At 42.0% G+C, this 70654-nt stretch overlaps 6 protein-coding genes across 12 annotated transcripts in view; 3 read left to right on the forward strand and 3 right to left on the reverse strand.

Moving 5' to 3' along the window:
- snx10a (sorting nexin 10a) overlaps positions 1–128 on the reverse strand; it is a 1447-nt gene extending 1319 nt beyond the window's left edge. Inside the window, exon 1 of the mRNA XM_070922134.1 lies at positions 96–128. Coding sequence (XP_070778235.1) covers positions 96–128 — 33 coding nt within the window. The remainder of the gene's footprint in view (positions 1–95) is intronic.
- A 4599-nt stretch (positions 129–4727) lies between these two features.
- cbx3a (chromobox homolog 3a (HP1 gamma homolog, Drosophila)) lies at positions 4728–7647 on the reverse strand. 3 transcript variants are annotated; one of them, XM_070921394.1, is made up of 5 exons: positions 7579–7647; positions 6495–6648; positions 6114–6270; positions 5681–5775; positions 4728–5367 (listed from the first exon to the last, which is right to left on the reverse strand). In XM_070921394.1, exons 2-5 carry the CDS (start codon positions 6638–6640, stop codon positions 5241–5243), a joined length of 525 nt encoding a protein of 174 aa, XP_070777495.1. In that variant the 5' UTR covers positions 6641–6648; positions 7579–7647; the 3' UTR covers positions 4728–5240. The 3 variants fall into 3 exon arrangements, with proteins under 3 accessions (XP_070777495.1, XP_070777496.1, XP_070777494.1); XM_070921395.1 differs by lacking the exon at positions 7579–7647 and adding an exon at positions 7396–7564 and having other exon boundaries at positions 6117–6270; XM_070921393.1 differs by lacking the exon at positions 7579–7647 and adding an exon at positions 7396–7563.
- Positions 7648–8887: 1240 nt separating this feature from the next.
- On the reverse strand, positions 8888–13790 carry nfe2l3 (nfe2 like bZIP transcription factor 3). Its single transcript, XM_070922071.1, has 5 exons — positions 13275–13790; positions 11553–11633; positions 11002–11115; positions 10313–10790; positions 8888–10194 (listed from the first exon to the last, which is right to left on the reverse strand). Exons 1-5 carry the CDS (start codon positions 13788–13790, stop codon positions 9422–9424), a joined length of 1962 nt encoding a protein of 653 aa, XP_070778172.1. The 3' UTR covers positions 8888–9421.
- Positions 13791–60425: 46635 nt separating this feature from the next.
- On the forward strand, positions 60426–62356 carry npvf (neuropeptide VF precursor). Its single transcript, XM_070922231.1, has 3 exons — positions 60426–60587; positions 61564–61940; positions 62230–62356. The coding sequence occupies exons 1-3, from the start codon at positions 60426–60428 to the stop codon at positions 62297–62299; spliced, it is 609 nt and encodes a 202-aa protein (XP_070778332.1). The 3' UTR covers positions 62300–62356.
- A 1330-nt stretch (positions 62357–63686) lies between these two features.
- On the forward strand, positions 63687–66449 carry cycsa (cytochrome c, somatic a). 5 transcript variants are annotated; one of them, XM_070921680.1, is made up of 4 exons: positions 63687–63884; positions 64191–64239; positions 64370–64547; positions 65479–66449. In XM_070921680.1, exons 3-4 carry the CDS (start codon positions 64379–64381, stop codon positions 65622–65624), a joined length of 315 nt encoding a protein of 104 aa, XP_070777781.1. In that variant the 5' UTR covers positions 63687–63884; positions 64191–64239; positions 64370–64378; the 3' UTR covers positions 65625–66449. The 5 variants fall into 5 exon arrangements, with proteins under 5 accessions (XP_070777781.1, XP_070777779.1, XP_070777780.1 ...); XM_070921678.1 differs by lacking the exon at positions 64191–64239; XM_070921679.1 differs by lacking the exon at positions 64191–64239 and having other exon boundaries at positions 64373–64547.
- A 1542-nt stretch (positions 66450–67991) lies between these two features.
- The window catches only part of LOC139298961 (acetylcholinesterase collagenic tail peptide), a 6109-nt gene continuing 3446 nt past the window's right edge, over positions 67992–70654 (forward strand). The window contains exons 1-9 of the mRNA XM_070921791.1: positions 67992–68094; positions 68207–68316; positions 68470–68589; positions 68838–68882; positions 69029–69055; positions 70045–70116; positions 70262–70324; positions 70437–70463; positions 70563–70607. Of these exons, the coding sequence (XP_070777892.1) occupies positions 67992–68094; positions 68207–68316; positions 68470–68589; positions 68838–68882; positions 69029–69055; positions 70045–70116; positions 70262–70324; positions 70437–70463; positions 70563–70607 (612 nt within the window). The remainder of the gene's footprint in view (positions 68095–68206; positions 68317–68469; positions 68590–68837; positions 68883–69028; positions 69056–70044; positions 70117–70261; positions 70325–70436; positions 70464–70562; positions 70608–70654) is intronic.

The following is a 70654-nucleotide window of genomic DNA, read 5'->3' on the forward strand; positions in this document are numbered from 1 at the left end:
TCAATTTTGGGACATTATCAAAATGTCAAACAGTTGCACAAATACAAAACAAACAGGAAGAGATACAGTGTGAAGGAGCGTGCTTGACCACTTACAGTTTTTGAGAGATTGTCTAGCATACCATCCATAGTGGGTACAAAAACCTGCCAGAGATGGAGAAAAAAGTTAGACTTGCAAATATCTCATTTTAGCACAAATACAATTGCCTAACTACAGTAAATGACCATTTTATAAACAAGTCACTTCAGTTATAATGTTACAATTTCATAAAGACAGCAGAAACACAGTAAAAATTTTAATGGTAATAATCAGCCCAGAAGTAAGAGTCCATTGTTTTCATAATGCTAGAACTGTTTTTTAAAGCGCAGGCCTGGGTGGTGATTAATACTTTAAGAACTCAAAAATGCAAACATGGAACGGATATAGCATAAAGGGGAACAAAGGGCAAGGGAAGAGGATTTAGTTTGAGAGGGGGAAATCTTGACCCTTGATATGGATTTACACACACCAAAACACAGTTGGAAACAATAATCCTGTTCTGACACACTATAGGTAGAAATACAGGCCAGTCAGCTCATGGCCCATTCACTGAATAACCATTGCTATTATGATGCAAGTTTGTCTGTAAGATGCAACATTTTCAAGCAAACCAAAACTGCTGACACACAACACCATTTTCTTCTTAGATGAGAGGCTGCATGGTGAAATGGATGTCCAAACATGACATGCAGCATTTCTTTAAGATGAAACAGTGTTCCCTCACATGACAGGCATATCTGGAGGCTTCAGCAACATGCTGGATCATCTGCCCCTTGACACCTTAATGAGACACATGCCATGACACAAGCATCCAGTTCAAGCAGAGCAAATCAATCAGTGCAAACAATGTTTGAAAACAAAGTCCTGAGGCTACCTCAAAGAGTGACACTAAACTCCACTGACATTCTGCAAAGCATCACATGAAATCACACACCATTATACACCTGTCTAACTGGATATACCCTGTAAGAAGAGGTCTCTTGTTTATGGTAGCGGTGTTGTACAATCATTCACCAGGTCCTAGGCTTAAAAGAAGAAAAATTGTTACCGCTGTTTAAGGAAATCAATAAATTGCACACAATCTCCTCTGGCCAAGTGAGTTCAACAGGATACTGCAAGTGAAAATCTCAAAACTTTTTCAGCCACTATGGGTTACATAATACGGTCAGATTACGTTGGGCTGTAATTATGCACAATTAATGCACTAAAGCACAAATTTACGACCAAAAACTGAGGATGAATCTTCTAGTCCTGATCCAGGATCATAGGAAGGGGCTGACACAAGGTATGAATATCTGCAGAATATCCTGAATAGCCAACCTAAATAATAATTGAGGTACTAGGACCATTCCATGTAAAATAGCTATATAATAAAAATAAAAATAGTTACCCTACTATTTGTTTCAGCATGTCTACGAGTTATACTGACAATGCACTGAGGTAATGAAGCTCAAACGTTTCCACTGGCATTGTGAGAAAAACAACTTCTGCACAAACTACAATAAGCTTTTGCAACAAAACAGCAAAACATTCTGATCTAATTTCAGTTCCAATTTGATCCTACCTTTCCCTTCTCTACTTCCCGAGCAGTAATCCGGTGTTTGTGAACAGCCAGGAGCAGCTCGGTGGTGTGGCTTTGAGGCGCGTTACCTGGACTGAACTCCTGCTGATACTATACTGCTGATTAGTGTGAGCTCAGCTGCGATGCCTGTTCACGGCAGGCCACATCGCTCTTAAAATACACACAAAATAAATAGTACGTAAAAAAAAAAAAAAAAAAAAATGTTACTTGTTCAACTAAACCACGCGGAGAGGCACGGATACCCCTCTGAGAGAAACGTGCTGGCTGTAGCCTCAATGCGCACCTGTCCCTAATTCACTGGGAGGGATCAGTTTAACTGGTATCACCTGGTGGGAGGAGGCGAGCTAATGGTGATGCAGTGGCAAGTAACAGCATGAACGATGACCTCAGCTAATACACCAAAATCATACATTCTTTGTGTATTTATTGCTACTGACTGGAGCTAAGATATTAAATTCACCATTAATATTAATATTGTTGATAATACGTTTTTAAAGCTGTTTTTTTTTTTTTTTAAACTGCTTATTTAGGTGCCATAGCCAACCCTATAAACAAAACTGTTAGGTCAACCAGACAGACAGTGTCGAGATGTCTTAACACAACCCCGTGTGACTAACTGAACATTTGACTGAATAATACAATTCATATAGCCACTTGCAGACTTTATTTTTGGTGGTTACGGCCCTGATTTCATTGGATATATTTTATGTTGAATCTCTGACCGTGGCTTACCCACTCACCTCTAACCTTTCCCAGTGCACTGAAGTGGTGATCAGTTTCAATGATATTCACATCCAACCATAAGAGAGGACAAGACATGATACAGTGATAACAACTCTTTGCAGCCCATGACCAATACATGTGTCATGCAAAATAAAAGGGTGTAGCTCAGGCCATCCACAACAGTAATTATAAGAAAGGAGTGCGCTGTACACCAGTTTCAATTCTGTGATTCTTTCTTTTACAGTTTCACTCTCAATTCAGAACTCTCTCAAGTTGCGAAAGCATCAGAAATAACATCTAAATAGGTACATTTTCACTATCAATCACTCTCTTTTATCAAGTCTGATACTAGCAATGTTACTCAATAATAATCACAATAATCCCTGTAAACTCCAGGCCACACCACACAGTACTACCACAATGGAAGAATAATATCACCACTTGTGCACACATGGTCTGCAATGAGTTTAGGTTTAAGAATGAAATCAAAGAGTTCTCACCAAAGTCCTCAGCAATCTATTCCAAAATCCTTTCCTGCCCAGGAGTGGAGGTAAACACAACTAGTGGGACGTGACCTTAAGTACATACTTTTCTACCTCAAGCAAAGGTGTTAAAGGGAGGCTAAGATCTGCTAATTTGCATATAAAGGTCTCTTTACCTTTGGTCAAGTCAGCAGATATAAGGTCTTTCACTGGCTCCAATTCACTTTCTTATGATTAGTTACAGGAGAACAGTTCCCTTTTGGTTTCAACTCTCTATATCATCGAATTGTCTGGTTATGGCTCATAAGTGAAATTCAAAAAGTGCTGAAGGAAAAATGCTGACTCAAAAAAACGCTCCCTGATCTGGACTATAGACAGCCATCATGTGCCATACACACAAAGCCACAGATAACAGCCTGGTAATACCGTCAGGGATGTCAACACAGTCATTTTCTTTTGAAAAGAAAAATCGTTTTACATTACATTAACATCCCATATCTACCACAATTCTTCAGCTTTGACTGTATATACCAACATGAAGAAAACCCAAATATATTTTCAGAAAATGTACCATCAGAAGAGCTTGATCAAGGGAGGACTCCTGTTTTCACTGTAGAGATATGGTGAGATGATCTGAGATTAGCATACAGGTGACGACTGTGCTGCACTGATTAGAGGTTTGACTTAATCAAGATATTCCAGATTTAGAATGTCCCATCAAACGTGAGTTTGTTTTTTTAACTATTCTCTTTTCCTTTGACATAAAATATGTCTACATGAACCTGCTCTCTTTCGTAATGTGGTGTCGGAAAGACATAAAGACAACTTTTTTGAAAAATGTCTGTACATTGTCTGCTTTCATGACGAGATTCCCAATTGTTTCCTGGTAGGAAGGCAGGAAGAATTGAATACCTTTCAACTGCCTTTTCTTTATCAACATTTTTGGAACCAAACCTATTAAGATAACAAACAGGTTCATTTAGGAAAGAATATGATTTCCATTGTCACTTTAGCTGTTTAGGAGTGTCGTGAGGGATTTTACTACAGAAACCAAAACCTCTGTGAGTTGCCTTAGAAACGGCATCTACACTAATGCACCAAGGTCCAAAGTCCATCTCCCATGCCCTAATGCCAGTCATGAGACTGTTCTCCACTCTGCTGCAGCAGCAGCCATGCCATCTGGCGACATGGCCAAGACATGCAGAGAGACCCATCACTGCTGGTCTCAGCTGATGGTTCGAGTTGCTACTGAGTAGGGAGTCACCACAGATTGGCAAGGGTGGAAATTATTTACTCAGGTAAAACTAGCAAAGATATTGATATACATGAGTAAAAATACTTTGGACATTCACAGATTGGTCACAAACTCAGCTAAACTAATAATGCATGTTCCCCTTGTGTGCTGATGCTGGTTATCTCCAGTATTTATACTATGACTATTACTTGATTAACATGATTTAGCTCAATACTGAAGCAGTATTCTGTTAGATCTTAGACCTCCTGACTCGTCATGTGCAGGAAACAACAACAAAAGGAAACCATACTCGATGTCAGAGGTCAAACATTAAGTCATAAACTACTTAGGGGCCAGCTGAAAAACATTTTGGAATTTTGTCATCACTTAAAGTTTTTGTGCTCAAATTTGAATATACACATGCATATACATGACCACCATAAAGAGCCAGAATGAACCCAAATTGCAACACTGAGACAAAATAAACAGTTAACCCTGAAAACTTTGTGCAGGAAATGGGACAGGAACATTCATTTGGAGGTCCAAATTATAAACCAAGTTATGGGTTTCAAACACTATCAAAATGTAAGCTCTACTTCGTCAAAACCAGCGTTTATTTTGCCAATTCTTAATAGATATTTCCTTGTAACCATAACAACTTAGCAGTGGAATTTGGTCACTTAAAACCTTTATTAGAACTTCAAATAATATTTACAGGCAGAGTATACAAAATGCACTTTTAGAACATTAGCACTAGTGTGGAAACAAAAATCAGAATCTTACATGAGATTGACATGGTGAAACAAGAGGTGGTTGAAAGCTTAACAGACCAAATTAACCATTTAGAATTTCCTAAATCTGACCAGGTATGAACATGGGCAGTGATGGGTTCTATCAAAGAGTATGGTTTCTAAACTGCCATCACATAAATCATAATGATACTGGAAGACTTCAATATACATCACAACACCACCACCTGTTCTCTCACCATCAGTTCAGCTAATATGTACAACAACATCGCTCTCCCTCTCCTTGACTGCCACAGAATGCGAGGGTTGAAACATCTTCAAAAAGTAACTAAGATAGCTAAAACTAGAAGGCAAGCCAGAGGAGAAAAAAGTCAGTCCTGAGGAAAAGGGCGTAGGTGGTGCAAGGGGACTGCAGGGACCAAAGGGAAGTACTACTGAGCTTCATCCTCTGGACAGGAATGCCATGTCAGTCTCTCCTCATAGAAGGAAATGACCACCTGAGGGCAGCGAGTGTTGGCCTCACGGGCTGGGACCAAATCTGCTTCATCTGAGTCTTTCCTAAAGAAAAACATAGAAAAGGAGGAAGAAAAACATTATAGCCACTGTGGACCCTCGTCTACTACAAATCTGTTCATTTCTACCTCAGGTTAAAGGTTAAAACTGGAGGTAAAATCTGTTACAGCAGCCGTACCTGGCTGAATGTACATTTTATTGATCTCTGAGGGATACCACAAAGCAAAAAGTATCATCACAGGTACTGATGGACTTACTGGTGGGAGTATTAAATGTTTCAAGTGCAAAAAAGAAAATCAAAAAGAATAATAGTTTGAGCTGTTTGCACATGAAGAGGATTATTTCATTCTGTACTCACCATTTCATCAAGAACATCAACTCCCCACTACTGTCTGTTGCTCCAATGATTCGCTCTGGGTCAAGGTTCCTTGCAAAGCCACGTGGTTTCTCAGCCTATAAGTGGCGACAACAGAACACATAAGCATATGTGGAAACTGGAGCAATGATTCACAATTTTTTCTCCGAATGATATAGGATAACTTTGAGTCACTCCAGGTAGCTGCAGCATTTAAATAACAGCTCTTACTTGAATATATATTAAATATATATCATGTAACAATGGTGTTTTAACATTATTTGGTTGGCCTAAACAATAAAAGGTAGTGTTTACATTTTTCTGAATCATGAGAAATTACCCTCATGTGAATGATTCCCACTGCTAAATTGAATAGGTGTCATCTCTCACGTCCAATGCTGGTTGGAGAGGTATGTGAAACTATTAGTGAACTCACCACATCTTTCTTCTTGGCTTCTGTCTCTGGCTCCTCTGTTGATGCCTTCCTCTTAACGGGAGCAGGCTTCTCCTTAACGTTCTTCTGTGCTTCCAAAAACCCTGAAATCAGCTCTGGACAATCCAGGTTCTCCTCTGGCTCCCAGGTATTGTCCGCACTAAATGAGCAGGAAGAGGGTCAACATTTGCATCCCAAAACATCCCTCGACACAGATTTCCAACGATACTGATGCAAACAACATGGTTAACTTTAAAAACTAGCTTGTATGCAGAATGGCAGCTTATTCGTGCAACCAAAATGGTTATGGACAAAAGCATAGCACAACCCCATACCAGGGAAGCACTTCCAGCTCAGCGGGGGCAGGTGTCCCAGGCAACTCACTCTGTAAATCCTTTCCACTTCAGGAAGAATTCTACTTTCCCATTGACAATACGTTGGTCGAGTACTTTTTCCACAACAAATTCCTCTGGTTCCTCCTGCGTCTCCTGCGAATCCTTCTTACCCTTGGTATTCTGCTTCTTGCCCATGTTGTGCACTAAAAACGAGAGGGGGTGTGAGAACTTCACCCGTTTATGGGTTTTTGCAATTCCACCCAAACATTTCACATGAATATGCTGAAAGCTACTGCTCTTAACTTAATTATGTTGTAGGGAAGAAAAACAAGACATCATCCCAATAACAGCCATCATGTCCATTATCAGCCACAGAGGAAGGGGCCGTAAACAACCTCATTATGATAGCTGATGTTATTCTAACTAAGAAGTACCCGGTGACGAATATGGCAACGCGTAAGCAAAAATATAATGCAAATCAAGTTAGCTGCGCGTTGTGCAAAACTACTCAAAGCTAACGTTAGTCAAATCACGAGATGGCGATATGTAGGTTAATGTTAGCTAGCGTGCTAACTGGAACGTTAGCTTATAATATTTCAGGCCTGGGTGGTAGAGATAGTCATTGACTATACTGTGCCACCTGCAATGCAATTAAGACTCGTGCTGTGAAGAAACAAGCTAACGCACAACTTCGTGACGTTACATTAGCTATTTCAATATTTAAATTAACGTTACCGCCTGGTTCGCTATGATAAAAAAAAAAAAAGGCCCGAGGATACAACTAAATACTGGAAGGCACTTCTACTTTTAGCTTGGTGATGTTAATGTAGTCAAAACATTGCAATATACTGTGAGATACGTTAGCATACACTGACAATGCACTGATGTAAGCATGCTTAAACAGTATAGCTAGCTAACACTGTTGGGGTAACGTAAACGTTATGGCTCACTCTTTCTGTGCAAATTGTGTTGCCTGCTACAGGGTCCAACTAGTGAGACAAAGCTACGGTTAGCTTGTCTGGATCGACCAACCGACTGAACGGTAAATGTTGCACGATGCACCGTTCAAAATAAATTATTTGTGCATACGCTCCCTAAAAACAACAGAAATAGCTTCAATGACGCCTTCTTACCACGCGGTCAGCCTTTGCTTTATCTCTTTGCTGTAACACTGTAGGTCGGGCGCCAAAAGCCAATCGTGAGTCTTTTACGGAAGCCTGCGAGGAAAACGCGCTTCGCTTTTTACCTTTGTGCCTAGTGGCTAGGTACCATTTAGTTTCAACACTCCGTCCTTCAAAGACCTTGGTAGAATATACCTATTCGAAGCCGCAAGTGTGGTTTAAAAATAAAGTTCATGTTGCCATCAAAAAGTATAATTTAGCTTGCAGATGTCATTGATGCTGGCTATTCAAACAGGGGTAGTTATGATCCTAAAACAGTGGCACAAGAGAGACAGTCAGTTTATATTTTTCTTTTTTTTTTCCAGAAAAAAAAACAATGTTTGCAAAAGCATTTCAAATTCCCTAAGCAAAATCATACTATCAACATTCAAAAATCGTCATGCAATCAAAAACATTTGCTCCAGCAACAACAAAAAAAAACACAACAAATTTATAAATTTATACAAACAGCAACATAAACTCTTGGTCAAGCCAGAAAATTAAATACAAATGTGTGAAGAACTAGGAAAGAAAATACTTAATGAGTCACAGGAGTAACTATTTTATGCACCCTTCTCCATTTAATTCACTCACTCATCTGACTGTATTAAACGGTGTGCCCAAAAATAAGATGGCAACTTCTTATTGCAATACTTAATTCAACTCTCAGATAATCTCAAGTATATCAAAAGCAACATCCTATTAAATAGAGTTGGTGATTGTGTTTTTTTTTTTCAGAAATGGGATGGTTTCCCAATTAGGGCCATTTCATAATGAATAATTTGTACTTACACTTACAGTGCACTTACATTTTTTTTATTCATCCAAAATCTAACAAACTAAGGTGTGAGGTAGAATATAATCTTGCCAAAAACTCTTAATTGGAATGAAAGGGTTGAGCAAAATTGTGCTTGAAACTAATTATTCAATATCAATTTAAAACATAACATGGTAGCCTCTCAAAACGTATTTTTGTCATGACAATGTGCATCTGTGGATCATGTACACACACAATATCCAAACACTTGTCCAATGCAAATTAAGGCCTTGTCAGTTTAATCATTGGTATATCGTATGCCTTCAAGACACATAAGGAAAAGAATTATTATATTTTTTTACATTTCAGTTCAAATTTCTACTGAACAGCACATGCCCTCAAATACCGGAAACAAATCTGTAAACTTTAGAAAGGTAATGTTCCAATATTCTCACCACTTTGAGATAAACTTACCATTATGAAAAAGAGATACTGTCCTCGACGGTCTCATGATGCATATAAGCATTTCAGGAACCACAGAAACTTTAATAAATACAATGTTTAACCTCCTCCTTATACTGAACAGGTTTACATTGAGAGGCAAGATTACATGGAAACAAACAAACAAACAGAATCCTCCTCCTACATCTCTATCCAGTAACTGTTACAATGCTGGCCATGTTGACTTTTAGACATGTCTGGTTGTCTACGCTTGTCTGTAAAAAGGGTAAGACTCAATGACTTTAATGTTAACAGGCACAAAGAGAGACTGGTAGCATCGCCAGCAGCTTAGCTGTTGCCTTAAACTGCCCTGGGTGCCTTGTCCATCTTTAAGCAAAGAATGTCCAGTGTGTAAGCTACATTTTTCCCATGAGAAATTATATTTACAGAGATTTTTGTTCTGAGTTCCTTTTGTTTTTGCAGCTTTTGCCGATTTAGGCTCCCAACAGCGGTGAATCCACACACACGTATACAAAAGAGGAGATCCCAAAACCAGAGTCAGGCAAGTAAGAAATATCCAAAAACCTAAAAGCTCAAGTCTCATCTGGCAATACTGCATCATTGCTTTTTCTCCTTCTTTCTCTTGTCTGTTTTGTTGCCAGTTGATGTGGAGACAACAGGCCGTCTTACAGGCTGAACTACAACTCTCCCGTTAGCCCCGCACTGCAGGGTGAATCTTTCTGGGTTCAGGGGCTGTCCTGAATCATCCCTTAGCCGGGCCAGGACGTCTCTGGTCAGCTGTTTTATTTGCTGGCCAACAGCACCCATTGTTTTGGCTGTAAGCTGTTTCTCCCTCAGTAACCTGTCTCTCTGAGCTTGCAATCTTTCCACCTCCTCCTGGAGCCCTGTGATGGCATCTAGTTTGCGCTTCCGGCAGTTTTGTGCTGCCAGTTTGTTCTTCCCCCGCCTGCGGATGTCCCTCAGGAGGGTCACTTGCTCAGGGGAGAAGCCGTGACCGTCAAGGACCTCCAGGAACTCCTCCACTGGCATGTTGACAATCTGCAAGACAGAGAACGGAATAAACATGGCACGGGCGCGCAGCTCATCCCGACTCATCTCCCTCTCGTCCAAACTTGGCCCATCCTCATCATCGCTGAGAGGCTCCTCTTTGATACCTTTGTGGGGAAGTGTTACTGATGGCTGGTTGAAGAAAGCAGGAGAGGAGTAGCTGTGGTCATGCCACACACTCTCACTCAGATCAATGGGTGACCACGTTGTGGTGTAGTCCATGATGCCTTTTGAGGGGACTGAATCCACCTCACTGCTGTAGCCTGTAGCTCCACACTCATCCTCACAATATGAACTGGATGACGATGACATCTCAGATGAGCCTGGATGAGTGAGGAGTTAATTATTGTATTAGTATGTATAATGAACAATTTCTTGGTTTTACAAACCATGGCAATAAAGACATGTAAACTACAAGTATTTGTAGAGATTTGAACCAACCTGGGGAGACTGGACCTCCAGAGCTGCTCTCCAAGGAGAGCCCGGAGTCTGAGTCCAAGTCCTCAAGGACCTGTGGGTCTATGCTCTCCAGACAGCCCATCAGCTGGGTGTCCATATTGTCCAGGCCTTCCAAACCTAGCTGATTGATCTGGTCAAACACTGCCTCATCCAGACAGCCACCCAGTGCACTATGTGGTGACACATTTCCAGTTAAATTACATACTGACGCAAAGGGGAGAGCAGCCAGGCCCACTGCCATCCCTGGTGACGCGTCTGAGTGTGAGGAGCCTGTGGATTCCAGTCGGAAGAGGGTTCTTTGTTGTTGGGTGACTGGCCTGGACTCAGCTCTTTCGGAAGCCACACCAAACGCTCCAGCACTGGTTACCATAGCATCATGCAAACTGACATCCTGACTGATGGCACGGGTGATGTCTGTGTCGAGGTCTGACAGACGTTCAGTAACAAGGGAATCCAAGTCCTACACATGGGACATACGTTTAAATTGAATTTTAGTCTTTGTAATGTTGAAAATCCTCCACAACATGTAGATCATCACGGGACACAAAACTCTCTGTTGTAACATACTCATGGTTACTAGCTTTTGCATCTAAATTACTGTTTGCAAACTGATATTAAGCCTGTAAAATTAATTTCCAGGTGTTTGTAATGAAGATGAGAAGACAACTTACGTCAAGGTCAGTAACAGACAGAGAGAGTAAATTGCTCCAGTGTTGGTCAATATCAATGGTTAGAGGATGGTGCCGTGCTGGATCAGACAGAGTGGTGATTCCTTCGAGCAGACTCTGAAATAGGCACAACATTTTTTTTTTTTTTAATGTAATGTACTAATGAATGCAGAGAATACAGTACTGACAGAGTAAGACATATGTTTTATCTCCAATGTGAATTAAAGTATTTGTGTCAAAGCAAGCTGTATAATTATTAGGAAAAGGAACTGAAACACAAAGTATTTCCCTGTGAGACAAACGGTAATTATTGCGGTCCAACATCCCTATTCTCACACAGATTACCACAACAGCACTGTTATCAGAATGGTGAAATTTGAGAGACGACGTAATGTGATAATTCTGGTTAAAAATAAGTGTAAAGTAATTTTCAACACTATCACAGGACAGTACATTTAATGCAAGCATGATACATATATTGTGACAAATTGACAAACACTGTCGAGTGTACTCTTAAAAGAAAACCTGTACAGTGTGACAAACCAGGATCATACCTCTTGTTCCAGTGTAGAACTGTGAGCCAGCTGAGTGAGTGGGGCAGGTTCTTCCTCCTCTTTAACTTTGATATCATCCTCCTGGTAGGGCAAAAAAGGCAGATGGAGAGAAAAGGAAGATGGAATTGGGAAACAGGAGAGTGAGAGGATTCAGGACAGAAGAGAAAGGAAAAAATAAAAAGTTGTTAGCTGACATCCAAAGACCTTAAAGACAATTACATACAATATGGCCATCGCAGATAACAAGTAGTTGTTGGAACAGATATCAACTGGACAGACTAAATTTAACTTTCTTTCATCGTCTTGCCAACTGCGGTCAGGGCCTTTCATGACGAATTAGAAATGTGTGAGCTGGTGCATTTGTGTATATAAGTAGGGTTAAGTATCTTTCAATATACTAACAGTTAGGCTAATTACTCTCAGAGATGACCTAACCCTGCTAGATGTTCTAAGACACTCCGATACACCAAGTACAGCATTTAATGTAGGTCACCAGCTGTCTGCCATAGACACAATATTCTTGATATCTCCAAACACAGACAAAAAATAATTTTCCGTGCCCCAAGTGATAAGGGGGCGCATTCTCACCAGTTCCAAAAAGAGAATGATTGCTAAATCCGTTTTTACGTTAATGCTAGAGGCAATAATATGACAAGCTGTACTCCACACCTGCCCAGTTCTGCCCAAGCTCCGTCTGAGCTTGTCAGCTTTTCCAGCTTCAAATGTGCTGTACTCCTCTCCTTTGAAACATTGTACTTCCAAAAACCACAACACCTTACCCTACAAACAGTTAAGCTATTAATTATTTTACAAATGAAGAGTGTAAAGATGTGTCAACACCACATTATCCATGTGAACAAGAACCCTGGGAGGGGGCAGTGTTCAAGTATGGACCACCACTTTTGTGTAAGCAAACAGGGTGTGGGTCTAAGCCTCACTTCTCCACCTCTCAGGGCCCACAGCTGGCGGCTGAGTCTAAAGAAAGGGGATATAGTTACACAAATGGCGACATCAATTGCCCTCAGGACATAACATCCACCAAGCAGCTGTTTCTACACTTAGCTAGAAAGACTTGATCACTGGGAGAATTGAATATAAGGTGTGTGTGTGCATGATTAGGGTTAATAGCAGTCACAGATTACAGATGGCATTTTCACATAATATGAAACAACACATATTTTCAATCAACAACAAGTAGTGAGTGAAACTCTTGGCCAATCGTAGTTTTACAGCTGCATGGTCACCCAATACATTGGTCTTATTAGGGTCTTATTTGTGAAGTTAATTCTATTGTCCTGACTATTCAGGGAGGGCTTAATGTGACAATAGTGAAGGGTGACAGGTGTAGCAGACGTTAATCACTGAACTGCAATTTGTGACCCAGGAGTGGTAGAGCTATACAAAGTGAATGCACATGTCTGGTTATGCAAACAAGTTATCACATTATGTTGTCTTGTTTGGTGGCGCACCAGGAAATGTTACAACATAATAAGTTACTTGTGGGATGGACACTCCTCATTGTATAACGTGGGTTAGTGCTGCTAGCAAGCTAATGATAGCATTAGCTGCTCTATTAAGCACTGAGGACGTTTTAACTCTGATTCATCACCTCAGTTAGTCAAGTACTTTATCTGATCAGCCAACCGTCTCGGTCTTATAGCTTAGTTCGTCTGTCTGTCTGTTTAACTTGTTACATGTTACATCACACACACTCACACTTGCCTCTTTAAGAAACCCGCAGGCTCCAGCGTTACAAGGCCCTTGTCGGAGTTCAGGGGTTGTTTGGCACACCTCTTGGCCACTGTCAGGCAGGTGCTCACTGTCATCCCTGGCTTCGTCTCCGGGGCTTTCTAACCCTGAGTTGGTGTCAGTGTTGTTGCTGGTTGAAGGCCCACAGTCAGCCTTGTCAGTGGCAGACACTTGGTGTACCAGCCATGCGTTCAACTGTGTGGGGAACCGCGGGGAGCCGAGTGTCCTCACCTCGTCTAGTAGTCGACGACTTGCAAAGAAATAGTCCAACTCGGGACATTTTGGGTGCACACTGTATCCGTCAAGAGTGTCTCTCAAATTATGAAAGGGTGTCTGGGTGTAGGCTGAGCTAGGACCCAAGTTAATCTCTATCAGAGGCGTATAATAGCCGCTTAAGTAGCTGTCGATATCCACACGAACTCCAATCAAACTGAGTAAGATCGTTAACTGAATCAGGCCGTCTGTGAAGTATTTTTTCGCGATTTGCATTTTCTAAATACTTTCAGAACAGCAGATAATTACGAAATCCTGACCAAACAGTTCCTCTTTCCCGAATGGACAAAGGGAAAAGCCTAACAAAAGAGCACGCCTTCCCCTGTCAGACAAAGAGGTCCGCCTGTACCGGCGAAATCGTTAGATAGCTATGCTAGCTGTTAGCAGTTCGCTATCAGCTTCAATTACCGGTTAACGGGAACCTCTGCGCAAACATAGCGAAAATGTCTCTTCGGTCCTTTATAGTGGAGAAATTATTCGTCGGCGACACCTAGCTATCAAAACCTTCCGGACGTTTCTAATTAAACAGAAATTGAAACATCTGAAAGGCTAAATGCTGTCACCGCAGAGTGGTGCTACTGGGGAAACTTCGTTTCAGGTTTTGCATAACTCATGTAGATTGGACCAAAGCGTTCACCGCAACAGAATGTGATTGGACACGATGAATGTCAGTTAGAATTTTGACCAATGAGAGCAAGTAACTACCGACAGACCCCACCCTGTTTATAACTACACACATTATTTACAGGAATAATAGCAGAAACCAAACTGATATCACTCCAGGAATACTCATATTCATCAATATTGTTCGTTGTAGTATTCATTTCCAACATTCAAAGGTTCATTGACTCCATAGGTATTTCTCAGGAGCATGGTCAGGCTCCAGTTCCGGTATGTGTGTGCTACTGACCTGCATTTGTCCCATGTTTGGCCTACTGGTAAGTGGCTGAATTACAGTCTGAACTTGTTCAACTGTGACTATAAACCCCTATCACAGGGGAGTGCCAACAGCAGAACCCTGCCTTCAACAAAACACCTTACCCACTGCACATCTAAAACAATCAGCTCATGCTATATTCATGGAAATTGGTGAAAAGTAAGAAGTAATGTAGACTATTTTAGTACATAGCCTAGTCACTATCCAGATTTTCTTTCAAAACATTTATGGAAAACAATGCATTGTTATGGAATTACCCAACACTATATAAAATAGCTAAAACAGCTCAGCCTCTACCAATTTCAAGATTAAAATGAAAAAACAATCTGAAAGGGGCAATTCTGCATAATGAGATATTTTTAGTAAATTCTCCTGATAAAACTCTCCACTTGTAAGTAAAATATTGAATGCAGGTTTTTCATTTGTAACAGAACACATTTACATTGTGGACCAAATACTTAATGCTGGTAAATCCAGCAATGTCCATGATATTAGAATGGGAATTAGAAAGAGGGGATTTTAACTTTTAAAAGTTCAATCTTGAGTTGAATTTGTGCAAGTCAACCATGGGTCTAAGATACAGTACACTATTAGATTGAACACAATATTATCACACATAAAATGTGTTTTTCTGAAACATTAGTCCCTCTCAGATCAATCTGTAACAATTCAGACTGATGTTATTGATAATGTAACTGCAGCGAAGAACACTAATGCCCTCTACAAGAAGGGCCAGAGCCGTCTCTATTTTCTGAGGCGGCTGAGGTCCTTCAACATCTGCCAGACTGTGCTGAGGATGTTTTATGAGTCTGTGGTGGCCAGTGCTATCCTCTATGCTGTTGCATGCTGGGGCAGCAGGCTGAGGGTGGCAGACTCCAGCAGACTCAACAAACTGATCTGCAAGGCCAGTGATGTTGTGGGGGTGGAGCTGGACTCTCTGACGGTGGTGTCAGAGAGGAGGATGCTGTCCAAGCTACGGGTCATCTTGGACAATGTCTCACATCCTCCACTGGTCAGGTACAAGAGCACCTTTAGTGAAAGACTCATTCCACCCAAATGCACAACATAGCGCCACAGAAAATCATTCTGTGGCCATCAAACTGTTCAGCACCTCCCTCTGAGTGTCAGACACTCAGAATAAACAGACTGATCCTGGACTTATTTCACCTACCAGTGCAATATATATATATATATACACACACACACATTGTTATTGTATATATTGATTTTTCACTTAAATATTGTAAATGTATATATTTTATTTTTTATATCTTTATTTGTACATACTTCTCATTTCTAAATTTATGCTACTTTTCTACTCTTGAATGGGAGCACCTGTAACTATGTAATTTCCCCCCGGGGATCTATAAAGTATTTCTGATTCTGATTCTGATAATGAGGTCAGCATATTCTTGGCCATGGAGCAACCATTTGGATCTTTCAATGCCTGTCTCATCAGTGGTTTTATAGTCCAGGATGCTGTCCACATATTATCTGAATCATAATGTTTAATCAGAACTATTGTTTTGAATACACGTATGCCTGTTAACTTGTTCACATTGCTCATACTGTACATACACATTTTCCCTCATCCCAAGAATGTTGGAACAAGATAAAGTTGCCTGTTACAACTGTTTGAGGCTGTCCCCTCCAGCTGAGTAAGATTGATAACTTATATGTACTGTATATAGGCTGTATATAGGCCCCTGCACAGTTCACTTCTACTGCTACAGAGACACAAACTGATCAAGGATGAAATAAGGAAGGCAAAGCCCTGTTTGCTATTGTTTGTGCCCCATATGTTTTTTAAATTTTACAATCATAAGTCATACGAGAACAACGAGCACAAAACAAATGATAAAGGGTACACAAAATCAATTGTTTAAGAGGAGCTCAGTCTGTCCTTCTCTAAGATCTCTGGCATAAACTAGTTTGCCTTCATCAAGGCAATATCAAAAGGGATGATTTTATAATACTTGTGCCTTGATACACTCAGACATCCAGGGTCTCTGTCTCTCAGATTAACATGTGTTTGCTGATATCAAGTTATCCAAGGCCTATGCTGGCTCATGTCAGTGGTGTGATTAAGCACAGCCTTGAGTTATATCAAAAGAACAGAACCAGAAGACAGACAGAATTAAAAACAGACACTGGTTGCACCTTTAGAAAACATTCATTGTGGAAGAAAATAATAAAATACACACAGTATGTACTGTATATCCAGTGGTGGAAGAAACATTCACATCCTTTACTTAAGTAAAACAAAAAAACTGAAAGTCTTGCATTCACATTTTTATTTATCTTTATTTTATTATTACTGATGTCTTAATGTGTAAGCAAAATTTAAATGTTGAAACTTGGCAGAGGTGGAACTATTTTTATGTTGGGATGTTCAATATGTATGTATGGATGTATGTAAAATCGAAATCTTCAAAGTAACAACTAAAACATTTACATGTATTTCCTACTTTTACTTAAGTGTAAGATCTGAGTATTTCTTCCTCCACTGGTCAGAGGAAACAGAACTGGCTACAGGCTCCTAGTCACTAAACTGGACTTTGTTGATGGCAGATCCACGGCTCAACGGCTCAACTGCGACTCCTGCTGGGGAGTGGTGGTAATATGAATGCATAACCATTTCTAGAACACTTTTCCACTACACTTAAATCAAGGCAATAACTACAAAACGCCACTCACCATCACTTAACTTCGGCCTTTGTAGACTGGTAAACTTTTAGCCTATAGCAAAAAAGAGATGTTAAATATATTTTGTTATGTCTTTAGGTTTGTTCAACAGCCTGGTGAGATATTTGATAAAAAAAAACAATGACACACAGACTAAGACGTTTTGTGCATGGGCTGCAATTTACCAGATACATTTTGAATTTACATCGTTTTCTTATTTCTTTATAATGTGAGAATCAGAACACTGACATTACTTCAGCCTATAAATGCAAAGTGAGAATAAGCTTTTGAAGTCCAACTGGATGAAAACACTTACTCTAGGTCTCTGTACTATACTGACCTATTTACCGCTGAGAGTGGGCGCTGTAATGGAGTTTTCTGTGCAATGAAAATCCGCAATAAGTATTTTGGAAATAGTCTACACAGACTTTTATATGTCTTTGCATCACAAAGTTTACAAACCTGTATTAAATTATAGGAACAATAATGAGGGGCCATAACAAGTCTAGTTCAACACAACAGCAAGTTCAACACACATTGCCTATGTCAGCTTGACAGTCTCAACATCAGACAAGTCGAGCCCTTCTGCAGAACAAGAACAACTCTAGTGCAGACTAGTCGGGCGTGCTGGAGGGCTTATCTGACACTGGCCACATCACTCTTCATTCGGGATGCAGCTGCAACATTGTTGCAGGCCAGCTGCAAAAACGTAACATTCATACAATGAGCCCCAACGACTAAGATAGCAGAGCTATGCTGTGTAATAGCGACATAAGCTGTTTATGCGCTGCATCAGTCTCGCAAAGCTATAACAAAACCCCCCTGAAAATAACAAGTGACATTTGCGGTCCGCCTCATGCAAGCTTAGATCGACTTGGTGGCCCGACAAATCCAGAGTCTAAACGCTCCAAATCGCGTCGCTTTAAAAAAGCTGTGAAGAGTAATCTACTCCAATTGATCTGACGCCAGCGTGCAGTCACTTGATTAATCCGCAAGTATTTTCATAACGATGTGAAACACATTTAAATCAACTTTGTGAAGTTCTGACAGATTTATTGGGGGAGAGCTCTTAAATCACCCCCACATACTCCTCTGAGGACGAAGCTGATTGGTGGAATTACACATGAGGTGTGGGAGGCCAGTGCGCGTGCGCACAAATTTGGGTCCCGAAAAGACTCACGGGAAACCTGAGGGAAGTCGAGGTGACTTCCATGGGACTATTTTGTCTCTATTTTCTGATTTTTTTTCTACCTCGGTAATGACAGTTTACACTGGTCTCGGGTCAGGTTTAAGGCTGTGCTGAGTGCTAGGCCAATCCAAAATTAACTGTCTCATATATGTTTTGCCAAATTTTATTTATTTATTGAATTATTTATCATCAGACTTTTCGGGCATAGAAGCCCTTAGGTCCACTATAGCGGAAAGTGGATGAGTAATATCATTATTATTATTATTATTATTGTTATTATTATTTGGGACATGAGCCTATTGATTGGTAGCCTACTTTATTTAATAATCTACAGTGGACATACTATAGCTTACATGGCTTCGACTGTAGGTTAAATGAGATGATTAAATTAGCAAAGCAAAAGACAGTTCAATGCTTTAAATGTATAATTTAATCACTTGATTTTGCAGGACTGATATTGCATTTGAAATAATATTTTTAATAGGTATAGGTTTTAGAAAATTATATTTATCTAATAATAAAAAAATGCATACGCCTTTAAAAAAAGCCAGTAAAAATCTATCCATCCACTTATGTGTCCATAGTTTTATTTAAAGGTTTTTGTTCATTGTAGAATATGTATTTCTTTTCTTAATGAACATACAAAGCAAATTAAAAATACCCTAATCATGATCAGGTTTACTCATGGAAATAATATAATTTCCTTCCCCAATTACTATAGCAATAATTATTACTTTGATCAAAAATGTAAACTATTATAGATAAATATTTGTGGTTGTAGATGTGTGGTCAATAATTAGGGTTTTTATTTATGAATAGGGGCTATAACATAACATTAATGGTTTACCATAATTACCTTAAAATGTAATTCATCTACATTTATGGATATATAAATATACTAAACATTTTTGGTAAATGTTATTATTCTAACACATCAAGTGTAAATGTATTTGAACAGTCTTGTGTAGTATGTATGTATGTGTGTGTGTGTGTGTGTGTGTGTGTGTGTGTGTGAGACTGAACAGGCTCAAACAGCGGAGCTCTGTCCTCCAGAGAGCAAAACAACCGACTGGCCGCTCTCTGCCTCCAGACCCCGTCGCTGCTTGATTGACATCCGCGTTTAGCCAATCAAAGAACGAATCACGTTCCTGGCTTCCTATTGGTTTGCCGCTCCAGCTCCAGCCACACTCCAGCACCCTGCGTCAGCCAATCACAGAGCGTAAATCACCATAAAATATAATGCAGCCGTTCTGGCAGACTCTGTGGCGCCCCGCAGCGGAGGCATATGGAAGCAATTTCAAGTCGGTCTCGTTCTCTGCAAATTGAGTTGTAATAATGAAAAATGCATTGCTCTTTTCATGGCTTTATTTCTTTTCCTTTTCAATACAGGTTTTGTTTTAATGCTGATGGAGTGTGCAGACCTCTTCTACATTATGTGTCCCTCTGGTCTGCAGGAAACTGACTGCTTTGTGTTAGTCCAGTTAGCAGTGTTTCTGCTTTATTCCATCAGCAGTAATACATCCCCTATTGACACTAATATAGGACTGATGTTTTTATTACCACACGAAGCCATGTAAGACACAATAATTCCCAACTTTTATTCCCATTTTCAGGCTGTAACATGTGATACTATTTTGCAAGGCAATTATTTTACCAAAAAGTGCTAATGCAGCATTGGTCACCAGGGGGAGCTACCGCCCAGGTTTTGTGGATCATAAGGCCTGACCTGTTATTCACTTATCACAACTGGAACCTGTGTTCACTAATTGAAATGTTGCAGCTCCATAAGGCTCTTTGCTGTTTAACTGAACTGAGATATAATTATGATCAGCAACTCAGAATTAAAAAATATATATATCAAAGCTGCTTTGATTACACTCCTCACTTTCTCCTCCCTCCTTCCTTTTCTCTCACCATGTCTCAAGAGTCCAAGAGGCTGAGGGGCCAACAGTGGGGCGAGGCGCTGACAGTTTTTTTTAAATAAAAAAAAAATTAGCATGAGAAGCAGTCATGGATTTGATGTCAGAGACTGAGATGGCTGCCTTGATAAAGCTGGTCTGGCTCGAAGAGATTGGCAGCCTTCTCCTTGGAAAAGAAAACAGAAAAGGGCCCTGCATAAACAGAGGAAAATGGCTCTGGCCTAGCAGAAAAACAGCCCTGTGTGATGTGACCTGGTAACTCTGGAACGATATCTGCTCAGTCGTGTATTGCACACACACATACGGAAGAAAGTGGAGGGACTGAGACTTATATTCATTTCTGTGCATATCATGTGTGTGCAAACCTACAGGATGTGTGTGTTTTCAGGCCTATCATGCCTCTCTGCCTGTTTCTGTGATTGAAGGAAACCTCCCGGTGCCCGCTCTGTTCCTGTAGCTATTGTGTCTGCTTCACTAATGGACTCCTCTCACCCTGTCTCCTTTTCCTCCCTCCGTCTTCCCCTCCTTTTTCTCCCATATCATATCCATGTATTCCCCTGAGGGCTGATTAAAAGGCTTTCTAGCTGGGGTGAGGGGAGCAGAGAGGAGAGAGAAGAGAAGAAGGGGGGGGGGGGGGGCAGTGGAGAAGAGTGGTCCTTATTACCCCATATGTCTGGACAGGAGAGGGTGGAGTGGAGGTCCTCTTCCAGTTAATCAATAGAGATACCGTCCTTCTACGCTCTCTGTGTCTCTCTGTCTCTCTCTCTGTCTCTCCCTGTCTCCTCTTCCCTCCACCCTCAGACTCTCCCATTAGAGATAATGTGTCTGGTATTGACACTGTAAGGTCTGGTTATGACAGAAATACAGTTCTGCTGTGAGGCCGAGTTCCACGTCAAAACTCTCTGGTCAAACAAAACGACCCGACCCATCGACTTGCTGTTTAACCAGGTGGATTGTGTGTTACATCCTTTCATTGTTGGCCATCCACTGCGAGATTTACAGCTGAATCAGTGCAGTTCATTTTAAAAGCAATTCTACTCCTTCTTCTCCTTCAATATCTTTGGTAAAAAATTAATGAGAAATTTAAAGAGATTTAAAGTGTATAGAAATTGCTACCACTCCTATTCAGTTAATATTGAGGACAACACATATTCCCCTCACAAGAAAGTGAATGTAAAGGCATTACAGTTGATTAGATTGGCACTTTTCTCTACTTTCTCTAGGTACTTACAATATTCCAGTATTTTCCAGGATACTGATGTGTGTAAACCCCTTTATCCTGTTAGCCATTGATTTTCATGGTCACAAGCTCACGTACCATATTCATGTCATTCGGTTGAAACATACCATTTTAGTCCCTTGTTTTGGTAAGAAGATAAAACTGAAATATGTCTCTATATTGTGACATCCATAAGTACTCTCAGTTGTTTTTATTGTCATTTATTTATGGACCCGCAAAGCACTGCATCGAAGGGATGTTAAAGTGAGAACACATATCTTCACACAGTAAAATCTTTAAAAAAAAAACAAATTACATTGATAGAAATTAAACTAAATCACCAGTTTGGACCACCAGTGGCATTGCAATAGTGATTTAAGGTAATATTATTACTGAGCAAGTAAAGTTGCAGTGTAACATTAGAAAGCAGTCACATTATGGAGCATGTAGTAGTAGCATACTTTCTTCACTGACAAGCACATAGAAATGACAGTGGGAGTCATGGTGGACCCAAAACATAATTACCAAATGCAAAATTATATATGAAAATAATTCTCAGGAGAAACAATTAGCCTGCTAGAGGAGACTGATTGGAACAGACCATTGTTGAATACAACGGGGGGATCCCTGTCTCCCCTGGCTGGCCGAGGGGTCGGGTGGGTGTTGCCTTGCAGGGCCGCAGGGCTTCAGACGCAGAAACTTCTGAGAGATGCCTGGGTTAGCAGTGGGGAGAACGACCTCTGACCTCCCTGACTCGGTAACCCCCAGGGTCACAGAGGGAGGGGCCGGCGCTACAGGGGATAGGCTGTAATTGATGTGGAGTGGGAGGGAGGCCTGCGGGGGCTGCTGGAAGCAGAGAGGGCAGGAGGGATGGAGGGGAAACCTGAGGCCCCAGAGAGAGGCAGGAGTGGGAGAGCTGATGAGGGCTCTGGTCTGTGTCCACAAGTCTATGGTGCTGGTCTGGATCCTATGGGAGATGGAGTGGCTGAGATGACGGTAGATCAGAGCCTCGACTGTCCAAACCGCAGACAAATCTTATTAGTTGAGCTGACTGGGTAACTAAACAGGAATGAAAATCAAAATCTTGAATGATTCAGAAATAATACATTTGGTCTGTCACATGCAACAGCTTGAATTTCTTTGCTGTTATATTCAATTAAAAGTATTTTAACTGCTAATTGGCGCAGGGGAAGTGTGTCAGACAAATATATCTCTTATGTTGAATATTTATGGGCTTTTTTTCAAGTATTAGGGTTATTTAAGTGTATAAACCTTTGAAAAGACTAAATAACCCGGGGGGTTTCCATTTTTCCACATTCTCTGGTAATCACTAACGTACAGCTGTACTCTTAAGTCCACTTTCCTGGACTGTGAACCATGAGCCAAACAAGTATTTGCTGTTATGATAACACTGATTTATCCATATACAGACATGCAGCTAAATCCGTCTCCCCTTTTGAGGTAGTTGTCAAAGAGCTGAACTCTTTGCTAGTTTTTGGCAGAAAGTCACAGTTTCTCTTTCTTCAGTGGAAGGTCAAAGGGCACGCTGAATTGCTGGGGTCTGGGGAGGAGGGGTGGACGGGGGAGGCAATGGCTGACAGATGTTTACAGAGGCCTGACTGCACTTCTGTGACCATAAGAACGGAGGAGGATTTTACCACTACCACCAAAAGACCCTGTCCGGTCCATCTCCACTGTTAGGGACATGTGGTGAATGCTCCTCTTTGCTGTGGCAAAAACACTGAGCTTCCCTGTCAGCCTCTTTGGCCCCTACCCTATCCAGATGACCTGGGTGTATCTCACCAGGGGCCCAGGCCCAGTGGGTCTTGAGTTGGCCCCCTATACCATCCATCCCATCGATACCTACCCGCCTCAGTGTGGACTGGCTCCTTGACTGCCTCTCTTTCACTGCCGCGGGATTCCTCAGCACTCCGTGTTCGTGCAGGCTGCTCTCGAGTTACCGGCAACCCGGCGCAGATCGTGTCAAAGCTGTTATTTTAGAGAACTGGGTGAGGAGAGGGAAAATGTGTACGATGTTTGTGAGGGAGCGAGATTCAGAGTTTCCTGTCCACATCATAGCACTCTTGAGGATTCTAGTCCTGTCACGGCGTCGAACATAAACATGTCCTCCCAAAGCTATAAACACATGGTCAAAAAAATAGTTTAGGAGGTGTATTGGTGAAGATCAGTGTGGCTAATCCAGTCTGTGCTTTGGGTTGCTGGTCATCCTTAGAAATTGTGAAGGAATTCATAATTCCCACGTACCTCTGGAAATTGAAATTTTACAACTCCCATTTGGGCCATCTTTCACTTTTTTCACTCCATACGTCTTTACTTCTAATGACACGTTTTTCCTCTTTGACTGTTTGGCAATTCTAACAGAGAGTTGGTAATACAGTGAGTTACATTTTAGTGCTGGTAAATTCACATGACCTTAAATCAACCAGGATTTAGTGGAGATTGTGGAGCGGGATTTAGCAAGCATGCATATTAATGATGATGACCCCTGATTTGCCATACTTGACTAGGGGGAAACAGATGGTGTTATGAGGGAAAAACTATTCGGCTCGCAGAGCATGTTCCCCACTCCAAGACCACTGGTTCGTTAGACAACTGAGACAGTATAGTTTGCATGTTTCCAGTCTCTGTATTTCAGGGTGGAAAAATAGCAAAACAAACAAGCAAACAAAACCTCATTGGAAAATATAACCACTCAGCCAGCTAGATCGCCTTAATATGAGGCTTTCATTGCTGTTTGGTGTCGTGCATTCAAAATTGATTTAATTTCTTCTCCCAGAGATGGTAAAACAGGACCCCACAGTATGTGTTGTAAAATTAAATGAAGTGGAAAGAACGCTTTCCACTTCCATAGAAAGTGGTGAAACCTATGATGAAAATGAAACAAAATGCTAATATACATCTGGAGATGATTTAAATGCATAAAAACATGGAAGGATGTTTAACAAGTAGGCAATCCAGATTATTTGTCCTGCCTGCGCTGCCACATTATTGTCCTTATAGACCAATATGAAAGGGAAATACATGTAATAAATAGAGACAAACTTCAGAGGTATTCATCTGCAGTTGTTACATGATAGGCTGCAAAAGCACACCCCTCCTCTCTTGTTTAAAGCAACTGATCCCCATGGCTAATACCCATGATGGAGCACTCCCTGTGTCTCTTCGGCCGCCATGAGTGACACCATTGTTGAAGGGGGAGGAGGTGTGTGTGTGCACTGGGGACACGGTGCTGGTTTCACAGGATTGTGACTGGTGGAGTGTAACGCTGATGAAGACTTCATCCAATCTGCTGTGTTCATGATGGGAGAGCAGAGTGACCCCAACTTTCCCCGGACCTCTCGACCCCACAGCGCTTCTTCTTCTCCCTCAGTTCCCTCTCCTTATGCTACAGTCCACTCATACAACTTGTGTATGTGTGTGTGTATATGGCCTGCACACAAACTTGCCCAGCCTAAAGAAAACTGCTCAAACAGCGTCATCAGGAACAGTTTTAGTGTCCATTGATGATCTAACTGTTTTCTCCCTGCTAAGACTAAAATTATTGTAGCATCCATACACTGTATGCATGAATGCAAACATGCACACGGGCCAACACTGAGCACCATCTATTCCCTTGCCTCACTCATGCATTAACACCATTCATGCTAGCGTATACGTGCTACATGGAGTGTATTTCAGCCCGACTTTGTTTGTGAATGGTAATGGAGGAGCTCCTAAAGGGAGATGGAGGGGGAATAAATGGAGGATTTTCAGCTTGTTAAACGGGGCATTAGAGGGCTTGTGACTGGGAGTTGTAGGCTATAAAACCCAACGGTTCGGCTGCACTCATGTTTTAGTGCATTGGCTCATGGGCTGACAGCTTAGCTGTTTGGGTGTCGTTTTGGGCCATGCCTTGGGGCATGCTTTACGCTGCTCATTTGGCACAGGGGCACTTTCAGGACCCACCGGAGGCAGATTTAGGGAGAGACCAAGCCACACGTGGAGACTTGCTCCCCAGCACCAATCTGAGTGATATAAAACAGCGAGCGGAAGAGGAATGTAAAACATACAACTCGCTTTTGCAGTTCATTTCTGCCGTGGAGACTGTGTGTCTCAGTTTGTCTTGTGTTTTTTATTTATCTCTATGTTGTCACAGGTTTTCGGCTTCGAAGCCAGATGTAAAGCTAATTGGGTTAGCGCTAGATATGATTTGCTATCAAGGTTTCTGAGAAACAGGCAGACATGTGTTTGAAATCTGCACATCTGAGTTCTGTACAGATGTGGAGGCATACATGTGAGCCTTCATGCATGCACACACACACACATTTATTATTTTTCTCCATGAGGCCTGGAGGTAATTTTGGGGGCATTTAAATGATCTTGGCTGCCATAATGATGTCCGCATGCTGACATATTTTCATATTTTCGATGAAGTATTCCTCTTGTCTGTTCTCCATACAGCACCAAGCCATCTGGAATAACAACATCACTTTAAGCTGCAGAACCAGGGAGGAAAAACAGATGAGGGAAAGAGAAGAAGAAAGGAACTAAGGAAGCTGCACAAAAGGCTCACTGCTCTCTGCTTGTATCTTCCCACTCAGCAGTTCTTGCAAAAAAATCGCTGGTTTTGTCCATGCCGTATATATCTTTTTTATTACTCCAAAGGTCAGTGCCATAAGTGTATAGATTTACAGTCATCAGCTTGATCTCATTCAGCTGATACATCAAGGCATAAAATTCAGAGATAATATGAATAATAGCAGCATATGAATAGCAGGATGTTCTTTTGTGTGCAGCAACCTTATGTGATCCGAAGGAGATGTAAGTGTGAGCAACAGTGTCCGGGCAACCATTCTGAACCCTCTGAGCATCCATGCAAGGCATTTCAAGAATCTGTGGACTGTCATGGTGTATGAACAGCCTCCTGGCTGCTTTCGCCAAAGGACAAAACTGTCAGCAGGCAACACATCACAGATGGAGGCGAGGACATTCAACAGAGCAGCCTGTTTTCTACAAAGGATGTCTGCATGCCTGTGTTTGATTGGTGTAAACTGAAGATCAATGGGGCTATACAGAGACAATAAACATTTTCCCTCTAATATTACCAGTGTCAATAAAGAGTTGGGTAAACTATGACCTACAATCAGTAATGATTACAGAACAAAAACCCAAACTTACAAGAAAAAAAGCTTTACTAGAATCTCTGTGTCTGAAGGGAAAAAAAGCAGACAGATAAACTTAGTGTGAGTGCACTTCCTGTTTGCAGTACCCAGGCATGTTTAACTTTTATCTTTTAATCTTTGTTGCTAAATGTACGTACGCCTATGTGCTTAATGGTTTTATTTTCTTCTGCAACCTTTAAAATGTCACCTTCTGACCCCAATGCAGAAAATCAGAGAGTAATCAGACCTCAGAAGACACAAGTGAGGAGAGACAGGGATTTCTTCTCTAAGATGATACAGTCATCCGTCATAATAGCTGTCACAATGATATGGTTCAACAGTTCCCATTTCCCCATCTGCTGTGTATGTTTGTGTGTGTAGCATGTGTGTGTGCCTGCATGAACACATATTTAGTCCATCTGTATGTACACAAACCTGATCTCATGGCATATACAGTAATACTAGTACTTTCATTTCAGTAGTGGAAGAAGTACATTATTCACATCTTTTACTTAAAAGTACCATTTCAACAATATGTAGTACTCCATTCTAAGTCCAGTAAAATCTTACTTAGGTAAAAGCACAGAATTATTAGAAACAAAATGTACTAAAGTATCAAAAGTCTTAGTATTCATTATGCAGAATGGCCACGGTCAGTGTTATATTTTTAATTCATTGGACTATTATTATTAACATTACACAGCAGTACTTTGATGTTGTAGTTGGTTGAGGTAGAGCTAATTCTAACAGATACATTTTATAAAGTGAATCTACTCTCTGAATCCTAACTTGTAACTACAGCTGTGTAATAATTGAGTAAAAAGTACTACATCATATATATATATTTTCTGCTGAAATGTAGTAAAGAAGAGGTATAAAGTAGCAAAAAATGGTGTGGTAAAATGGTAAATGGTAACTTAATGGTAAAAGTACAGTACTTGAGTAAATTTACTTACTAGTAGTTACTTTCCACCACTGCATATATTGTATGAATCAAATGTTGGCAGTATGTACTCAAACACTACGTTAGCTGTGACATTAAGATGATCATAACCTTGACAAAAACCTTTACTTTACCTAATCATGACTGAAAAACTAATCATGATAGCATTCATTCTGCTATCGCCTTATTTTTTATGGTATTTTACACACAATAACCATCATTACCACACAGTGATGTACACAAATTCAATGTGTGCACTTTCCAATCAGGCCGTGATTCCTCCCACGCAGTACAAGTACACAACAGGAGCTCATATCTCCCTGGTTTAAATGTGCCGATGTTCCAACCAAAACGCTGCATTGTGCTGCCTGAACCAATAAAGCCGGACAGAGTAAATCATACACACAAGAGCCAGAAGTGTTTTTCAGTTGACAGTCACTTCATCATTATTCACAAGACGGGCCTTTGTCTCCTTTGTTTTAGTGACCATGTTAAATTAGCTCAAAACAGATGGGTGCTGTCTCGTTGCCAAGCCTTCTCTGTGAGAGCTATGTGTGTGTCCTGTGCATGTGTATGTGTGTGTGTGTGTAGGTAAGCAAGACCGGGTGTTTTCATGTACTGATCTCCTTCTACGTTTGTGTGTGGCTAATTACAGCTAAGATGTATGCACAAATCTGTCTTTCCTCTTTGGCTGTCTAACTGTCCAGCTGTCGTATGTCCAGATGCATGTGTGTGTGTGAGTGTACTTGTGTGTGTATGTGTTCTGGTGTGCAGATGTCCTAGGGTTGTTGTCCTGCCAGTAACAAGGGCTTTTGGGGAGCAAAGTGGAGGGGAGGACAGCCAGGGGATTGGCAAGGCCATGAGGTGCAATCCATGGGGAGTCAAGTTGTGCGTCTTCATGTAAATGTCTGTTGTTGGGCAGCAAAGGGTATTGATGCCATGTCATATCCATAGTCCGACTTTCCAAATGTAACACGTATGCGTGCATGCTCTTTGTCACACACACAGTTTGTGTATGCCTGTTCTAAACCTGATCTTGGATGATGTCATATGCAGCTGCTGCGTGGCTGACAGACAGTTTCCGCACCACAACATGGGGCCCTATGGTCCGCCTGTCAGGCTGATAGACAGGTGAATGACACCAATGAGAGCCAGCCGTCCCTCCCCCTAGGAGCCAGGCACTGAGTGACAGCCAGTAAGCAGCCAGAAAGAGCGTCTCTGAACCTGAAAGTAATCTCTTTAACTCCCTCTCTTTCTCTTTTTGGGCACTGCTCTTCACTCTCTCTCCTTCTTCTTGGCCTCTCCTTCCTCTTCCTCTCTTTGGCTCTCTCTCGTCTTCTCAGCCTCTTTCTCAGTCTCTCTTTCTTTCTTTCTTTCTTTCTTTCTTTCTCTGTGGGTATTTTTCTCTTCCACTGAAGGCCTCTGTCTTTTTTCACTGTCTCTCCTCCTCCCCTCTCTTTCTCCCTTTCACTCTGTCTGTCACTGCTCTGTGCTGTTTTCTATCACTGTGTCACCGAGTCTTAAGGAGCAACTTGACTGCTTCTCTCAAGTCAAAACTGGGATGAAAAGTGTTTTAAACCGAGTCAAAATAGGCACAAGGTTGTGTGAGAAGGACTTTGTTTGTGTATGTGTGTGTTTGAGAGGAAGAGAGAGACACAGTTTAGCTACAGGGGTGGTATTCCTCATCTGAATCTGTTTCTTCTGGGCATAAATTCCTCTGTGCCATTTTCTCTTCTCTTCTCTTCTCTTCTCACCACCTACACTTTAGCGTTGACACACTCCTAAAGCTCTTTTTACTCAGCATAAAGCTGTTCCACCCAAATGCTGATGTTTCTTGGCAAAAGTTGCTGGGTGAGGAGTATCGCATTTTGGAAACATTACACGGTTGGGTTACTTTGATGCTCAGTTGGCTTTAGGCAGTCCTCCAGTGTGTATCTCTGCCTGTACCCTCTGGCCCTCCACCCTCCACTCCATGCCCCTCTCTCCAATCAGACCCACAGTGAGCCCACCCAAGTGCCTTTCAGCCTGGCACTCTGCCCGAGATCCACACACCCATCTGACCCCATAGCCACAGGCCCATTGCCCAGGCCTTTGCACCCGCTGACCCCTCACCTCTTGACCCACTGTCCCACGCTCCCTCTTGCTTGCTTTTTTGTCAGCCAACCACCACCACCCACACTGGCCTTCAACCCCTAAAATGTATAGAAAAAGCTTGGAAAAATTTGTTTTGTACATGAACAGTGTATATATTTGTGTGTTTACTTGGTTGGGTATATAAGTATGTGTGTGTTAGTGGAGAAGGGGTTTCCAGCAGTGTTTAATGAGGCTTGGTAGGATGTCTGGCAATGGAAGAAAATCTGCTTCCCCTCTCTCTCTCTCTCTCTCTCTCTCTCTCGCTCTCCAGCTTCTTTCTCCTCTTTGCCAACTCTTCTTCAACTCTGCCTCCCAACCTCTTTATCTCAATATGTTTCTGTCTCATTTGTCCATCACATCCTTTCAATCCATCTTCATCTGCGTAGCGTTTCACTCGCTCAGTCAGTCAATCTTTGCGTCAAGCGTTGATGTGTCTCCCGGTAAGTCTCTCGCTGTCTGTTTCTGTCTTCTTCTTTGTTGTTTTTCTCTGTGTGCCTTCCCTTTGCCTTGTGAGAAACTCTTAAGGGTCTTTGTTACGCGCTCCAGTCACTTCCATGGTGACCAGCACTGACTGACAGCTCTTACAGAGGTCTCTTCATCGCAGGGGCCAGGGAAGGCATGAAGGAATGCGTGTATGTGTATGTAAAATAGAGAGAGCCTATGTGTTTGTGCTTTTTTACATCTGAGCATGTACACGTATACATGTGTGAGTGCTCACCAGTGTGAGCGTTCATCCTCTCGCGGGTTCATTTTTCTTGTCAAAGGTTTACTCTGATGTTTATCTCAGTGACATAGACAAATAAACGAGGGCAGAGTCAATCTAAGCTGGGCAATCAGTGCCGAGCCTTCTACGGTTCTGCAAGTCTGTTTGTTTATCCTCCATGTTTCCTTTGAACTCCCCACCCCAAACACACACTGCTATATATGAACTTATATAACCCAAGAAAAAGAAGGAAACACAGAAGAGAGTTAAGTGTGAGTGTGGCAGAGAAAGAGAGGCATGATTAATGTAAAAAAGACACCAAAACACACAAAATTTCATCTGATGACCAATGAAGGGGTTGATCCAAAGTTAGGTCACCACCTTTTGTGGCTGAGGTTATTTCAGTCCTGCTCAGCTCCCATGCTAAGAGAAAACCCTGCAGGCGCTATCTTGGAAATCTGACAAAGTGAAACAGAAGGAAGCTTTTATATGAGTATTTTGTAGTAATTATTTCAATCTTCAGAATGCTCAAAACAGCAAAAGACTATGCTCCGCACTTTAGGCACTTTATCTTGGCTGGACTTTTTCTGGAACAGGCCTCATTATTCTCTGTCAGCCATTAGAGCGAAATATTTGAGCAGTGATTTTAATCAGAATGATAGCATCAATTGCTCTGTGGAATGGAAAACAGAATTGTTCAAATGAAACCCTATGCTATAACTACCTTAAGTGGACTGCATGATAACAAGGGGCGGGACAGGACGTGGTCAGAGGTTGGCCTTTTGACTGACAGGAGCCCCGCGGTTTGATGGACAAACGTGAAGGACCTGTGGAGCTCAAGAATGTCAGCCTGACTTAAAACTTTCCACATTTCTCCATGTCTGTGCAATGTCTAAAAGATGGAAATATATGTCCGTATACCTCATATCAATCCAAGTCAAACATCAACACCCTGGCAGTCCGAAATTCAAAGCCATACAATAACACGACCCATAGACATTCCATAGCACCCAGTGAGAGGGCTTGAACTATTGCAAAAACATTCAGTATATAGGGAAAACCCAGCATACGCATGGGTACAGCATCTTATATTTTTAAGAACATTACTCTTGAAATGATCTGGAATTAGGAATAAAAGCCAGCCTTCTCTTACTTGAAGTTTGCAAACCGCATTACCAAAATACCCAACTGTTAAAAGAGCAGATTGTTTTGTGGTAAATGGCTGACAATCAAAGAGGTCATACGTCTTAGAAAAGCAGCAAGGAAAACCATCTTGAACTGGCAGTGGTCACTCATTTCAGTCTTCCAGTGTTTCAGCGGGAACCTCCATAATTTGGAAGTAATGGAGGAGAGAATGCAGATGGGCAAGCAAGAAAAAGGGATACGCAGTCCTGTGTTATTTATATTTTTAGGGTGCGCTGTTATCGTGAAGTCTTTTTGAAGTCAGCAGGCATCCTTTAAAAAGATCCAACACTATGTCTGAGATGGAGTAAGTGACCCAAGCAAAAAGAAAAAAAAAGAAAAAAAAAAAAAACGATGAGTGTGACGGTTCCTTGAAAGTGACAGCCTGCTGCCCCATCTCTCCGAGCTATCAATCTCCTGGGCATCCTAATTATCCATAATTGGTCATAATTGGATTTAATTGGCTTTGATTGGCTGTAATTGGGCCGATGGGCTAATCTGATTCGAGATCAGAGGACTGGGGGTCCTGTGTGGTTTGTGAGTGAGTATTCCCTCGCCCCTCAACTGACCCAAGATGTACACATCAAACGCATTCGTTTGTAACACAGCTGATTGCTACCGGTCATTGCCGTGTGATTTGGGAGTAGAACTACATAACAAGTTTTTATGTGTTTATGTTGCGAGCTACAACTTCCCTGACAATGCTGCGAGTTTATAGGAATTAAAATTGGAATTGGAAACTACTTCCTTACATAAATAAATTCCTGCTGGGCATGTGTATACATCGTACGTGTAAGTGCATTCATGCATCCAAACACACACACATACGCACACTCACAAAACGGGGCTCAAAGAGAAACTGAGAGGGTGTGAGATGGCAGGAGAGATCATAAGTAAACAGTAATGTAATACAGCACTAATTTGAATCACATTTTCTTGCCCAGAGCCGGTGAATTCCTAATTGTGCATGAAGCTGTCCAGAAGTCATGCTGAATTATAATATCCCGAACAGAAAGAGAAAAGTGACTCTGCAGCATTTTGATTTGGTCTGACGAGGGACTTCGAGAGGAGGAGAGGGGAGGGAGGAGATGTGTTTGTATTGGAGAGAAAAATCCCTCTTGCCTTCTTTTTCTTTCTCGCTCTCACTGTCTTTTGTTCCTGATCCCGGTCTACCCGGTGGCTTGACAGGCAGATGGAAGCGATTATACCGTAATAATAAACCATGGGAGGAAACCATGGGAGAGACGGAGAGATGACAGAGAAGGAGAAGGAGGAGGAGAAGGGGAGATCTCTGGAGCGCTCACGGACCAGCACACGTGTCGATCAGTCCCACGGATCAGCGCCTGTGTTCATTTCCATCACCTTGACGGCTCAGACCTACATTGCACCACCGGGAAAGAAATAGAGAAGGTGGCCTCCTCACCAAAGATATGCAGTTCCATTCCCAGAGATGTGAGATCTTTGATCACAGCTTGATGAGACTTGATTCAGTGTGCAGATGTTTCACACTTTGAGGCCTGATCCTGAAAGATGAACTCATTCTCTTTAAAACAACAAAATCATTTCTCGCGCCTCCATCTTTTTGTCCTCCATGGCAGGTGCTGTATGTTTTTTTTCAGTTTTGTGCTGCGGTCAGGCTCTGACAGTAGCCCTGTCTCTCGCCCTGTCTCCCCTCAGTCACAGTGTGTTTAACATTTGCCCTGTAGGCCTGTACCTCTCACAGCCTTTCAGCACCAGTTGCTGCTTGCTAGACGTCGCAGTGCCATGGTGCTCTGTAGTCGAACCGAAAACAGCCCTTATCAGCAGCAACTCAAGTGCCATTGTTGTTCAGCGTGGCATCACCATCAAACAGAGACTAGTGCTTGTGTACTACAGCCAGCAGCCATCATAGAGAGAGCAGCGGACTGGGTAAACGGTGACATGAAGCACCTGCATGAAAAAAGGGGTGAATAAAGCTGGAATCAAACGGTGAAAAAGTCTTTGTTGAAAATAGAGAGAAGTGATTGGAGCTTGGGGGGACAGAGGTTGAGTGGGTTAATGTGTAGAGTGTGCTTACGCATGGATGTCAGCATATGTGCGTGCATCAGGGGCAGCTGGTCTACGGATGAGGGAGAGAGCCGTCATCCAGAGGCAAGCCCCCTCCCCTGTAGAACAGCACCCTCCCCCTCGCCTCTAACCTCTAACCTCTCACCCCTCACCCCTCACCCTAACAGCAGCATAATACGTCTGTTGAGGGATATGGGTAGGCAATGTTGGTTTCTGCTCGCATCAGCATCCTCTCTGTCCTCCAAATTGCCTTTGAAAGCACTGATTACCATGGGGGTGGTTGTTTTAGCGTGATTTGTTTTCCATGGTGGCAGCATTTGCATGGCAGAGACATCTACAGTGATTACATGAATTGTAGGAGCTGTTGTGTAATCGCACTGAGAGCCTCAAGGTGTGCTTAGAATGAGCGGAAAACCAACTTTAGAAGTCGTGTGATTGCACACAATATCATTGCAAAAAATATGAGCGGACTCAAACAGACACAGATTAGCTGTAGATGGCCGCCAAACTGAATCAAAGACACATCTGCATGAGCTGACAGTGTTTCAATTTGAGCAAAAGAAATTGTACTTCTTGCAAGGCTTTATTACTCCACCACACTGTAGAGACAGAAGAAAAGAGGAAGAGACTTCACATTTCTGGTAAGTTTTAAGATCAGTGTGACTTCTTACACTCCATATACACAAGCAGTACATATGTTTCTCGCTAGTTAAAGCTAACATCAGTTCAGTCAAGACATTGGTTATTTGGGGCAAATTAACACAGACTACAAAAACAATTAAGAAGCCAAATTGGTACAAATAAAGTGAGGCAAAAATTGTCTTTCTTGGTCTTTGAACACACTTGAGCCAACTTGACAATTGAACAATGACTAGCCTTTAAGTATTACTAAAGCCTGGGGTACGCTTGAAACAAACAAGTTCGTATGATTTGTTGTCTGACCTTGTCCGAAGGCTAAAGTGTTTATAGCTGTTGTTACATACGTTCAAACTCAAAGGTGGGGTGAAAAGACTGGCCATTATGGATAGGGGCAAAATGCAATAAGGATTTTTTTTGGTGGTGTAAGAATTGGAAAGGTCTTTGTTACTCAGAAGTGAACACATCAGTTTGTCGAAATGTAAAGGAACCAAGCGTGTCACCACTGACAATCATAAAAAACGGCATTCGTGCTTTTACCCTGTCCTGATCTGCGTTGTCTCCCAGGTCCAGGGAGTTACTGCAGTCATCACAGTAAAACAACCATGATTTCACCCAATATTCCTGTCATGTTTCAACAGGCTGTTTATTAAAAACCCTCAGCCAGCCAGCAACCGCACTGCACACTCTCAGCCACGGCGCCCAGAAACACTCTTTCACATCACAACCGTCGCCTCCAATCTCTGTCTTTTCCCCTCTTTTCATGCTGCAGCTCTTATTTTCCTTCCTGCTGTCCCAGTGGTGGTTTCCTCAGTATGACATCATCACTCAGCGCCTGAGTGAGGGCTTGGTGACCCACGGTGCACTTCAGATGCATGCTTGTTTTAAAAAAAGAACATTCCTTTGAAAATTTTATGCAGGGGTGTTGAGTCATGGACTGTAACCGGTGTGTATTTCTGTCACACCCATCAACAAGGTGCCAATCACTGAGTTCAAAACAAAAACAGAAGACCACACCTCCTATTCAGGACAGTATTCTACAGTAACTGGATTTGGGAATGACTGAGGATGGAAATGGTGGTTTTTCCTTTTCCTCAGATGAATAGATGTCGGACTGGCACTGAGGCCACAGCGAGACCAGCAGCACAGTATCAGACAAGCACTTCCTGGAACAGGGTTTCCTTCCGGCTACAGCAGGGGCCCCAGCTCTGATTAAAGAACAGAAGGACGAGGGACACCTGAAAGAAACAGCAGCTAATCAGATAGGAGACATGCACACACAACACACACAAACAAGTTCACACAAAGGAAAAGTTAACTTGTCCATACACGCTGACAACATTGGGAAAGAAACATGTCATCAGCAGAAACATACATCACACGAGCGTACAGCCTTTAATCAAGATGGGTACTGCTCTTGCCAAATGTTTGTCAAATAATGGCATGTGTTTTTGTGTGTGTGTGTGTGTGTGTGGGGGGGGGGCTGTTCAGCTGAACTTGATTTCCCAATGCCTGCTGCTCCGGATACCGCAAAAACACCCCGCTGCCTCCATTGTCTGCCTCCCAAGGAATTCCCAACCTCTCCCATCGCTTGATTAGCAGCTCTACCCGATCGCGTGATCCTCGCTTGACTGTCAGACTTTTCCCATGTCGAGAAAAACACATGTTGTTGTAACGATACGAGATCCAAATTGCAAAACCTTGGAACAACATAACCTCCTCACTTTCCCTCCAAGATGTGCAGAATTACATGGGAAAAATCTGGAATTACTGAGTTTGAAGAACATATCAAGGTAGAAATGAACGCAGAATGTGTTTGCATTTGCACAATCACAGTGATGCATGAATGGTAACGCACCCCCTCACATATAGTATACTGTCGACACATACCCACATGTGGGCATAGACACTACGTCAGTCTATGAAGCTGCTGTGTGTGGATTACCTAGCAACTGTGCGTCTATTTTGATGTGAGTGTTTATGTGTCTCGACGGGATACTACTGGATGATGGTGATGGAAAAGTTCAGCTTTGGATCATGTCTGTGCTGCACTGCAATTTCTCCACATCTCCCCATTCCGAAGGCTTTTCTTCGTCTTCTCTAATTGCGATTTACACCTCTTCCTTTCCACTCTCAGTCGCTCCATCCCGCCAACCATCTGGTGCCCCTTCCCCACTGAGCTAAGTTCACTACTAACAACCCACAGCTGGGCTCACACACACATCCATTTATTCTAAAGTTAGTAGAAATGGCCAACAGCAAGTGATCCCCAAGTCTATCTCTCAAAAGCTTAGCTTAGGAGACAGCATGGCCTGAGGGTTGGGGTGGCACTGGGTAATGTTGTCCCAGCGTTACTTAGGGCTTGTCGGGGGCTGATCGCTGGCAGATGCTGTTTGTGTAATGGCAGAAGGTCACAGCAGGGTAAACCAGGGGCGACAGGAGAGCTGCAGATCTGCAGAAAATAGAACAGACATTGTGGTAGCCAAGTCCAGGACGAAAGGACAACATAGAGCAGGTCTCTTCGGTCGTGAGCTGAGATCCGAACCCTGGTTCCTTCTCTTGTCAGGACCTAGGCCCTGGACACTGTCAGCCACCGGAGGCACACACATACACACAGAGTATTTTAGCTGACTGAGTTCTTGTTGGAGCCCTTTCACACTTCTCAGAGTCGTTTCTCCAGATCCAAATCTAACATGTCATGAGGCCAGAGGATTAATTGTTAATCTTAACAGCCGTCATTATCTGGGATAATTCTAAATTCTTTCATTCTCGCCTAGCCAGCACATGTGGCCTGTCCGTTTGACTGCTGAGGAGATCCAGAACACTTTCTTTCTCCCCTAACTTCACCCTTTTTCTCTCACTCTAATTTTTTTCCCTTTCTTTTTGTCTCTCTTTAGGACTCTGTCTCCCTCCTCTCGCTTCCTGGAGCTAATTTTCAGAATGATTTCATGGCCACAGAATGTCCTAATTGCGGAGAGCTGGTCTCCTTCGCTGCGGGGCTACTTTTTAGGCCTGGTATTTCAGTGTGTTTGCACGTGTGTGTGTGTGTGTGTGTGTGTGTGTGTGTGTGTGTGTGTGTGTGTGTGTGTGTGTGTGTGTGTGTCTGCAAAAAGGAGGGAAACTAGGTTTTGGGGTGGGTCGGGGAGTTTTAAGGCTGGGGTACCTGTCATTTTGATGGACGTCTAAGGGACCTGACTGCCCTTGCGCCCCTGACCTCCTTCTCCAGCCCTCCACTGTGCCAACATCTCACTCTGTCAGACAGTTAAACCCAGGTGGGGGGACAAGATGTGTGTGAGAGTGTGTGTATGTGCCAAAGAGCAACAGAGAACAGGGGCTTCTTCACAGAGAGACCCCAAAATGATGGAATAACAAACTTAAACTCTGCTCATGTCTCAGTGCAATAAAGTAACACAGGACTCTTTTTGCATGTTTTGCATAATATCCTGAACTCCCACTTAAATCAAATTCAAAGAATTCTCACTATCATCTTCTGTTTGTAATTATGTCATTTGAAGGTGAGTCTTTGCAGTCAGTTCACTTTTTCCCATCGTTCAGTTTGAAGATAATGAGTTTTGTCTCGTGGCTTATGCAATAGAGTACGTGTGTGTTCATACGCGTTTGTTCACGTGTGTGTTCTCTGTGTTACACGCCATTATTTACACACGCTCTTTCTAATTTCACACTTCACACGCTTTCTGTCATCGGCTGGAAATAGAAAAATGAAAAAACAGGCGGCAGCGGTTGATGAAAGTGAAATTGAAAAATGAAAAGAAGTCAGGTCGTGAGGAAGGAGGGAGCGCTGTCGATGGTTTAGCCCTCGGACGCATGATGGAAACCAATCACCGTGGAAACAGCACAAATCAGCAGACCACATCGTAACCCTCGCAAACACACACACACACACACACACAGTAGAAGCACATGCGTCAACACACACACACACATAGGCACGGTAACCTCAGTATTGCGTTTGCCTGAGATCTGTACAGTTAAATGAACATGATGGGTTTCCCCAGCTGCTCAGAGGTTCCATTAAATACACACAGTCAATCTGATACACAAACGCACACAAACACGAAACCAGCACACCGCAACAACCACTCCACTGCAGACAGGCCTTCCATGTATCTCCCTGTGCTCTATTCTTTGGCTGCCTTTTCTCTTTCTCAACCTCAAATCTGCTTGAATTATTCTCTCATTTTTGCCTTTCCTCTTCTCTCTGTCCTCCCCCTACTCCTTCTTACCCAACATTTCCCTGTCAGATGGTTGTGGCAGGGACTAGCGGCCTAGCGGTGGGGGTCCTGTGGTGAAGGGAGAGGGGGGGGTCGGCTGTCCATGTCTGTGCCTGACAGGAGCGGGGCTGCCTTTACACTGTCCAAACGGGCCGAGCCGTCACTCCTGATTAGCCATCGTGCTGCACAGAGCCAGGGAGTCGGGGGTCTCTGGAAGCCATTACTCAGCCAGTGAGTGAGCACCCTGTCCCCTCCTCTCACCCTTTCACCCACCACCCGCCCCTCTGGCTCAACTTAATCACTCACAGCTGAGGAGAGCTAGAGGAGGAGGAGGAGGGAGAAGAGGCAGAGGCAGTAGAGCAAAGGGGGTGGAGTCGTGGCTCAATCAGCAACAAGTGCGATTGATTGCTTTTTGAGTGCATGACTTTTCGTTGGTAAGAGAACACACACACACTGATACACACACTGACACACGCACATACTCACAACAGGCCTATTTGCCCCCCGACAGTGAGCTGCCATGTTCTGTGAGAGGAAAGTCTGCCTCACAGGAACAGGAAATGAAGGAGTAGACACATACACAGGCTGCCTTGTGTCACCGTGGGTACCAGCCTACACACACAGACGCACACACGCACACATTTACACGCACACTCACAGTGGCCTATGTCCACCCTCAGCTGGAGCTTGTTAAAATCGAGACTGCTGGGCCAGCTTGTCTTTGTCAGAACTCTGATGTCACATGCAAGCTGATGGTTGGGACATTTTCATATGTGTGTGCGTGTGTGCCTGTGTGTGTAGACTGGAAACAAGGCCAAAGGATGCTGAGCGAGGGTGACATGCCAGCCCCAGGCCTCTGTGTTTTCCCACAATCCCTCTCTTCCGTTAGCAGCTACCCATAGTGGCTGCTGGGTGGGCACAAGTCAGACTGAGAAACCAGAGCCTTCATCAAACGTGCAGTAATCAGCCACACGAGCACAAACAAATTAGTTACAGTTAATATGGGTCAATATAGAGAACAAATGGCCAATAGTTGTCTGGCAAGGCAAAATTAGGGAAGGAAATATATTGTAGCCGATTTTTCTTCTGTTAACAGTGAAAGTGCTTTCAGAGCTCTTGTATGGCAAAAGGAGAAAAATGACAGCAGCAGTCATTTCTGCAAGTGCCCAAAAATGACACGTTTACATTCAAGAGATAAAGCCCTCTAGCAGCCATGGTAGGCTAATTATGACTCTTCTTTGTCGGAAGAAAAGGAGGAAGTAGTGTCAGCAGAGTCCACAGAGGGAGGTCCACAGAAGGAGGAGATCGGTGTGGATGGGACGACAAAACATCTATAGCACGGACTCTAACGCGAGAGACTGCTGTTCGTTCCCCGTTTCCCACCAATGGTCAACATTGGTTTCTTTTAAACTTGGCTGCAGTCATTCCTTAATTAAGTGGTTATTATTGTAACCATGACAACAAACGTCCCCTTACCTTAAGGAAGTAGTCATTTTAACCCAAACCATGATCTTTCCCTAAACCTAATCATGTCGCTTTTTTGTGCGTTAACCTAACCAAACCTTAACCATAGAGTTGTCAGGTCATAATACTGAGTTATTCTCCAACAGTGATTTGTAACAGTTTCGGAAGGCACAGAAAAATGATGTTGTGTTGTTGATAGTGGTGTGAGATCAGTAAACACTCGTTCTAGAGGGCACGGACAAATCGTTTTTTGTTGTTTAATTTGGAGGATTTGTTGGGTAAAAGCCACTGAAAGGTGGATAAGGCCTCAAGTCTGCTTTGATTCAGGGACACCCCACACGAACGAGGGGGGATTATGGCTCAGGAGCTGAAAAGGAAGACCCGCCTGATGATGGATCACATTTCCTGCTGTCCTCCACCCCTCATCTTCTGTCTTCTGCTCTCCCTTCCCTTTCATCTTTAAAGTGCTAAGCCCAGGTGCAGAGAAAAAGATGCGTTTAACTGCGTGTGAGAGAGACTGAGACACCCACAGAGAGGCAGAGAGGTGAGTGAAAACATTCCTCACCTGTCGGTGGAGGAGCACGGTTCAGCTGACAGCTTATAAAGTGTGACCACGGATTGTTGCTCTTTGGGGTAACAGTTCAGCAGTCAAAGAACTGCGAGCCATAAACCTCCAAAAGGGAGGCACCCGGGGAAAAGGAAGATTGAAGGAGAAGAAGGAGGGGGACAGACCAGGAGGGGGGGTTCGGGGATAGAAGAGCAGATAAAGGAAGATTGTTTATCTTCCAATTCCAATTATTGAAAAACCACGGTTGCATCACCCGATTTTATGTGCTACACTTCATTATCTTTAGTACCTGGTCACGTCGGAATCCATTTAGTTTCGAGATCCATTTGCAATATCCTTGAGAAATCTCTATGAAAGCACACATTATCTATTATTGTGAACATGACAGCCAGGCCACTGTTTAGCCCCTGAGTCAGTAAGTGTTTGTTTTCTTTTTTGAATAATGAAGTTTTGTTGACTGGTAGCAGCATGTTTCATGGGAATAGATTTTCAAATCAATGTGTGTTTTACACTTAAACCACAATAATAGGAGTCTGTTGTATTTTTTGCCTCTACAGCTACATTTCATGTGATGCATGCTCTTGCAGGAGCCCAAAAAAATCAACTTAAAGGTTATATATTGTCACAAATTGAAAATAATAAAACTCGCCTCCCTCTAGGGGTTACCGGGCAGACAGGGTCCCTGGCTGCAATGTGACTCGCTGGCCAATTAGTGCAGAATTTGAGCGTTGTAACGAGCCTGGGGGGAATAAGGGGAGTTTGATTACAACACCTAAACCTTCCTGTCGCCCCAGCAGCCAGCACCCCAAATGTCTCACTGACAGCCAAGTCACAGCTGGGGACACCGGCGTAAAATACTACAGCCCATACAGCCCCCTCTGTTCCACACAATTTGTGAATGAGTGGTCAATGAAAATGGGGGGTACAGTTTTTCCTAATTTTTTCAAGCATTGTTTGCATTTATTACAGTGCTGCAGCAAAAAATGTATCTTTCAGAACAAGAGGCTTATTGAGGGAGCGACAGACAGAAAGAAGGAGAGAGAGAAATATACAAAGCATAAGTGCCTGGTTTTTCCTACATGCCAGTTCGTGCTCAGGGCTTCATTTGGAATGCATGGCGTAAAAACCATAATAAACGGTGGGATTGAATCATTCAACAGCACTGATTTGCTTGGCCAAACGCAGGCTTGGAGTTTATTTGTCTCTGTTGTAGTGAATCAGAGCCTTGGAAAGGACTGGATTCAGTCACCCCTGTTAGAAAAAGGGATTCAAACAAACACACGGCCCCCACTATTTGGGGATTTTTGCAACTACATTGTAAAAGTGGAGTGGATTGGCACTTCATCTGTGTGGGTGGTACGTGATTCTCTACCAACATAACATGTTTCATGAGGTCTGGATTTGATTCAGCAAAACTCACTGATCAGACCACAGAAATAAGACGCGAAAGAAGAAAGAAACTTCTCGTCAAATGTAGTTCTGGACAGAAAGTCTAAAAGTAGGGCATCCCAGCTTCTCAAAGTTTATCCACTAATAGCTCACACACACCACGTGGATTTGTCCCCTGGACGTGGCCCAAACTCCTTCAAAATCCAGGAAAAGATCTGTCGGATCATTGGGGAACGCTGTGCCCTCGAAACGACTCGACCTGGCCACCTCGGATGTCATCATGTTCCACTGTAATCCCGATGTGATACCGGCACCAAAGGGTTCTGTTGATGCCAATATTATCCTCAGTGTCAGCTTGGATCTGCCGTCAGCCTGCCCCTAATGCACAGTGACAGGAGCCCCGCTGTGAGGACCCCACTCTGTCTTCTGATCGGGCAGCCAGATGGACAGCTCAGCAGCAGGAGGCCACCTGATATCAGTGTCAGCAATCAGATCTCACCCAGAGCTTGTTTATGTGTGTGTGTGTGTGTGTGTGTGTGTGTGGGAGAGAGAGAGAGAGTGCACAGCGCCAAGTGATTGTTGGGAGCATATGTGCTGACGGCGGCCAGAGTGTGTGTTGAAATGAAGATTAATGAATAAGAACCTGAACGCGTGTGTGTGGATGAGACTGAAGGGTCAGCGGACGTATGTCAAAGAGCTCACAAACTTGAGCTTGTGGTTATCTACAGTATGCGTGTGTGCTGGTTTCTAAGTGTACGTGTGTGTGTGTGTGTGTGTGTGTGTGTGTGTGTGTGTGTGTGTGTGTGTGTGTGTGTGTGTGCCAGGTTATACTGTATCTTTTAACTTTTCAACACTTCTTGTCCCACAGCTGTGAGGTGCAGAGTGACATGAGAGAAACTCACAAAGCTTCACTATAACCGCACGATTCAACAAGTCCAAAGCGTCTACCTTCTCTAGGTGTGGTGTGTGTGAGTGTGTGTGTGTGTGGGTGTGTCTGTCTGTTTTGGAGGAGGAGGAGATGATGATTCGCATGTGTACATTTGTAACAATTTCGACTTCAAACTCACTGACTGACATGTGTAAAAGTCTTGGCTGCTCCACATCTATCAACAAGCAGAGAGAGGAAATATGTTTCTCCGTCTTTCAGATTCAAAATGATAACTTTTGCTACAACTGTGATGTACACCTTGCAAAGAATGAATCAGTCCCTGCATCAAAAGAAAACTACAGCCAAGCTGTATCTTTGGCAGATGTCGTTCTAATCAAACAGTAAATCAGAATAATGCTCTGAACCCCTGAAGGAAGCAAAATGTTTCTGCTCTACAGCCAAAGAGCATAAACTACATGTGTGTAGTAAAACTTAATCTTTCCCACAAAAGTTTTGTTGGTACAGAAGTGGACTTTGTATCATTTAATAGGGTGCAATAACTTATGAGCTCATGATGTTTTTGGATACATGACTACATTTTCCTGACCTTCCTTACAATTACTGCTGCTACCGTATGTTACAGTAAACACTTTTTTTTTTGCTGCATTAGTTCTTCATCGGGGTGAGTTCTCAGGCTCATTCACTCCAATTCAAAGGCCATAATAGGACACAAAAATTATTATCAACGGCTCATCTGGCAAACTCATACCTCATATTTTTATGCAGACTGAAAGTTCCACTTCAGTTTGTAAAGTCAGTTCATCAAGCTGATGATTCAGTAACCCTGTTTTGTAACACTGCAGCCAAGACAGTAGGGACGGCTCACTTCATGTACCGCTGTTTAAAAGAATAGTTCACCAATTTCGGGAAATATGCTTATTAGCGTTCTTGCCACGATCTCCATCAGCCAATCATTTTGCTGCTACCAAAACTAAATCTGTTCCTCTCTCGCTCCCCACTCCCTTGTACCTACATGTATGTACGTACTGTACTGATACACCATTAGTACAAAAAATGACACTGTAAATTGGAAAGAATTACGCTGTAAGTTGTGGGCCATAATCTAAACTGTTATCAGAATCTTTACTTTGAAAATCAGTTTACATGGGGAAGGGCTTTCTCTGGAAGACGGTCTGCAGGGATATTAAAAACAAAATTTCTCGTCATACTGAAGCTGTAGCCTGCCTGTTTAATTACATTTACAAGTAGATTTATTGTGGTTATGAAATTTAAACAATAAGTGTTGACAGTTACAAGCCAAAAATGAAGTACTACTTGATGCCTGTGTTGTGTACCACAATAAATATGCACTACAAGTGATTGATATTACAGCCTCTACGAGACAGTTTGTCTCAAATGACAAAAGACAGTAAACCAAAAGACAACAGCAAAAACAAATGAGCAACACCAGAGACATAAATAGCAAGACGTCAACACTCACAGCAGGACGCTGACAAAAGCCTTATGAGGGTTGGAGCCACGCAACATAATTATGAAGTACAGACGTATTAGTCAAACTTCCACACCCCTCCTCTCAATCTCTCCTTGTGTGTGTATGTGTGTGTGTGTGTGTGTGTGTGTGTGTGTGTGTGTGTGTGTGTGTGTGTGTGCGCTTTTGATGGGAAGTGTGTTTCTCTGAGAGCTCTTCGTTTGCTCTCTCGTCCCGCCTTTCAGCCAGAGCATTGATAGATGTGACAGGGTGAGGCAGGGAGAGAGGAGATCTACCCTTTTCAGCATCAGATGGCTCTATTGAGAGGAAGCAGGGGAATGCCAGCCCCCCCCCCCATCCCCCCCTTCCCTCCTTTCTGCCCGTCCAGTCAAGCGGAATAAATAGGAAGTCCACTCTCCAACAGGGAGCCAGAACTAGTTAAAATGCTGGTTCTCATTTACTTTGGAAGCTGTCAACACTTCAGGCTTCAGGTTGAGCCGTAAAATGTGTCATGAAAATAAATCATTTTCAGCGGTATTAGTCAGATTTGGTGGTTATTGTTTTCATCACTCACTGGCTAATCACGATGTCTTCTTTCTGCTGTTGCCTGGGAGATAATCTGTTGCTTTTTCTTTCTTGCTTTTTTGTCACTTTGCGTCTCTATTCATCTGTCTGCCCTCCCATCTATCTGTCAATCCGTCCATTTATCCAGCAGTATCTGTCATTTCTCTTGTCACTTAAATCATCCGTCCATTAGATCATCCATCTTTCAAGCTTCACACTCGTCTACTTCTCAGTGCATCCCTTATTCATTCGTCTGTCCGTCCTGTCTTTTGTGCGCGGTGACGTTGTTTTGATCTCGACTTCTTTCTCCTGAGTTATGGTGACAGATTTTTGAAGTAGAGAATGGCTCAACCGGCAATACGCTCACGTTCTTTCACACAGATAAGGCCAAACACACCTGTGCACCTCGCAACACACAAATACACACAGGGGACGTGCTGTTTCCCATGACCTTATGTACCTGTTGTTTTCATCTTGCATACCAGGTGAGCCGCTGCTCTTGAACAAGACTCTCACACGTGTTCCAGTGCAAAGTAAACAGGTTGTGTAACTTCTGTGAAATGAATTGCTAGCTGGGTGAGCTAAATGAGCAGTGAGGATGAATTTGCTATGTGTGTGTGAGAGAGAGAGAGAGAGAGAGAGAGAGAAAGAGAGAGAGAGAGAGAGAGAGAGAGAGAAGTGTGTGTGTGTGTGTGTGTGTGTGTGTGAGTGAGTGCATACATGGGTTTGACAGGGGGTTAGAAGCCAGGGGCCTCTCTCAGTCTCTCTCTTTAGCGAGTGAGTGAAATACAGGCCTGGTTGTCAAGGTGACAGGCCCTGACAGCACACTCCAACTAAACCGTCGTCAGCCTTTCACCAAGGAAATACACAAACACACACACACAGATTTCCCTGTATTTCTTACCCACTCCCTCCTTGCTGTATTACCGTTCTCAGAATGCGCTCTCTGTCTTTTTCTCCAAATTTCTTTTCAGCTTGCCCCTGACGCTTCTATCTCAGTATATTTTCCTCTGACTGCAAGTTCATACTTGGTAGCAGCTCTTTGCACACTCAGATCACCTTCCTTCATGTTCAGGCAAGTTTGCACCGCACAGTTTGCACAAGAGGTGTATTTAGATTTGCCTGTGCGAAGGAGCCGGTTGGTGCAATTTTGCCATTTGTCCAGGTGAGGGCCGAGCGTTGAGAGATGAGGGAGCTAAGTGAGAAATCGTAAGGCAAAAAGGGAGGTAAAGACATGAAAGGTAGGATGGAGGGTTATGGGGAGCGACTGAAGGTAATTTGTTATTCTGATGTTTTGTCTTTCGGTCATTTGTATGTCACTCTCCTCGTATCAGCGCTCTTTATCTCTACTTCCCTTGGTTTGTCTGTTTGTTTGACAGCTGGGAGGTCTGCCACCATGCCAAACCTGTCAAAGCCTGTCACAAACCTCTTTCTGCCCTGCGGGTAAACACACACACACACACACACAAGACAGACAGAGTGAAAGAGATGGAGTTAGAGGAAGAGACTTTTTGAGTGAATGTATGTAAACATACAGTAAACTGCTTCCAAATCATCATCTAGATTCTTTTAAGCAGACTTATGGAAACCAGGATATTACTCTACTGTATACTATGTACTATATACTATATATACTATATACTCTTGCTGCACAATTAAGCAATTGTTGATTTTCAGTCTGTCCATGAGCAGACCGTTTAAATATGTTGTGCAAATTCAATCCTGCAGATTGAATGTCAACACAATGGCTGAACACAGTAGCTTGCTGGATTTAGTTTTCCTGAACTTCTTTTGTAAAGTTGTAGATGGGTTTCTGCTGGTTAAGATGAAAAAGGTTCTCCTCAAATGTTGATCCATCTTCACTTTCACAAGTAGAAATGAAATTCCAGACTCACTGGCAATAAGGACACATGTAACAATGGCTGATAAACGGCTGGTAAATCACCTGCCCATGATTATACATATATTACATACATATATGTATAAACATATATTAACAACTATATATCATTTATTGTATTTATTTATATGTTCCACTGGGGTTGGACATTTTTTTTGAAAGGGAGACCTGGCCAAGAAGGCGGCATAAAAAGTTGCAGACAAAACAACACTAACAGATAACAATACTAAAATGAGACTAAAAGTAAGCTAAGAGCAGAGACCATTAACAAAGGAGTCATTTAGCATGGTACGGTAGGGACAGCAAGTCTTCTGATCTGACACAATGGAGATGAAATCTTTGTAATAACTTTTCAGAGATATGATACAAATTTGAGAATGGCTTTATAAGTAGAAAATATACCAATGACTCCGTCAACGTATGGACAGAGACGTTCAGCCAAATCACCAAGATCTTCTTGATGAACTTGAATTCTCTATGAAATTTAATTACATCTACTATCTGTCAGCTGACATCAACCATCTGATCCTTCCACTGTGTAGCTGTAGTCACTTTATTGTATTAATCCACAAGTGTTCTCCTGTTCTACTGTTGCCCTCATCGTCTGTCCTTTTGGGAGGATACTGAGGAAATATAAGAAAAATGAAATCTTGAAATCTTCAATCTTGAATGCATTCTTTCCTCTTGCCTTCAGCGAACTGTGCTCTCCTTCATCAGATCAGGCCAGTACACATAGACATGTGAGGCAGATGCAGAATCAGATATGATGCAGATAAATAATATTATGTCAAATACAATCCTCCTACTGTGTAGCAACCAATCTTTTGCATAAACACTAAAGATCAATTAACCTCAGCTGTGACTGATGGGACTCTATTTATGCATTGACAAATGTTTTATTTGCCAATGCATGTATTTGTTGGCTTTTACAGTTCCTGTGTTCACATTAAACCTCTAACCACTTAAAGGCCACATAAGCCCCGAGGGTGAGCTATGTCGGCCTTTGGGAATCGCCTGACTGAGAGACTCCTTCATTAATCTGAGGCCTCTGACAACTCTCTGTCGGCAGCTGAGGGGGATTTCCACACTTTCTCTGTCTGGTTGTGTTTGAGAACAAAACCGTTCATTAGCGCAAGCCATAAATTGTTACGTGGGATCTCTCATCAGTGGCTGGCTTGACATCTACAAATTTAAGGCAGCTACACGGTCACATGCATTCACACTCCCACATAAGTAAGTAAACAATCCTCACTGAATCACTTTTAACGCAGGCCTAAAATACTTGCTAACCTGTCTGCATGATCCACCGAGTGTAAACAGTCTGTGACAGTGAGAGTGGAGAGGATGGTCGTGACATTGACATAAAAGAATCTGTAAAGAGCAAATGCTGACATGTTGTGTCTGATAGGGTTTAACAATAGCTGATGATGACAGCCAAGTGTCGGTGTTGATCTAGGAGTTTAACTAGGGCTAGATTGTCATGTCTGTTGAATTTGATGGTAAAGCCCAGAAAAATACAGAGTGAAAATGATAAGAATCTATAAACCTTTTTTCACCCTTTTTTGTGAAACCTGCAATAATTGTTTTTTTAACCACTTGGAGGGCAGAGCAACATGATGTAAACACAACACATATTATCATCTGATAATGTCGATATGGCTACCATGTTAGTTTCTGGCGACCTGATGAATACAAGTCCAATATTCCCAATTATTTTAGTTCAGTTTTAGCCCCATCAACCCCTGAGGGCTAAATGCTCCACTATGTTCACCAGTTTGTTGCTAACCACGTCTGCTGGCTGATGCTGTGCAGGTTTATCAGAGCTTTTTCACTGAAAACAGCCGTCTGCTGCTGCTGGAAATGACGATCATGTTAGCTGATGAAGTTATGGGCTGTAAAACCAAAACGATGAGCTGAAAGACACTAAAAAGCTCAGTAAAGGCGAAGGGAACCACAGATTTATTCTCTGTAGGTTTGTCACTATGAGTAACCCCTTTCATATTACACCCAGGTTTTGGGACTATTGACAGAAATGTAATAAACATTATAAGATGATCCAATAAGAATGATCAACTATGTGAAGAATTCATGTGCTCTTCAGAACTAAAACTACCCACGCAAGCATTTAACATATTTCAACACTGGAGTGTCCGGCCTGCTGTGATCTTAAGCTACAGGCTTAAAGCTCAGCATCTTTGTTCATAATCATAAATCTCTCACGATGGTTGTCTTTCAAAGACGCTCATTGAGAAATAACTGGAAGATAAGATAAGTAAATGGAAAAATCCCCTGATTTGATGCTGGAGGACGGACAGTGTGTGTGTTCATGGGTTGCACGATTGCATGTTTGTAATGTGTATGTGTGACATGTACTGTATATATATCTATCTGCTTGCTTGCTCGTGTGTGTCGGTGTGGGTTTGCTTCCATGTGGAGTCAATGCCCGAGTTACACATCCCAGACTTTTCTCAGATTCCTGAGATGCTCTCACTTTCTGGCTGCTTTATTGTCGTGATATGGCATGACATGACTTCATTCATGAATATTCACCATGCCAAATTATAGACTGGTCATAGCTAGACAGAGATCTGTATCTTCATAAATCTAGAACTGAGCTGAGTTTGCTAAGCATGTTACACACGAGATGAAACAAAAATGAAAGGCTTCAGCTCTCAGTGTCTTTGTTTCATTTTCCAATGCATGATGAATGACCTGTTGTTACGTTGCACTGTGTGTGCATCTGTGCTTGCGTGCTGTATGTATAGAGGTTTGCATGCATCCACACTCCCTTTCTACCATCCTCTCCCCTGCTGTTGTAACAGTTGCTCTCCTTTCACCATTGTTGCTCAGAAAAACACTGCACATGTTCTCATTCCCAGCGTAGGAGGCCTATGCAGCCCTAGATTCAGTCAACACCTCTATTGTGTCGGCTCACGTTGTGACGTGGATCATCTTTATTCATATTTTCATATCTTGATTCTAATATTATGCTCATTTCAGACTACCATCCTGCTTATTTTGGGACCTCTGGGGTTCCTGGAGGTACATGGGGTCCCCTCTCCCACTCACTCTCACCAAGAGCAGATGGCCCTGGGCTGGGCAGGGCAGCGTGAATGAGCCCCTATTGTCTCTGGATGTAGCGTAGCCGCCTAGCCCAGATGGCATTTGTACCTTTTGTGTCTGTGCTGACTTTCTGCAGAGTGAGACAGTGTGTGCTGTCTGCTCCGGTGGGTGGGAGCCCTCTGCTCGCTTTCATTAGCTTCTCTCTCTCGCTCTCGCTCTCTTTCTCTCTCTCTCTGTCTCTTTGTCTCCCACTCTCTTGTTTCTGTGTGAATTCAGTTCACATCAAAAATGCTTTATTGGCATGAAGGTAAAGAAACACTGTTGCCAAAGCAAAATAAATCTATATAAATATTTTCTACCAAAAGAGCAAACCTATACTCTTAACTAACAACTAAGTATGTGGACACCCGCAGAGATTTGCTCCTTTTTAGCCATAAGAACATTAGTGAGTTCGGTCACTAAGGTTGGGCCCTAAGACTTGGCTCGAGTTCCAATTCATGCCAAAGGTGTTGGATGGGGTATTATTTCAGGGCTCTGTGCAGGCCAGTCAAGTTCTTCCAAGCCAAACTCGGGGAACAACTTTATTGTGAACCTCGATCTGTGCATTGGGGCATTGTCATGTTGAAACAGGAAAGGGCCTTCTCCAAACTCTTGTCCAAACCAAAAGTACACAAAAGTATGTGGATAGGTAGTGTGCCCAGTGAGTCGACGTGACTTTTGGGCTGACTTTTTTTGCCTAACTGAATGCATGTGCCCATTGTTTTTTTTTCGTAATTGACACTGGCCTGGCCCAATCACATCTTTAAAAATCTCCCCCTTTGGGCTCAGTGCCTTCATTAAATGGTGCATGCGCATCTGCAAAAGGATCTAGTATCATCTAAAAAAGAGTACCAACAGTTATAAATAACAGTTTAAAATGTACTGTTATAGTTTGTGTTTCAGTTATATAAGTTTATCTTTCAACTGTAAAAAGTCCCACTCAGTACATATCTAACTCTTTAATCAGAATCAGAATCAGAATAAGAAATACTTTATTGATCCTCGGGGGGAAATTGTACAATAAACAAATGTAAGGAATCCTTGTCAACAATGTTTGTTTATGTTATGTGTTGATGTTAAAATACAAAATTCAAAAGATAGTTATTTGATAGGTTTATTCGCAGATATCAATACCAGTTGTCAACAAGTAATATATTCATCAAAGTTCATTCTTGATCGTGGAAATAGTAGTTTGAAAAAACAATCTCAACTCATGGTCCACTTACTAACTTTTCTGGAGCTTTCAAGCATATGACAGCAGTTTTTTTCAATGGTCATGGAGATTGATCTGTTGACATGTGAGCTCAGTAGCTGTCATGATCTCAACCACAGCACTTTTACTGTTTTTTAAACTCAAAAAAAGTCTCACTGATTAAGACCATGTGACACGGTTGAAAGCTCAAAAAGTCTAGTAAGTGTACCCTGATTTGAGGTTGTTTTGTCAAATAATCACATAGTTTGCAGTAATGCAGAGGCATATTAAAAGTGGGCAAACCAAGATATGTGTTTAATGATCATCACGAGGCAAAGACTTTTATACTTATTATGATGTGACTATGTGACTTAACGGTTTGGCTAAACTTTACTCAACTTCATTATTCCACTGGTTATAATGTTGTTCTTTCTCTATATGAAACCTACACTGTGTCTCCAAACCTAAATAATGTTAGGTCATGTTATCAATTAAGTATTAGTAGAGACTAATAGCGTCCGTCTTCTGTGTGTTAGCAATTGTGTGCGTGCACAGCCATCCAAACATGTTGTTTTGTTTAAGGGGTTCTGTGGAATTCGGTATTTGTGGTGTTGGTTGCTTGTTTTGCTGTTTAAAGCTGCACTTTTTCCCATGCTCAGGCTTAATGTCTAAAACCACACACACACATATCTTTTGCTGGCTGGTTTGGCCGTCTGTTCTCGTATTCTGACAGTAACAGAGGACGGTTTAGGTGGTGAAGGCTCTGGGAGATTATAGTGGTGACCTGACTGTGTAGGTATCTGTTGGCTGAAAGAGACAGAGATGCCATTCAAATTGTATGGCATGCGTGTGTGTGTGTGTGTGTGTGTGTGTGTGTGTGTGTGTGTCATCCTCACCAAACCGCAAAAAGTCGCATCAGTGTACAACCTCGCTGCTCCGCTCATTTCCATGTAACAGCTAATTTACAGCTCAGATCAAGTCAGATGTCTAATGAATCTACACATCTGTGCTAACACAGACCTTGGATGACCCCTCTTACACACACACACACACACACACACTCAATTCACAGTCAGCGTGCTCTGATCTCGTCATAGGGAGCCATCATGTGTTCCTTCATGCCTTCGGGGGCCTCTGCAGCATAATGCCAAGCTTCAGAGCATTGGCTAAATCCCCGCCAGAGACAGCCAGCCTGTCTGCCTGGCAGGCTGGCACTTCAGCAGACTGTATTTACAGCAACCTCTGGAAGAAAAGGATCTGATTACAACCAAGAATATATACAACGCATCAATCAGCAGCCAGACAGGGAGGCAGAGATAAAGAAAGAGGAGTATGGTTCAATGTTGTGGTTTTATTGGTGTTCTTAAAACTTTACACACACACTCATGCATGCATACAAGCACACACACACAGGTTTTTTCTGGCAGGGGATGTGGGTGCAGAGAGCAGTCTGGTGTTTCAGTTTAAATCTTCCCCTCAGCCCAGATCAAATACATGAGCCGGCAACTAAAGATGATGTCACTATCCCACAGCTGTCCCTACCACTCAGTGCTACACTACACTGTGTGTGTGTGTGTGTGTGTGTGTGTGTGTGTGTGTGTGTGCGCGTGTGAAAAGCTCTGCTGAGGTCAAATTGGACTCTCTCTCTCCGTCTCCCTCTCTTTAATTCTGTCTTCTTTCAAAACTCTGGGGATCCCACAGGCCGTGCTGAAAGCTATGGTCTGGATCGAGTTCCCTCTGTGTGTATGCGAGACACACACACACACACACACACACACACACACACACACGTATACATACACAAACACACACATTCTGTACACTCCAATTCTAGCTGCCGGGAATGGCATGAAGAGAGAGTGGGAAAGGGACGGGAAATGAGGGGAAAGTGGGGATGCTTTTACCATCACAAACCATCAGAGGATAACAGTATTTTATTCACACATAACAGGCCACACACAACTGTATACTGAGCATGTGTATGTGTGAAAATAGAGAGGAACTCAATACGGACAGTTTCTTTCTTGAATGCTGTTTTGAAGTGCAGTTCATTCTGTTTTGTCAAACATAATTATTTTTCCTCTTCTTTCAGTGCAAACTTACTTACTTGCTTCCCCCTTAAAAAGGGGTGGCTAAATGGTCATGGTGATAAATTATATAATGATAAATGAGTCACTATTAAAATGAAACACATTTAAATGTTCTGACTTTTGTATGTCTACAATATAAAAACAAATGATTAAATTATATTTGTTTTTAATTATTATCAATACTACATCTAGTGAATAAAGCATGGTCGTTCCTTTTTACTGAGCTGCATTCAGACAGCTTAGAGACAGTTGCTCCTCAACTATAAAGAGTGCAAATCTAAATATTTCAATTCAATCATTGGGTCTAACTTAAAATCAACAATGTTTTAGAAATCAGTCAGATCAGTTTTTCTCCAAGAATGTTGTATGTTGCATGTAAATAAGAATTACGCTGTGCTTATAATCTTATTATTTCTAATAAAGAATGTAAGAACTCAGCTTTAATCAACCTGATGAACTCAAAAATATACTGCACCCATTATTAAAGATAACATTTAACATATGTTTAATCAAACTATTTTAATTTCTAAAGCTCATGTTTTTTTCCACTACATAAGCTGATTCAAATGGTCTGCATAATCACTGCACCATTTCAAACTTTAGAGGTATTTATAAATAGACTGGCTGGCCATATATAATTATTACACTAGGAGAAATCATAGTCAAGGTGCGTCTAAACTGGGGTTTTTTATAGCTTTAGAATAGGATATACATTTTTGAAAATGAATCTGACACCCAATCATGAATATTATTATTTAGATATTAAAATATTTTCAAAGAAAGTGTAACATAATTCTTTCACATTTCAAACAAGAAAGCACCAAGAGATGACATGTAACTACACACTAGTATGGCAGCATAACAACCCACGTAATGTAGCATAACTACTATGTACTCTTAATTTATGGAGGTTAACGCATCGGAGGTTGAAAGCTTCCTGGAAGCGGAACCTGAGTGTTCATACTGTAACTGAATGCAGCTAAGTGCATGCACTTCAATACTTGTGTTTAAGCCGTTGTCTGATTGGGGGACTTTTAGAGGGCTGTTATATTACATCTGCTTTGATTTAATTAAGGGGCTTGTGTGATTCTCCCACCACTACGACATACAGCACATACTACGAGCACACTGCTATAACTCAAGTAGCATAATACAAGCTGCCGTTTCACATTTTGCATCACTTAACAATCGTCTTATTTTGCTTTAACCAAAGGAAGCCAAAATGTAAAACCATCATTTGTTGTTTCACTTGCGGAAATATGCTAGAGATTTCCTTACAGTGTATTTGTGAGGTAACAGTTTTCTTATAATAAAGTTCCATATCTTTATCAAATACTATTGTCAGGGAATTTAAAAGTGTTGTCTTGTACGGTATGAGGCTCCTCATGTGTATTTTCAACCAAGCAGTGTTTCTGCAGATAAACACAGAGAAATTATCAAAATAGCTACGATAGCTCATGGTTTTCTCTAACACTCAACATAAAATGAGCAGTAAATTAATCAAGGCAGCGTGTGCTTCCTATCTACAAAGGTCTCATGTATTTAATTAGTGATAATGTTCAACAGTTACATTTCCTTCATTATGGTCAGTGTGGACAAGAAAATTTTTGAATTCTTGGAAAGAGAAAAAAATGTTTTACTTGTCTGACTTTTTCCACGTGGCGAATTACAAGTGGCTTGGATAGGACCACAAATATGCATTTTAGAGTAAAACAAATCTGATTCATGTGTGTTCAAAAGTGTAGAGCTCCGCTCTCTCCCTGCTTTGCTTTAAGCGCCGTGCAGGGTTCAGCTGCATGATGTGGAGAGGTTGGAGGTCATGGTGTAGCTCTCTGTGTGGGTGTCTAAGGTGACTTTTGACCCACTCTGACCCGCTGAACAGCAGCAAAACTGGCCATCCAACTGGGAGCAGAGAGAAGGCCCAGAGGTCAGGAGAAACACTGAGAGAAGGAGCGTTTTCTCAGTCTCTTTCTCAACTCCGAACTTCATTTTCTGCATCTTTTTCCTCTTTCTCACTTTATCCTTCCACCACTGCTACTGCATAAATACTATTTACAAAATCTAAGCTGCTTAATTTAGCAGTAAGAGTGAAGAAAGAGATGTTTATTTTCTTATTGACACCAGTGTCTTTGGAATTTATGAGCCCAGGTTTTAAGAGGTTTCCACGGCCCAAGGATCATGAAACTCACTCAGCAGATAAATGGCCATGTAAACATTCAACTCAAGTAGGAGAAAGGAAAACAACAGCACCACCTTAAACAGCAGGAATGTCTAATTGTATCTACCATAATTCTCTACACTGTCATCTTGTTCCATATTAATCTATTACCAGACGCCTATCATATTTTCTTCCATATTTTACGAATGTCTGTTTTTTCTTTACACATAACACATCTTCTCACCTCTATTTCTTTCATCACAGTATTTTTGCTTCTCTCTGTATTTTATTGCTGCAGCTGAATCGCTCATCTTCTCCATCCTCCATGTGTTTTTTACGTCTTTACACTTGAACGGACCTTTGGCCTTCTTGTTTGGGAAAAGGAATATATCTTATAATAAAAACATAAGACAGAACATATGCAACGGAAGATTTCTCAACCAAGCCTTCACTTCTTACATACATACACACCCCCCTCTCCCAGGGCCCCTTTTCCTCCCCTCATCCTTCCCAACCTCCGCCTCCTCCACCTCCCCTCATCAAGGGTCATTTGCTCAGTTTCCTGCCCGCCTCTCCTTCTCTGATTGGTGAATTTCTACAAGTCTCTGATTGGCCAGTGCTTTCAGCGCCTCCCCTTGTTAACTGTCATGAAAACACCTCCCCTTTTTTGGGAGACACTCCTTCTTAGGACTGCCTCCTCCTCTGACTCTGGGCCTCTTCTTAGGTGCTCCTCCTCCTCTGCTAACACAAAAGAAGGATGTTAGAGTGCCACCTGGTGGGTGACACGTTTTACAATGTGCACCATGCTGTTTAAAGACACTATTCTGCACTAAATACAACACAAGATTAATCTCCTTAATAAAAGGCCTAAAACTGACCTGAAAACTTAATGACTTAAATGAAACATAGTTTAAGAAACACAAATAGACAAGAAACACATCTATAAACTCTGGATTTGATCATCCAAACCTAGAGTGCCATCTAGTGGTTTTATGTGCTGTGACTGAAATCAGAGGAAAAACACAAATTACATTTAAAATTTGAAGTAAGCTCTGAGAAAAAAACAGCAAAACAAAATGATTCTCTCAGAGGATTAATATTGTCACAGATTTAATTATGACTGAAGGTCCCCATGAATCGCAAGACCGTTGAAAACTCCTTTAAAGTTTCTATTTTATTACATTAGAAAGGTATTGGCTCTTCATACCTAACAAAGAGAACGTTTGGGATAAAAACATATTCATGCATTAATGTAAGGAAAATTTCAAAGGGAGCAGGGAAGGCAGAAAACAATTTAAAACATTTTATTTTTTGGACCCCTGAACATGATGTTATGTGTTTTGCGGACTGATAAACTGACTGAAGGCACCATAGATTAAAAATCTAAATCATATGAGATCATAAAATTAAGTTAAAGATATGTGCATATCTTTATTTTCTGTAAGCAGAGCTGCACCAAGGCACAGGCAAACTAAACAGTTGCTCAGGGGCCCCAGGTTTATGCAACAAACCACAGTGCCCAGCTGGTTTAAGAAATTGTAATTGTAAGTAAATATTTCTGACACATACAAGATTTATGTCTTCAGTAGTAACCAATCGGGTTGGGACTGACAGCCACTAACAGGCTGACTAAGTTGGAAAATGCTGAGAAACAGACTAACACGTTGTTAGTTGTGGTCTTTTCTTGGGACAGTTTTATGACCTGCCATAAGAAGGAAACCAACCAGGACCATTTATTGTCTTTTCCTGAGATTCTTTCAGTGGTTGTCAAATTCTGCTTACGACCCCAAGACTGCTCAGGCATCTGCATGTGTAACTGGTTAAATAACATAAAACTCTCTCTGAGGAAAGAGAGATACAGAACGCACCACTTCCTGTCCGTCTCCACATCCGTCTTCTGAGCCTTCTATTGGCTCAAAGTTTTTATTTGGCCACTTTTTTATTGGATGTGGTTCTGTTAGAGACATGAATCCATCATCGTCCACCATAATCACAACAACACAACACAGAATTGCACTGGCCGCACCTACTGTGGTATGAGCCTGTGTGTCTGTCTGCCCGGCGTCAGCGCGTCTTCCCATACATCATAATGCAGTGATCCCGCAGAAATGGATTTGATCATTGATAAAACTATAACCTGTCACAAGGGCTTGATGAATGTGTCTCCTCACTGAGTGTACGGGCATGTAAAGTGTTGTGATGATGACCCGGCTGATGTCTAAGTGAGGGGGAAGATAAAACTCCACATAAATCAGCTCAACAGGGGGATAACAGCACATTCCCACAAATCATCCAGGGAATCCGAGGGTGTCCCGGTCCTGGGGAGGAATTCTGGGAACGCTGCCAGATCCCTGACAGAGAGAGCGAGACAGGCGAGGATCAACGGTGTCATTGTGGCCTGTTTCATTCTGCTTCCTGTTTCTGTCTCGTCTTTGGGTCTCTACCTATATTTATCTTTGCCTCTCTGTCAGTCTTCTTCTGTGTGTTAGTGATTAGTTGTCCTGGAGTTCACAAAACTCTAATTAAATATGAACATTTCAGGAAATTCTGCATCTCATATGCATAATATTCAATCAACATGAAACATTGGAGTCAAAAACATGTTATATATGGGAGGTTCAAGGTGTATTAAATCAAACCTACAGGGCTGTATTTCTATCAAGGAAGCAGCGTCTGTTTTCAAGCAAGTGGACAGCATGTACAAGAGGAGAAGAGGGGAGGGAAAGAAGGCCCAAAAGCAAAAAAATGGAAAGATGAAAAGGCCGCCGGGGGGCGAGTGATGCACATTAAAAACATTAAGAAGAGAGAATTACAGTGGCGGAGAACAAGGTCTTTGAGGGAGTGCTCGGAGAGCTCCCTGAGAGAACAAAGGGAGAGCCTGAGGTATAGGGAAGCCCTCTGCGGATAAGACTCTGGATAAGTGTCGGAGACAGGATCGTAAATCCCAAACCCCATAGTCTGCAAGCTGGGGCCGGGGTCAGGGAGGGAGAGCACAAAGAGAAGGGCTGAAGAGAGGTGGGAGGTAAATGATAATACAAAAAGATAGACTGAAACCACAGCCATAAAAAACATCTTAAGGTAGATACTGAATCACTAAAACCAGATGCGTTTGGATACTTTCCCACTGAGATCAAACCGCTATATGAAATGCTCTCTGTGCTCAGAGGTGGGACTGGACATGGCAACATGGCTAATGGCAACAATGTCAGGGTCATGACGCATGCATCATAATAAAACTCCCCGCGGGTTGTCATTATCAACCTGTGTCTCACACCGGGCATTCCTCACATTCTGTCCGCTCGGGAAGCAAATACAGCTCCAGTGAGTCACTGTGCATCTAAATACATTATCGACACATTCAGAAACAGGAATGACGAGTGACATCATCCCCACTCTTGTGTTGCAAATACTTACTAGTCCAGGCTGAATTGTCCAACGGTCGGTAGCTACAGTAGTTTCAATACATGAAATGACAGTTACATATAACAGACAAAACTAATGACAGGATATAGTATAGTATAGTCTCCCTTTCTGTTTGAGGTTTTCTCCAAAATAAGAGCAAATACACAAAACTGCAAGACAGGATATGAGCCAAATTGAGTATTTGAGAAGGATATTTCATTAGCTTTTCGACAAAACTGACACACTGGATCCTGAAAATCCTCCAAACACAGAGCAGATTCTGTTTCTCCAACGGACAAAACAAAATGACACAATGCTCACTTGGCAACAAGGAAAATAAAACATGGCGTAAACTACATGGTAAAACAAGGGGCAAAGTAGTCCATGATCACACATTGTGTTTGTCCTGAGGCTTCACATGAGATAAATAAAGATTTGATCTGGCCTCATCCTTAATTCTGGTCAAGCTACTCAATTCAAAGTGGCACTCCACCAATTCTATACAGTTTTCACTTTAGTACTTTTCATGGGCAGTACCACACAACCTGTGAAAACACTTGTATTATGTCTTCTGTAACAAGTCTTTTGTATAGTCTGAGAAAACAACCCTGATGATGTTGTCAAGGTTAGCTCGGGTTGGACTTGGACTTTTATTGGACTTGGTTACAATCTGGAGGCATGGAGTTGGTGTAGGTGTTTACCAGGCATTGAGGGTCTAATGAAAAAAATGTGTTTGGAAATTGACCCGTCTTTTTTAATCTGTTTTTTGTAAGCCAACTTTATGGAGGTGCAATGCTAAATCACTGGATTACTGGATATAAGTTTTTACTGCAGATGTTTAAAAGAAGAAACACTCTAAAAATAGTCTCAAACAAAAGCACCATTTACTCCTTAACTAAAGATTTGCGTCTTCAGAAGTAATGAGTGGGCTCAGGGCTGAGAGCCAGCCTTGTCGTTTAAGCAATATTATGTCTTATAGGTCAATCTCGAAAAACACTGGATCCTACACTTAAAGCAAGTGTCTAACATTTCACTTTATCTAGTGCAGGCCAATGTTAGATTATAATTGTGATTAATGATACAGGGTAACATGTCAGTACAAAGCAACACATTCAGCAGTCAAGTGGCATTAAATTTAGATATTTTCACTTTGAAGATTTGTTTCTTTATGTTAATGGAAAAAAAGAATTGGATTCATCAAACACTGGCAGCTCAATGAGAAGATGAATGAAAGACTGAAAAACTTCAACGTGTGTAATAAGATAAGAATTTGTTCCTAATTGATATTTCCAACCTGGATATAATTACTTAAGCGCGCAGTAAAGAGAAAATAAAGCCTCTGTAGAATTGGACAATACATGCTATGTCATATTGAATGTGAATGCCATTCAATATTTCCATTGAATGCCTGTTTGTTGTTTAGTTTTCTCCTCTCGTGGTTCATTCAGCAGCCCAATTAGGACATAGATTCCTTTTCAAATATATTCCTCAGAGGTTGATGATTATTGAGACATAAATATCTGTAAAAAGTGTAAATGAGGCTGTGGGTATATGTGTATTGTTACCATGCGCGACAGGTGACGTATGTTTTCAGGGGTCTTTAATAACAGTGTGGTCAGCAGGAGATGAGGCATGTGTGCTGTGCTGTCCTGAGAGAAGGTGTCTCTGCTGCTGCTAACATGTTGACCATGGTGTTTCTGTCAACGCTCCTGCTGCTGGGGGGTCTTGGAGGGGCAGCAGCATCTGACTTGCAGGTCTATGGGAAGTCGATCCACAGTGACAAAACTTTGCTGAACAGCGACGATGGAAGACACACTGTGAGGAAACAGCCACAGCAACAGGTAAAAACGATTTAATAAGGCACAGATGCTTATTCCTTTGGGAAACTGGATTCATTCTGTTTTCCTTTACAGCTGCAAAAATTAGTGGATTCATCCATTTGTGCTTCGATAATTGTTTCAGTCATTTTTCCAGCAAAAATGCCAAATCTCTGGTTCCAGCTTTTCAAAAGCGAGGATCTGATGTTTGTCTTTGTCTTATATGATAGCAAATTGAATATGTTTTGGTTTTGGGCTGCTGGTCAGATTAAACAAGCAATCTGAAGACGTCATCTTGGGCTCTAGGAAGTTATAATAAGAAATTTTTCACTTTTCTCCCAAAATTTACAGACAAAACAATTAATTGATAATGACAATATTTGCTAGCTGCAGTCCTGCTTTCCTTGAGTTCTGTACTACAACAGTCAAGATCATGAAAATATAAATAACTGAAACTACTTTTTATAATGCCACACATCAGAAAGTTTATCAGAACATTATGGAAATGGACCAGTCATGTTCACACGCAGGGGGTCGATTATTTATGTTAAAAACTGTTATTTCTCATTTCTCACTCATCTGCTAGTGATCGTATTTACCCATCTTTGTTCTACATTAATATAGAGCAATAGTGAATGCATCATTTGTTTCTATTTCATCTTTGGCAAATGGATAAAATAACAATTCAAATAATTCTTACTGTTTTACTGTAGGCTGTTTTGATGGTGTTTGCCCTTAAAACTTATACAATTACTGCTATGTTATGTAATATAAACTGATGTGACCTAAATTATTAGTTGGCTGCAACTAACATTTATTTTGGTTATCGATTCATCTGCCAACTATTCTCTCAATTAATCGATTAATTCATTTTTCAATTAAATGTCAAAAATAGTGAAATGCCTATGGCAAACCAAAGATGACTTATTTAAATTGTTTGTTTTGTCCAACCAACTGTCTAAAAGCCTGAAATATTGGACAACATGTTTCTGTTTTACAGACAAAAAGTGCAATCCGCAGGAGTTTGGATCTCGATAGCTTCAACATACACGTGACCCCCACCGCCAGCAAGATCAGCCTGCCGACCATCATCAAGCTCTACCCACCCACTGCCAAACCTCTCCACCAGCACTCCAACATGCCCATGCGCTTCGGGAGGGAGAGTAGTCCTGGTGATGACAGGTCCCCAAACTCGAACCCCAACATGCCCCAGAGGTTTGGAAGGACTTTGGAAGAGAACAAAATGTGTGCTGAGTGCCCTGGTGTCCCAGAGGCTCCGAACCCAGTACTGCCTCAGAGATTTGGGAGAAACAATCCGTACTGGAGCCTTCTCAAGACTCTGGCCACTGTACAGTTATTGAACACTGGCTTGCACTGGTAGGCAACTCTTGCCCATAATAACTGACCTAAATATGTATTTCCAAAAGGGATGCAATAACTCTTTGGTTTCCAGTTAAAACAGAGATTCATTTAATCAGTGTTATTATTATCTTTACAGTGAGACATGGTCCACTTATTGTCCTCATTTTCCATATTTTTTCCATTTTCCATGTCCATAGTCCATAAGGACACATTCCTCTTCAGTGTAACCCTTTATTTCCAGTTTAGTTTAACATACATGCACATGTATGATTTATGAATAACACGATGTATTCTCTTCCCACAGGGCTGAAGATTTTGACTTTACAACCAGCTCAGAAGAGGTGGAGATGCAAGAAAGAACCTTTAAAGGATGAAATTGGATTACATAGGCCAACACTGAGGTCTACTATAGCGTGTAAATATCAACATATAGTGTTTCTACTGTAAAGACAAATGTTTCAAGTCAAAATGTTCAAGAATAAATAAGTAAGTTTACATGTTTAAATTTATGCGTCCCTTTACATAAAGTCATATTATTGTGACAGACACATCACCAGCATCGTAAACAATAATAATAAAAGTTTGAAGCGAGTGGTTTGGGTTTTATTTCACTCTTTATATTGAGTCCTACTTATTTTATTATAAGAACACTTTCTGGTACACGGCTATGGACAGTGTCCATAGCAGGGTTCTGGTCCTTGAAGCACCAAAAGGACCAGAGAGCACACTCCTTATCCTTGTGACATGAATACTGATCATTATTTGTGAAAAGCACTTAGATGAGGGGGGAACCAGCATCTAACACTATCAGAGTAATTTAATGCAAAATAAACCATTAAAGTGTGGAATGAAACAACATATCATAACAAACTTTATGAAGATCACCTTAAATACTTACTATAAGAAAATCCATAAGAAAATATGCTACACAGTCAACAAACATCATCTAACTCTACCACAGCTCTAACTGTGAGATAAAAGAAGCTATAGAATAAAAACGTAGTGAAGCTGTCATACAGATTCAAGCGAGCCTAACATGGCAAGTATCGCTCAGTACAGTGATTGACCACTAGAGGGAGACAAACACCAAGTCTGCTCAGAGAAATGATTCCAGAGATCCCAAACCAACACAGATGGTCCAGTCACAGGCTTCAGAACTTAATTCATTTTCATAAACTATTCAAATGATCAAATGGAAGAATACAATATACAGTTTGTTGGATTAAGAAAATATTTTCCTCCATTTTTCTCCCAGTGAGAAGTGAATAAAGGTGACTCAGGTTAAATGTGTTTCAAAAGTGGAATTTTAGTAGACGTCTAGATCACACCTAGCCATTGTTTCAATGTCATTTCAATGGTTTAAATATATACTTAAAATAAATAATATTAAGTCAACAGCTAAGCCGTTTAAGTGTGCTAAACTTTCACTTTTGAACCAAACTGATCTGTTCACGCAAATAATATTCAAGAGCTCAGTGCCAGTCCAACTGGGAGAAACTTGTTCTGCTGCTTCAAACCACAAGACTTTCATTCAGTCACGCATGAGCACGTGACTCATTATGATATAATCCTAATAACGACCTAAAAAGTAGAGACACATTTTAACTTGCCTTGATAAAACCAATAAGCCACTTTATTCATCGTACATGTATTCCCATCCAGGCCTACCTCACCTGCCTGCGGACGGTTGATGGGTGTGTCCCGCAGTCTGCAGCCGCGTCATCTTCACGGAGTTGTGTAATGTGCTTTATCGCATTTTATTCAACCCGGCTCAGCCACTCCCTTACGAAATATGAGATCTCTTCCTTTGAGGTTCAAACCCGGTCCTGTCTCTGAAACAGCTAGCTTAAAAACTAGAAACTAGAAACTTTAAGTTAACAAACAACAAAGCTCTTGGAAAAGGGAGGAAGTTTCTACCTGAAGGTATTTGAACTCCACAATCCCGTCAGGTAATTCAAGGTAAAATAAGATTTTGTTGTTGTTTGTTGTGTTTTCTCTGTCTAACTCAAAGAAAACACCATGTTGTCATCGACACGTAGCCTGCCCCGTGTCTGTGCTGAATGATCTGTTTTCCTATTTTTCTGTGTCACCGCGCAGTTTGTTTGTGATGTTTTTAAGAGTTTATAGGTGACAGCGATCTTTTTCATCCAGGCTAGTGAACAAACAGTTGGTGTTCAGTTTCAGCTTTACATCACAAACACACTTTTTAGCTCCGTTTTTTAAAACCTGCCAAGTTTATCTGCATGTTTCTCTTTCTTTCTGTAGGCAACATAATGTTTCATAACTTCTTTAACATCAACCCGGAAGTTTGAGGGTAACTCAGTTTGAACTACCCGTGTGCCCTTGTGTACGATCTACTTGTATTTGTTATTTACTGCAGATTCATATCTTATGTCTGACTGTAACACACATTGATTGTCATCATTTGCATCTCTCCCTCCCAGAAGCTGAAAATGGGGGACATCGCGAAAGGGAAGAAGGCGTTTGTGCAGAAATGTTCCCAGTGCCACACAGTGACAGAGGGGGGACGCCACAAGGTGGGACCCAACCTGTGGGGCCTGTTTGGGAGGAAGACGGGACAGGCACCTGGCTACTCTTATACACAGGCCAACATCGATAAAGGTAATCCATCAAGTTTGAGTGAAATGATCTGCTGACTGACAGATTGACTGACCAACCGTCATTTGTAGACTACTGTCCATACATGTAAACAGCTAACTGATCGAGATGCAACTAAAGCTACAGGCAAATAAAGGCAAATCAGAAACACAAGAGAGCACGTGTGCAGCCCGGATGTATTCTCGCTCTTGTCCTGGACTAATATGGAGGAGATCAATTCATGCAACATGTAAACTAATGCTATATATTCTCCTGATCCTGCTCCACTGGTAGAGTCACACTGAATGGCAGTAATAAATGCCTGAGAAAAAGTATTTACTTGCCATCTTCATGGAGAATGGAGATCCCAAAAGCAGTAGTCATTTCTGATGCAATGATGCTGTATAAGCCAAGTTTCAGTGTCCAGTTGTTTTCCCTGTCTATACCCCCAATATTGTAAAAAGAAATCAATGCACCTAACTGTGGATGCCCCTCGAGTTTATTCATTGGCCCGACCGCCACGAGACATGACAAGCCATTATAAGTCCTGTTATTTACACATTGTCTGCAGTTTTTGCCCAATACTCTTCTCTAGTCTTGACAGCAGAAACAGTGTTATCATCAAACATCCTTTCTTATTCATTTGTATGGATTTCAATTGAGAATTTTGATTTGGTTTTAACATGGTGTCTAATGCTGTCTTTCCTCCTCCGATGAATATTTAACATGTAAAGAGCTGAGAAGCAGCTCTGTCCTTGTATTTCCTATACCTGACCGTCAGAGCAGCAGGTCTGAACAGGCAGACTGACTCTGAGCTCTGCTCTGACATGAGGCAATAAAACCTAAACACAGTCATCAGATGTGTGAGAATGCAGATTTGTCACATACTGTACAAATAAGATAATGTTCATGAAACTTTAACATGTCTTTTAATGTGGGTGTATGTTTGTTTCAGGTATCATATGGGATGAGGACACTCTGAATACCTACCTTCAGAACCCTAAGAAGTACATTCCTGGTACCAAGATGGTCTTCTCTGGGCTCAGAAAGAAAAGGGAAAGACTGGATATTATAGCCTATTTAAAGGACGCCACCTCCTAATGTACTGACAACACAGAACACACACATACAGCTGTGGACAGAAGCGTTACACTGTAAATTTACTTGTGCTCTTTGTTTTAATCTTGAGTTCATAATTTACAATAGTTTTTTTTAAATGCACAGCTCTACATTTTGTTACATTCAAACATTGCTGCCACACTTTTTTGTGTGTAGGAGACTGTTTTTAATTATCATATGAGTCAGCCTTCGTGCAAGTCGTGGACTTTCCAGACACTTCTCAGTCAAGGCTTCTTAAAGAGGCAGACGGCCTTTGGGGTTTTCTAAAAACAGAGTTGTTGACCTTAAAATTGTTACTACTGCTTGCACAGAAATTACACACTTTTCATCTTTGCCACTTTAACTCTTACCGCACTGTTGATCACTTACTTTTTTAGCTTTATGTTTCTGTTGTGTTATGTTTAATACCCCTTAAGTCTCTTTCTGTTCATCTGTGGCTTGTTTGTGTTAAATGGTGCTGTTTACTTTATTTTCTCCCCTTTTTAAGCCATTGGGTGTAATGACTTTTGACTTGGTTATAAAGCTGCACTTTAAAATGAGTATGTTTTCTATTCACACATTCTCTAAATTAGTTTGTGTTTTTGACTTAAGAACAGTAAGATCAAATAGATTTGTCATTTACAATAAAACAACCTTTTTTTGGTCAAAGTGAAGTTTACAGTCCTTAAACTTGGTCTAATAACCTGTTGAATAAGGGTCAATGGTAACTGCTTACATTTATATTAGATTCTTTTTACTGAGTTACTATTTTATACTCTGTTGTTATTACTTTTCTAAACAATATACCTTGACCTTGACTTGAATAAACGGATGGGTTAATAAAATACCTCGGCTGTAGTGAGTTATTTCAGTGGGCCATTCTCTCCACAGTGTGATTTTATTGTTTCCTTCCACTTTGAAATGACGTATTCAGTTGATATTGTATTCATTTCTTTTACTGGATGTATTTACTTACTTAGTTAGGCACTTTGTTGTACAGTTAAAAATGGCCAACATCACGAACATGATTCTAAAAGACAAATAGAGAAAACAGTGTATTAATTAATACAGAAGGCCTCTGAGGAAACACGTGTCAGTTTAAGTCAGTTTCAGACTTCTAAATATTTGTATGAGAGCTTTCTTTCACCTGTGATGACAGACATACATATATTATAATAATGGAGAGTGAAGTTATGGTCATGAACTAAAATATCCAGCAGAGGGCGCCATTTCACTGCTGAAGCGACCATCAGCACCACTCCGGACATGAAACGTGCCAAACAGAGTGTAAGCATGCCGACTTCAAATGCCAGTGCCATCCCAGTTATTCAGCCAGCTGTACTGAAGTCGACGCAGATGACACAACAGTTAATGAGCCTCTGATCCGGACCCGCAGGGACTGAGCAGCCACCGCTGTGTTGGCGCCACTCAGTGGCCTCTGCTGGGCGTTTAGAGCCGGGAGAGAGAAAACAAATTGTGTTGTTATTGACTGGCGGAGGGAAAGAAGCGGGTCGATAAGTGGATCAGATTTATTAGCGGTCCAGATTGGCTACAGCACGCCAAATGTCACAGAAGCCACAGTGTGCGGGGCTGCACACCGCGCGTTTCATTTAGGTTAGAGGAGCGCCAGGCGGCGTGTCTACAAGTGCGGCACAATTTCAAGTGGAAGGTAAGGTTGATCTCGTGCATTAAAAGCCACGGATGTAGATGCCATTGCTTCCATTTAACGCTCCTGGATCATCATCACATTAAGGCATGCTGAGACAGAACATGTCGAGCCATTTTAAGGAAGATATGCATTACTGACTGAACCCGGTGCAGCATGTTTTATGCAAAACACACGTGGTTCAACACAGGATTATCATTGTTTTTAAGACTTCTAACATCATCTTGCATTCACTATCGTTGACCTGCATGCAGCAGTCGACATGTGAGCATAATGGAAATGTTGGTGTGAATGAACCCGTGACAGCCTTTACTGTTGTTACTATGACTGCTGTCATAAAGTGGAAGAAGTCATAATAAGCCTGAGTGGCAGCTCCCCCGTCCCCGGTCTAATTCTGGCACAAGGCTTGGGGGGGGGTTGGTGCACGGCTGGAATTACAGCGGTGGCTGCATCTGCTGCAGTGAGGAGCTGCAACAAGTTTATTATGCTATGGAGAGAGAGAGAGACAGAGAGAGAGAGAGAGAGAGAGAGAGAGAGAGATAATATAGTGACACCCTCTAGAGGGAGGAAGGGAAAATGACAGCTGCCAGTAACTGCATTAAGCTCAGGCAGCAGAAATAGAGTGTGTGTGTGTGTGCGTGTGCGTGTGTGTGTGTGTGTTTGACAGCTTGTCTTGTGTGTTTTAGGGAAAGTAAACCGGCATGATGGACCTGGTCAAAATTGCAGTGTCCTTCCACATTCTTCTGTGTCCTGCGTGGACTCTGTCCCGTCACTCTTCAGTGGACAGCATCCTCTCACCCCGCTCAGGTAAGTTGTGTTGAGTTGAGCGTGTTGTCAGACTGACTGTAGGATAACAGAAGGAACGCACGTTACATGGAGACTGTCGGTGATACGTGCTGCTGTCTCGTCTTCCTCTCAGCTCTCAGGTTGCTGGATGAGTCGCTGAGGTTTGACCCCTGTTGCCTCATGTCACCGCCTCCGCCGCCGCTCTTCCCTCCGCCACCTCAGTTGTGGAAGCGGAGCACCTCTGTAGGTGTTCACACACACACACACACACACACACACACACACACACTCACACCTGCTTGCATAGATACAGCTCATTTACAAACATTTGAATGTTCACAGTAGGTGACTGACTGAAGCCTTATTCTCTTGGATTTTGTGCATGTTTGACTGAAGGATGGTGGTAGCATCTTAGAGCCAAGTATTTCTGGAGGAGAGGAACAGGAAAAACAAAAACCTGTGATACCTGGGTGTTCACCTGGACCTCCAGGACCTCAAGGACCCCAGGGCCCAGAGGTATGGCCCTTTTTATAATACTACACGGTGTTGGAAACCACACGTTAGTGGTTCAGTCTGATTAAATCATAGCACATCCATCAGACAGTGTAATCAGCCTGCTGTAGCCATTTCAAGACGGTAGATCTAAATATTGTTAAACAAGCATGGAGATGCAACAAATTATCTTTTTAGTATTGATTTTTCACAAATGTACCATGCTCTATAAGGATATGTGAGCTGGATATAAATCTGGTGTCATTTTTCAGGGTCAAAGTGGATTACCCGGCATAAGAGGACCAAAGGGGGAGAAGGTGTGTTTCTGTTTTTTTGCTTTTATAGATCTTGAAATATGTCTCGAATGTATTTTGCTACAGAAATATTTGTGAGAGTGTCCTTGTGTCCCTCTCTGCTCTAATGAACATTACATCTCCTCTCCCCTCATTTGTCCTCCTACCAGGGAGAAATTGGACGTCCAGGGTCAAAGGTGAGCCGCTCCTCCCCTCCTGCATGTCTCGTTCTCCCGCTCATCTCTCTCTGGTCCATCTCGCATGTCCTTGGAATAATGGGATCTGGATATCTCTCTCTCTCTGCCTCCGTTGTCCCCTCTATGCATCCTCAATCTCTGTGATGTGATTTGTCTATTGATGTGCTCAGAATATCCTCTGCAGCTGCTAAATGGGTCATGCTACATTAGTCTCAGGAGCCGCTTTCACGTAGCGAAGCTTGATCACATCCCTGGATGTCTCCCGCCATCTTCCCACTCCTCATCTCTCTATCATTCCCCTCTTCTTCTTTCCTTTTCCTCTGCATCTTACTTCTCTTTCTCTCTCTTTCTCTCTCTCTCTCTCTCTATCTCTCTCTCCTCCTTTCCTTGGCCTGGCTCCATTAGCCCTCATACTGGACTCCAGTCCTGCTGATCCAGGCTCTCCAGCACTCCACTTCTGCACTTTAATCTCCCTAAGTGCTTTTGCTCTCCATGATAAATCACTCCACACCGCAGCAGGTTCAGGGTGTCTCTACAGGCTGCTGTTTTAATGACAGGCAGCTAAATGAGAGCACGCTGCTAGCATGGCAGTAGCTCTGGGATACTCGTCCAGGTGTCACCGAGATGTGAGGCTGTTATGTAATATATTTGGCACCCCGGATTGCAGGGAACTGGCAATAGAGCAAGATCGATTAAGCCTTTATTTCTGTCCACTAATTAGCAAATCTCAGTGGCATTGTTAAAGCTTTGCACACTAGGTTTTCCTACTGGATGTATTAAATCAAAATGCAAATTAGATTATTTTAAAACATTAAAAGATTACTGTTAACACTGTTCATTTTGAATCTGTCACAAAATCCGTCATGCAACTTAAAGCAAGAGACCAACTCTTTCAGCTTCACGTCACTTTCATAGCAAGTTCAATGAAGAGGAAGCAGAAAATGCATCAATACTTTCACTAAGGGCCACTGATGTTTGTGTCTCTGTAGGGTCGTACAGGGGCTCCAGGCCTCCCCGGGAAACAGGGACAACCAGGATGGCCTGGTCCAGAGGGACCCAAGGTAAGTCCCATGGTATCCCTCCAGGTACAAACACATTTTTGAGTACTGGTGTAGTGTGACTTAAAGAAGTCTTGAGGTTTTACACAAATGTACTTGGCATATCACAAACACAGTATGAACCGTCACGTATGTATGGTTTTTTTAGGGTGAGAAAGGGGATCCAGGACTCATGGGATTACCAGGACTGAGGGGACCACCAGGGACAAAGGTTAGTCACATCTTTACAACATCATACACACAAGTATGTATGTTAGGAAAGAAAACAACTATCACTGGATTTGTATCTTATCTGCTGTTATATTTCTCATATATCTTTTCAGGGTTTGCCTGGTTACAAAGGAGAGAAGGTACATATAGAATCACTTTTCACAGTGCACATGTTTGTCACTGCAACACTAATTAATCCTTCATTTAATGTTTCGCTCTGTTTTCTGTTTTTTTTAAAGGGGGCTCATGGTGACCCTGGAGCAGCAGGACCAAAAGGCGATAAGGTTGGTGGAGAAATGTCATTTTCTTTCAGTCTTTCATTTCCTTAAAT

Source organism: Enoplosus armatus, chromosome 16, assembly GCF_043641665.1.
Source record: "Enoplosus armatus isolate fEnoArm2 chromosome 16, fEnoArm2.hap1, whole genome shotgun sequence".
NCBI classification, from domain to species: domain Eukaryota; kingdom Metazoa; phylum Chordata; class Actinopteri; order Centrarchiformes; family Enoplosidae; genus Enoplosus; species Enoplosus armatus.

Excerpts from the sequence above, each read along its gene's own strand:
- cycsa (XM_070921680.1), top strand. The coding sequence starts at position 64,379 with ATGGGGGACATCGCGAAAGGGAAGAAGGCGTTTGTGCAGAAATGTTCC. Across the intron at positions 64,548-65,478 it reads ACAGGCCAACATCGATAAAG|GTATCATATGGGATGAGGAC; the intron begins GTAATCCATCAA and ends TGTTTGTTTCAG.
- nfe2l3 (XM_070922071.1), bottom strand. The coding sequence starts at position 13,790 with ATGCAAATCGCGAAAAAATACTTCACAGACGGCCTGATTCAGTTAACG. Across the intron at positions 11,634-13,274 it reads CCTGCGGGTTTCTTAAAGAG|GAGGATGATATCAAAGTTAA; the intron begins GCAAGTGTGAGT and ends TTGCCCTACCAG. Across the intron at positions 10,791-11,001 it reads TGTCTGTTACTGACCTTGAC|GACTTGGATTCCCTTGTTAC; the intron begins GTAAGTTGTCTT and ends TCCCATGTGTAG.
- npvf (XM_070922231.1), top strand. The coding sequence starts at position 60,426 with ATGTTGACCATGGTGTTTCTGTCAACGCTCCTGCTGCTGGGGGGTCTT. Across the intron at positions 60,588-61,563 it reads GGAAACAGCCACAGCAACAG|ACAAAAAGTGCAATCCGCAG; the intron begins GTAAAAACGATT and ends TCTGTTTTACAG. Across the intron at positions 61,941-62,229 it reads TTGAACACTGGCTTGCACTG|GGCTGAAGATTTTGACTTTA; the intron begins GTAGGCAACTCT and ends CTCTTCCCACAG.
- cbx3a (XM_070921393.1), bottom strand. Across the intron at positions 6,271-6,494 it reads AAGTGGAAAGGATTTACAGA|TGCGGACAATACCTGGGAGC; the intron begins GTGAGTTGCCTG and ends CTGCTCATTTAG. Across the intron at positions 5,368-5,680 it reads TTGATGTTCTTGATGAAATG|GAAAGACTCAGATGAAGCAG; the intron begins GTGAGTACAGAA and ends GTTTTTCTTTAG.